This window comes from Rhinoderma darwinii, unplaced genomic scaffold, assembly GCF_050947455.1.
Source record: "Rhinoderma darwinii isolate aRhiDar2 unplaced genomic scaffold, aRhiDar2.hap1 Scaffold_3922, whole genome shotgun sequence".
NCBI classification, from domain to species: domain Eukaryota; kingdom Metazoa; phylum Chordata; class Amphibia; order Anura; family Rhinodermatidae; genus Rhinoderma; species Rhinoderma darwinii.
The window spans coordinates 1-72,089 of record NW_027463542.1 but is presented as its reverse complement, the minus strand read 5'-3'; the positions used below and the strand labels follow the sequence as shown (position 1 = coordinate 72,089).

The window sequence follows — 72,089 nt, the reverse complement described above, 5'->3', positions numbered from 1 at the left end:
ATGATCCTCCCTACATCCCTGACCTCCTCCATGTTACTATGATCATCCCCTACATCCCTGACCTTCTCCATGTTACTCTGATCTTCCCTACATCCCTGATCTCCTCCATGTTACTATGATCATCCCCTATATCCCTGATCTACAAGTTACTATGATCCCCCCTACATCCCTGATCTCCTCCATGTTACTATGATCCTCCGTTACATCCCTGATCTCTTCCATGTTACTATGATCCCCCCCAACATGCCTGATCTCCTCCATGTTACTATGATCCCCCCTACATCCCTGATCTCCTCCATGTTTCTATGATCTTCCTTTACATCCCTGATCTCCTCCATGTTACTATGATCCCCCCCCTACATCCCTGATCTCCTCCATGTTACTATGATCCCCCCCTATATCCCTGATCTCCTCCATGTTTACTTTGATCCTCCCTACATCCCCTGATCTCCTCCATGTTACTATGATCATCCCCTACATCCGTGATCTCCTCCATGTTACTATGATCCTCCCTACATCCCTGATCTCCTTCATGTTACTATGATCCTCCATACATCCCTGATCTCCTCCATGTTACTATGATCCTCCCTATATCCCTGATCTCCTCCATGTTACTATGATCCCCCCTACATCCCTGATCTCCTCCATGTTACTATGATCCCCCCCTACATCCCTGATCTCCTCCATGTTACTATGATCCCCCGTACATCCCTGATCTCCTCCATGTTTCTATGATCCTCCCCTACATCCCTGATCTCCTCCATGTTTCTATGATCCTCCTCTACATCCTTGATCTCCTCTATGTTTCTATGATCCTCCCCTACATCCCTAATCTCCTCCATGTTACTATGATCATCCCTTACATCCCTGATCTCCCTCATGTTACTATGATCATCCCCTACATCCCTGACCTCCTCCATGTTACTATGATCATTCCCTACATCCCTGATCTACATGTTACTATGATCATCCCCTACATCCCTGATCTCCTCCATGTCACTATGATCCTCCCCTACATCCCTCATCTCCTCCATGTTACTCTGATCATCCCCTACATCCCTGACCTCCTCTATGTTACTATGATCCCCCCTAAATCCCTGATCTCCTCCATGTTACTATGATCCTCCCTTGCATCCCTGATCTCCTCCATGTTACTATGATCATCCCCTACATCCCTGACCTTCTCCATGTTACGCTCATCTTCCCTACATCCTAAATCTCCTCCATGTTACTATGATCATCCCCTATATCCCTGATCTACATGTTACTATGATCCCCCCTACATCCCTGATCTCCTCCATGTTACTATGGTCCTCCGTTACATCCCTGTTCTACATGTTACTATGATCATCCCCTACATCCCTGATCTCCTCCATGTTACTATGATCCTCCCCACATCCCTGATCTCCTCCATGTTACTATGATCATCCCCTACATCCGTGATCTCCTCCATGTTACTATGATCCTCCCTACATCCCTGATCTCCTTCATGTTACTATGATCCTCCCTACATCCCTGATCTCCTCCATGTTACTATGATCCTCCCTACATCCCTGAACTCCTCCATGTTACTATGATCCCCCCCTACATTCCTGATCTCCTCCATGTTTCTATGATCCTCCTCTACATCCTTGATCTCCTCCATGTTTCTATGATCCTCCCCTACATCCCTGATCTCCTCCATGTTACTATGATCCTCCCTACATCCCTCATCTCCTCCATGTTACTATGATCATCCCCCACATCCCTGATCTCCCTCATGTTACTATGATCATCCCCTACAACCCTGACCTCCTCCATGTTACTATGATCACCCCCTACATCCCTGATCTCCTCCATGTTACTATGATCCCCCCTACATCCCTGATCTCCTCCATGTTTCTATGATCCTCCCCTACATCCCTGATCTCCTCCATGTTTCTATGATCCTCCTCTACATCCTTGATCTCCTCCATGTTTCTATGATCTTCCCCTACATCCCTGATCTCCTCCATGTTACTATGATCCTCCCTACATCCCTCATCTCCTCCATGTTACTATGATCCTCCTCTACATCCCTGATCTCCTCCATGTTACTATGATCATCTCCCACATCCCTGATCTCCCTCATGTTACTATGATCATCCCCTACATCCCTGACCTCCTACATGTTACTATGATCATTCCCTACATCCCTGATCTACGTGTTACTATGATCATCCCTGATCTCCTCCATGTTACTATGATCCTCCCCTACATCCCTCATCTCCTCCATATTACTCTGATCATCCCCTACATCCCTGACCTCCTCGATGTTACTATCATCCTCCCTTGCATCCCTGATCTCCTTCATGTTACTATGATCCTCCCTACATCCCTGACCTCCTCCATGTTACTATGATCATCCCCTACATCCCTGACCTTCTCCATGTTACTCTGATCTTCCCTACATCCCTGATCTCCTCCATGTTACTATGATCATCCCCTATATCCCTGATCTACATGTTACTATGATCCCCCCTACATCCCTGATCTCCTCCATGTTACTATGATCCTCCGTTACATCCCTGATCTCTTCCATGTTACTATGATCCCCCCCAACATGCCTGATCTCCTCCATGTTACTATGATCCCCCCTACATCCCTGATCTCCTCCATGTTTCTATGATCTTCCTCTACATCCCTGATCTCCTCCATGTTACTATGATCCCCCCCTACATCCCTGATCTCCTCCATGTTACTATGATCCCCCCCTATATCCCTGATCTCCTCCATGTTACTTTGATCCTCCCTACATCCCTGATCTCCTCCATGTTACTATGATCCCCCTACATCCCTGATCTCCTCCATGTTACTATGATCCTCCCCACATCCCTGATCTCCTCCATGTTACTATGATCCCCCAACATCCCTGATGTCCTCCATATTACTATGATCATCCCCTACATCCGTGATCTCCTCCATGTTACTATGATCCTCCCTACATCCCTGATCTCCTTCATGTTACTATGATCCTCCCTACATCCCTGACATCCTCCATGTTACTATGATCCTCCCCTACATCCCTGAACTCCTCCATGTTACTATGATCCCCCCCTACATTCCTGATCTCCTCCATGTTTCTATGATCCTCCTCTACATCCTTGATCTCCTCCATGTTTCTATGATCCTCCCCTACATCCCTGATCTCCTCCATGTTACTATGATCCTCCCTACATCCCTCATCTCCTCCATGTTACTATGATCATCCCCCACATCCCTGATCTCCCTCATGTTACTATGATCATCCCCTACAACCCTGACCTCCTCCATGTTACTATGATCACCCCCTACATCCCTGATCTCCTCCATGTTACTATGATCCCCCCTACATCCCTGATCTCCTCCATGTTTCTATGATCCTCCCCTACATCCCTGATCTCCTCCATGTTTCTATGATCCTCCTCTACATCCTTGATCTCCTCCATGTTTCTATGATCTTCCCCTACATCCCTGATCTCCTCCATGTTACTATGATCCTCCCTACATCCCTCATCTCCTCCATGTTACTATGATCCTCCTCTACATCCCTGATCTCCTCCATGTTACTATGATCATCTCCCACATCCCTGATCTCCCTCATGTTACTATGATCATCCCCTACATCCCTGACCTCCTACATGTTACTATGATCATTCCCTACATCCCTGATCTACGTGTTACTATGATCATCCCTGATCTCCTCCATGTTACTATGATCCTCCCCTACATCCCTCATCTCCTCCATATTACTCTGATCATCCCCTACATCCCTGACCTCCTCGATGTTACTATCATCCTCCCTTGCATCCCTGATCTCCTTCATGTTACTATGATCCTCCCTACATCCCTGACCTCCTCCATGTTACTATGATCATCCCCTACATCCCTGACCTTCTCCATGTTACTCTGATCTTCCCTACATCCCTGATCTCCTCCATGTTACTATGATCATCCCCTATATCCCTGATCTACATGTTACTATGATCCCCCCTACATCCCTGATCTCCTCCATGTTACTATGATCCTCCGTTACATCCCTGATCTCTTCCATGTTACTATGATCCCCCCCAACATGCCTGATCTCCTCCATGTTACTATGATCCCCCCTACATCCCTGATCTCCTCCATGTTTCTATGATCTTCCTCTACATCCCTGATCTCCTCCATGTTACTATGATCCCCCCCTACATCCCTGATCTCCTCCATGTTACTATGATCCCCCCCTATATCCCTGATCTCCTCCATGTTACTTTGATCCTCCCTACATCCCTGATCTCCTCCATGTTACTATGATCCCCCTACATCCCTGATCTCCTCCATGTTACTATGATCCTCCCCACATCCCTGATCTCCTCCATGTTACTATGATCCCCCAACATCCCTGATGTCCTCCATATTACTATGATCATCCCCTACATCCGTGATCTCCTCCATGTTACTATGATCCTCCCTACATCCCTGATCTCCTCCATGTTACTATGATCATCCCCTACATCCGTGATCTCCTCCATGTTACTATGATCCTCCCTACATCCCTGATCTCCTTCATGTTACTATGATCCTCCATACATCCCTGATCTCCTCCATGTTACTATGATCCTCCCTATATCCCTGATCTCCTCCATGTTACTATGATCCCCCCTACATCCCTGATCTCCTCCATGTTACTATGATCCCCCCCTACATCCCTGATCTCCTCCATGTTACTATGATCCCCCCGTACATCCCTGATCTCCTCCATGTTTCTATGATCCTCCCCTACATCCCTGATCTCCTCCATGTTTCTATGATCCTCCTCTACATCCTTGATCTCCTCTATGTTTCTATGATCCTCCCCTACATCCCTAATCTCCTCCATGTTACTATGATCATCCCCTACATCCCTGATCTCCCTCATGTTACTATGATCATCCCCTACATCCCTGACCTCCTCCATGTTACTATGATCATTCCCTACATCCCTGATCTACATGTTACTATGATCATCCCCTACATCCCTGATCTCCTCCATGTCACTATGATCCTCCCCTACATCCCTCATCTCCTCCATGTTACTCTGATCATCCCCTACATCCCTGACCCTCCTCTATGTTACTATGATCCCCCCTAAATCCTGATCTCCTCCATGTTACTATGATCCTCCCTTGCATCCCTGATCTCCTCCATGTTACTATGATCATCCCCTACATCCCTGACCTTCTCCATGTTACGCTCATCTTCCCTACATCCTAAATCTCCTCCATGTTACTATGATCATCCCCTATATCCCTGATCTACATGTTACTATGATCCCCCCTACATCCCTGATCTCCTCCATGTTACTATGGTCCTCCGTTACATCCCTGTTTCTACATGTTACTATGATCATCCCCTACATCCCTGATCTCCTCCATGTTACTATGATCCTCCCCACATCCCTGATCTCCTCCATGTTACTATGATCATCCCCTACATCCGTGATCTCCTCCATGTTACTATGATCCTCCCTACATCCCTGATCTCCTTCATGTTACTATGATCCTCCCTACATCCCTGATCTCCTCCATGTTACTATGATCCTCCCTACATCCCTGAACTCCTCCATGTTACTATGATCCCCCCCTACATTCCTGATCTCCTCCATGTTTCTATGATCCTCCTCTACATCCTTGATCTCCTCCATGTTTCTATGATCCTCCCCTACATCCCTGATCTCCTCCATGTTACTATGATCCTCCCTACATCCCTCATCTCCTCCATGTTACTATGATCATCCCCCACATCCCTGATCTCCCTCATGTTACTATGATCATCCCCTACAACCCTGACCTCCTCCATGTTACTATGATCACCCCCTACATCCCTGATCTCCTCCATGTTACTATGATCCCCCCTACATCCCTGATCTCCTCCATGTTTCTATGATCCTCCCCTACATCCCTGATCTCCTCCATGTTTCTATGATCCTCCTCTACATCCTTGATCTCCTCCATGTTTCTATGATCTTCCCCTACATCCCTGATCTCCTCCATGTTACTATGATCCTCCCTACATCCCTCATCCTCCTCCATGTTACTATGATCCTCCTCTACATCCCTGATCTCCTCCATGTTACTATGATCATCTCCCACATCCCTGATCTCCCTCATGTTACTATGATCATCCCCTACATCCCTGACCTCCTACATGTTACTATGATCATTCCCTACATCCCTGATCTACGTGTTACTATGATCATCCCTGATCTCCTCCATGTTACTATGATCCTCCCCTACATCCCTCATCTCCTCCATATTACTCTGATCATCCCCTACATCCCTGACCTCCTCGATGTTACTATCATCCTCCCTTGCATCCCTGATCTCCTTCATGTTACTATGATCCTCCCTACATCCCTGACCTCCTCCATGTTACTATGATCATCCCCTACATCCCTGACCTTCTCCATGTTACTCTGATCTTCCCTACATCCCTGATCTCCTCCATGTTACTATGATCATCCCCTATATCCCTGATCTACATGTTACTATGATCCCCCCTACATCCCTGATCTCCTCCATGTTACTATGATCCTCCGTTACATCCCTGATCTCTTCCATGTTACTATGATCCCCCCCAACATGCCTGATCTCCTCCATGTTACTATGATCCCCCCTACATCCCTGATCTCCTCCATGTTTCTATGATCTTCCTCTACATCCCTGATCTCCTCCATGTTACTATGATCCCCCCCTACATCCCTGATCTCCTCCATGTTACTATGATCCCCCCCTATATCCCTGATCTCCTCCATGTTTCTATGATCCTCCTCTACATCCTTGATCTCCTCCATGTTTCTATGATCCTCCCCTACATCCCCTGATCTCCTCCATGTTACTATGATCCTCCCTACATCCCTCATCTCCTCCATGTTACTATGATCATCCCCCACATCCCTGATCTCCCTCATGTTACTATGATCATCCCCTACAACCCTGACCTCCTCCATGTTACTATGATCACCCCCTACATCCCTGATCTCCTCCATGTTACTATGATCCCCCCTACATCCCTGATCTCCTCCATGTTTCTATGATCCTCCCCTACATCCCTGATCTCCTCCATGTTTCTATGATCCTCCTCTACATCCTTGAATCTCCTCCATGTTTCTATGATCTTCCCCTACATCCCTGATCTCCTCCATGTTACTATGATCCTCCCTACATCCCTCATCTCCTCCATGTTACTATGATCCTCCTCTACATCCCTGATCTCCTCCATGTTACTATGATCATCTCCCACATCCCTGATCTCCCTCATGTTACTATGATCATCCCCTACATCCCTGACCTCCTACATGTTACTATGATCATTCCCTACATCCCTGATCTACGTGTTACTATGATAATCCCTGATCTCCTCCATGTTACTATGATCCTCCCCTACATCCCTCATCTCCTCCATATTACTCTGATCATCCCCTACATCCCTGACCTCCTCGATGTTACTATCATCCTCCCTTGCATCCCTGATCTCCTTCATGTTACTATGATCCTCCCGACATCCCTGATCTCCTCCATGTTACTATAAATATCCCCTACATCCCTGATCTCCTCCATGTTACTATGATCCCCCTACATCCCTGATCTCCTCAATGTTACTATGATCCCCCCTACATCCCTGATCTCCTCCATGTTACTATGATCCCCCTACATCCCTGATCTCCTCCATGTTACTATGATCCCCCCTACATCCCTGATCTCCTCCATGTTACTATGATCCCCCCTACATCCCTGATCTGCTCCATGTTACTATGATCCCCCTACATCCCTGATCTCCTCCATGTTACTATGATCCCCCTACATCCCTGATCTCCTCCATGTTACTATGATCCCCCCCTACATCCCTGATCTCCTCCATGTTACTATAAACATCCCCTACATCCCTGATCTCCTCCATGTTACTATGATCCCCCAAACATCCCTGATCACCTCCATGTTACTATGATCCCCCCTACATCCCTGATCTCCTCCATGTTACTATGATCCCCCCTACATCCCTGATCTCCTCCATGTTACTATGATCCCCCCTAAATCCCTGATCTCCTCCATGTTACTATGATCCCCCCTACATCCTTGATCTCCTCCATGTTAAAAATGATCCCCCCTACATCCCTGATCTCCTCAATGTTACTATGATCCCCCCTACATCCCTGATCTCCTCCATGTTACTATGATCCCCCTACATCCCTGTTCTCCTCCATGTTACTATGATCCCCCCTACATCCCTGATCTCCTCCATGTTACTATAAACATCCGCTACATTCCTGATCTCCTCCATGTTACTATGCTCCCCCTACATCCCTGAGATCCTCCATGTTACTATGATCCCCCCTACATCCCTGATCGCCTCCATGTTACTATGATCCCCCCTACATCCCTGATCTCCTCCATGTTACTATGATCCTCCCCACATCCCTGATCTCCTCCATGTTACTATGATCCTCCCCACATCCCTGATCTCCTCCATGTTACTATGATCCTCCCCACATCCCTGATCTCCTCCATGTTACTATGATCATCCCCTACATCCGTGATCTCCTCCATGTTACTATGATCCTCCCTACATCCCTGATCTCCTTCATGTTACTATGATCCTCCCTACATCCCTGATCTCCTCCATGTTACTATGATCCTCCCCTACATCCCTGATCTCCTCCATGTTACTATGATCCCCCCTACATCCCTGATCTCCTCCATGTTACTATGATCCCCCCTACATCCCTGATCTCCTCCATGTTACAATGATCCTCCCTACATCCCTGATCTCCTCCATGTTAGTATGATCCCCCCCTACATCCCTGATCTCCTCCATGTTACTATGACCCTCCCCTACATCCCTGATCTCCTCCATGTTACTATGATCCCCCCTACATCCCTGATCTCCTCCATGTTACTATGATCCTCCCTACATCCCTGATCACCTTCATGTTACTATGATCACCCACTTACATCCCTGATCTCCTCCATGTTAATATGATCACCCCCTACATCCCTGATCTCCTCCATGTTACTATGATCCCCCCCTACATACCTGATCTCCTCCATGTTACTATAAATATCCCCTACATCCCTGATCTCCTCCATGTTACTATGATCCCCCCTACATCCCTGATCTCCTCAATGTTACTATGATCCCCCCTACATCCCTGATCTCCTCCATGTTACAATGATCCCCCTACATCCCTGATCTCCTCCATGTTACTATGATCCCCCTACATCCCTGATCTCCTCCATGTTACTATGATCCCCCCTACATCCCTGATCTCCTCCATGTTACTATGATCCCCCCTACATCCCTGATCGCCTCCATGTTACTATGATCCCCCCTACATCCCTGATCTCCTCCATGTTACTATGATCCCCCTACATCCCTGATCTCCTCCATGTTACTATGATCCCCCTACATCCCTGATCTCCTCCATGTTACTATGATCCCCCAAACATCCCTGATCTCCTCCATGTTACTATGATCCCCCCTACATCCCTGATCTCCTCCATGTTACTATGATCCCCCCTACATCCCTGATCTCCTCCATGTTAATATGATCCCCCCTAAATCCCTGATCTCCTCCATGTTACTATGATCCCCCCTACATCTCTGATCTCCTCCATGTTACTATGACCCCCCCTACATCCTTGATCTCCTCCATGTTAAAAATGATCCCCCCTACATCCCTGATCTCCTCAATGTTACTATGATCCCCCCTACATCCCTGATCTCCTCCATGTTACTATGATCCCCCTACATCCCTGTTCTCCTCCATGTTACTATGATCCCCCCTACATCCCTGATCTCCTCCATGTTACTATAAACATCCGCTACATCCCTGATCTCCTCCATGTTACTATGATCACCCCTACATCCCTGATCTCCTCCATGTTACTATGATCCTCCCTACATCCCTGATCTCCTCCATGTTACTATGATCCCCCCTACATCCCTGATCGCCTCTATGTTACTATGATCCCCCCTACATCCCTGATCTCCTCCATGTTACTCTGTTTCCCCTACATCCCTGATCTCCTCCATGTTACTATGATCCTCCCTACATCCCTGATCTCCTCCATGTTACTATGATCCTCCCTACATCCCTGATCTCCTCCATGTTACTATGATCCCCCTACATCCCTGATCTCCTCTATGTTACTATGATCCCCCCTACATCCCTGATCTCCTCCATGTTACTATAAACATCCCCTACATCCCTTATCTCCTCCATGTTACTATGATCACCCTTACATCCCTGATCTGCTCCATGTTACTATGATCCCCCCTACATCCCTGATCTCCTCCATGTTACTATGATCCTCCCTACATCCCTGATCACCTCCATGTTACTATGATCACCCACTTACATCCCTGATCTCCTCCATGTTACTCTGTTTCCCCTACATCCCTGATCTCCTCCATGTTACTATGATCCTCCCTACATCCCTGATCTCCTCCATGTTACTATGATCCTCCCTACATCCCTGATCTCCTCCATGTTACTATGATCCCCCTACATCCCTGATCTCCTCTATGTTACTATGATCCCCCCTACATCCCTGATCTCCTCCATGTTACTATAAACATCCCCTACATCCCTTATCTCCTCCATGTTACTATGATCACCCTTACATCCCTGATCTGCTCCATGTTACTATGTTCCCCCCTACATCCCTGATCTCCTCCATGTTACTATGATCCTCCCTACATCCCTGATCACCTCCATGTTACTATGATCACCCACTTACATCCCTAATCTCCTCCATGTTACTATGATCACCCCCTACATCCCTGATCTCCTCCATGTTACTATGATCCCCCCCTACATCCCTGATCTCCTCCATGTTACTATAAATATCCCCTACATCCCTGATCTCCTCCATGTTACTATGATCCCCCCTACATCCCTGATCTCCTCCATGTTACTATGATCCCCCTACATCCCTGATCTCCTCCATGTTACTATGATCCCCCTACATCCCTGATCTCCTCCATGTTACTATGATCCCCCCTACATCCCTGATCTCCTCCATGTTACTATGATCCCCGCTACATCCCTGATCTCCTCCATGTTACTATGACCCCCCTACATCCCTGATCTCCTCCATGTTACTATGATCCCCCTACATCCCTGATCTCCTCCATGTTACTATGATCCCCCCCTACATCCCTAATCTCCTCCATGTTACTATAAACATCCCCTACATCCCTGATCTCCTCCATGTTACTATGATCCCCCAAACATCCCTGATCTCCTCCATGTTACTATGATCCCCCCTACATCCCTGATGTCCTCCATGTTACTATGATCCCCCCTACATCCTGAGATCCTCCATGTTACTATGATCCCCCCTACATCCCTGATCGCCTCTATGTTACTATGATCCCCCCTACATCCCTGATCTCCTCCATGTTACTCTGTTTCCCCTACATCCCTGATCTCCTCCATGTTACTATGATCCTCCCTACATCCCTGATCTCCTTCATGTTACTATGATCCTCCCTACATCCCTGATCTCCTCCATGTTACTATGATCCTCCCTACATCCCTGATCTCCTCCATGTTACTATGATCCCCCTACATCCCTGATCTCCTCTATGTTACTATGATCCCCCCTACATCCCTGATCTCCTCCATGTTACTATAAACATCCCCTACATCCCTTATCTCCTCCATGTTACTATGATCACCCTTACATCCCTGATCTGCTCCATGTTACTATGATCCCCCCTACATCCCTGATCTCCTCCATGTTACTATGATCCTCCCTACATCCCTGATCACCTCCATGTTACTATGATCACCCACTTACATCCCTGATCTCCTCCATGTTACTATGATCACCCCCTACATCCCTGATCTCCTCCATGTTACTATGATCCCCCCCTACATCCCTGATATCCTCCATGTTACTATAAATATCCCCTACATCCCTGATCTCCTCCATGTTACTATGATCCCCCCTACATCCCTGATCTCCTCCATGTTACTATGATCCCCCTACATCCCTGATCTCCTCCATGTTACTATGATCCCCCTACATCCCTGATCTCCTCCATGTTACTATGATCCCCCCTACATCCCTGATCTCCTCCATGTTACTATGATCCCCCCTACATCCCTGATCTCCTCCATGTTACTATGATCCCCCCTACATCCCTGATCTCCTCCATGTTACTATGATCCCCCTACATCCCTGATCTCCTCCATGTTACTATGATCCCCCTACATCCCTGATCTCCTCCATGTTACTATGATCCCCCCCTACATCCCTGATCTCCTCCATGTTACTATAAACATCCCCTACATCCCTGATCTCCTCCATGTTACTATGATCCCCCAAACATCCCTGATCTCCTCCATGTTACTATGATCCCCCCTACATCCCTGATCTCCTCCATGTTAATATGATCCCCCCTAAATCCCTGATCTCTTCCATGTTACTATGATCCCCCCTACATCTCTGATCTCCTCCATGTTACTATGATCCCCCCTACATCCTTGATCTCCTCCATGTTAAAAATGATCCCCCCTACATCCCTGATCTCCTCAATGTTACTATGATCCCCCCTACATCCCTGATCTGCTCCATGTTACTATGATCCCCCTACATCCCTGTTCTCCTCCATGTTACTATGATCCCCCCTACATCCCTGATCTCCTCCATGTTACTATAAACATCCGCTACATCCCTGATCTCCTCCATGTTACTATGATCACCCCTACATCCCTGATCTCCTCCATGTTACTATGATCCCCCCTACATCCCTGAGATCCTCCATGTTACTATGATCCCCCCTACATCCCTGATCTTCTCCATGTTACTCTGTTTCCCCTACATCCCTGATCTCCTCCATGTTACTATGATTCTCCCTACATCCCTGATCTCCTTCATGTTACTATGATCCTCCCTACATCCCTGATCTCCTCCATGTTACTATGATCCTCCCTACATCCCTGATCTCCTCCATGTTACTATGATCCCCCTACATCCCTGATCTCCTCTATGTTACTATGATCCCCCCTACATCCCTGATCTCCTCCATGTTACTATGATCCCCCCTACATCCCTGATCTCCGCCATGTTACTATGATCCCCCTACATCCCTGATCTCCTCCATGTTACTATGATCCCCCCTACATCCCTGATCTCCTCCATGTTACTATGATCCCCCCTACATCCCTGATCTCCTCCATGTCACTATGATCCCCCCTACATCCCTGATCTCCTCCATGTTACTATGATCCCCCCTACATCCCTGATCTCCTCCATGTTACTATGATCCTCCCTACATCCCTGATCTCCTCCATGTTACTATGATCCCCCCTACATCCCTGATCGCCTCCATGTTACTATGATCCCCCCTACATCCCTGATCTTCTCCATGTTACTCTGTTTCCCCTACATCCCTGATCTCCTCCATGTTACTATGATTCTCCCTACATCCCTGATCTCCTTCATGTTACTATGATCCTCCCTACATCCCTGATCTCCTCCATGTTACTATGATCCTCCCTACATCCCTGATCTCCTCCATGTTACTATGATCCCCTACATCCCTGATCTCCTCTATGTTACTATGATCCCCCCTACATCCCTGATCTCCTCCATGTTACTATAAACATCCCCTACATCCCTTATCTCCTCCATGTTACTATGATCACCCCTACATCCCTGATCTCCTCCATGTTACTATGATCCCCCCTACATCCCTGATCTCCTCCATGTTACTATGATCCCCCTACATCCCTGATCTCCTCCATGTTACTATGATCCCCCCTACATCCCTGATCTCCTCCATGTTACTATGATCCCCCTACATCCCTGATCTCCTCCATGTCACTATGATCCCCCCTACATCCTGATCTCCTCCATGTTACTATGATCCCCCCTACATCCCTGATCTCCTCCATGTTACTATGATCCTCCCTACATCCCTGATCTCCTCCATGTTACTATCATCCCCCCTACATCCCTGATCTCCTCCATATTACTATGATCCCCCCTACATCCCTGATATCCTCCATGTTACTATGATCCTCCCTACATCCCTGATCACCTCCATGTTACTATGATCACCCACTTACATCCTGATCTCCTCCATGTTACTATGATCACCCCCTACATCCCTGATCTCCTCCATGTTACTATGATCCCCCCCTACATCCCTGATATCCTCCATGTTACTATAAATATCCCCTACATCCCTGATCTCCTCCATGTTACTATGATCCCCCCTACATCCCTGATCTCCTCAATGTTACTATGATCCCCCCTACATCCCTGATCTCCTCCATGTTACTATGATCCCCCTACATCCCTGATCTCCTCCATGTTACTATGATCCCCTACATCCCTGATCTCCTCCATGTTACTATGATCCCCCCTACATCCCTGATCTCCTCCATGTTACTATGATCCCCCCTACATCCCTGATCTCCTCCATGTTACTATGATCCCCCCTACATCCCTGATCTCCTCCATGTTACTATGATCCCCCTACATCCCTGATCTCCTCCATGTTACTATGATCCCCCTACATCCCTGATCTCCTCCATGTTACTATGATCCCCCCTACATCCCTGATCTCCTCCATGTTACTATAAACATCCCCTACATCCCTGATCTCCTCCATTTTACTATGATCCCCCAAACATCCCTGATCTCCTCCATGTTACTATGATCCCCCCTACATCCCTGATCTCCTCCATGTTACTATGATCCCCCCTACATCCCTGATCTCCTCCATGTTAATATGATCCCCCCTAAATCCCTGATCTCCTCCATGTTACTATGATCCCCCCTACATCTCTGATCTCCTCCATGTTACTATGATCCCCCCTACATCCTTGATCTCCTCCATGTTAAAAATGATCCCCCCTACATCCCTGATCTGCTCCATGTTACTATGATCCCCCTACATCCCTGTTCTCCTCCATGTTACTATGATCCCCCCTACATCCCTGATCTCCTCCATGTTACTATAAACATCCGCTACATCCCTGATCTCCTCCATGTTACTATGATCACCCCTACATCCCTGATCTCCTCCATGTTACTATGATCCCCCTACATCCCTGATCTCCTCCATGTTACTATGATCCCCCTACATCCCTGATCTCCTCCATGTTACTATGATCCCCCCTACATCCCTGATCTCCTCCATGTTACTATAAACATCCCCTACATCCCTGATCTCCTCCATGTTACTATGATCCCCCAAACATCCCTGATCTCCTCCATGTTACTATGATCCCCCCTACATCCCTGATCTCCTCCATGTTACTATGATCCCCCCTACATCCCTGATCTCCTCCATGTTAATATGATCCCCCCTAAATCCCTGATCTCCTCCATGTTACTATGATCCCCCCTACATCTCTGATCTCCTCCATGTTACTATGATCCCCCCTACATCCTTGATCTCCTCCATGTTAAAAATGATCCCCCCTACATCCCTGATCTGCTCCATGTTACTATGATCCCCCTACATCCCTGTTCTCCTCCATGTTACTATGATCCCCCCTACATCCCTGATCTCCTCCATGTTACTATAAACATCCGCTACATCCCTGATCTCCTCCATGTTACTATGATCACCCCTACATCCCTGATCTCCTCCATGTTACTATGATCCCCCCTACATCCCTGAGATCCTCCATGTTACTATGATCCCCCCTACATCCCTGATCTTCTCCATGTTACTCTGTTTCCCCTACATCCCTGATCTCCTCCAAGTTACTATGATTCTCCCTACATCCCTGATCTCCTTCATGTTACTATGATCCTCCCTACATCCCTGATCTCCTCCATGTTACTATGATCCTCCCTACATCCCTGATCTCCTCCATGATACTATGATCCCCCTACATCCCTGATCTCCTCTATGTTACTATGATCCCCCCTACATCCCTGATCTCCTCCATGTTACTATGATCCCCCCTACATCCCTGATCTCCTCCATGTTACTATGATCCCCCTACATCCCTGATCTCCTCCATGTTACTATGATCCCCCCTACATCCCTGATCTCCTCCATGTTACTATGATCCCCCCTACATCCCTGATCTCCTCCATGTCACTATGATCCCCCCTACATCCCTGATCTCCTCCATGTTACTATGATCCCCCCTACATCCCTGATCTCCTCCATGTTACTATGATCCTCCCTACATCCCTGATCTCCTCCATGTTACTATGATCCCCCCTACATCCCTGATCGCCTCCATGTTACTATGATCCCCCCTACATCCCTGATCTTCTCCATGTTACTCTGTTTCCCCTACATCCCTGATCTCCTCCATGTTACTATGATTCTCCCTACATCCCTGATCTCCTTCATGTTACTATGATCCTCCCTACATCCCTGATCTCCTCCATGTTACTATGATCCTCCCTACATCCCTGATCTCCTCCATGTTACTATGATCCCCCTACATCCCTGATTTCCTCTATGTTACTATGATCCCCCCTACATCCCTGATCTCCTCCATGTTACTATAAACATCCCCTACATCCCTTATCTCCTCCATGTTACTATGATCACCCCTACATCCCTGATCTCCTCCATGTTACTATGATCCCCCCTACATCCCTGATCTCCTCCATGTTACTATGATCCCCCTACATCCCTGATCTCCTCCATGTTACTATGATCCCCCCTACATCCCTGATCTCCTCCATGTTACTATGATCCCCCCTACATCCCTGATCTCCTCCATGTCACTATGATCCCCCCTACATCCCTGATCTCCTCCATGTTACTATGATCCCCCCTACATCCCTGATCTCCTCCATGTTACTATGATCCTCCCTACATCCCTGATCTCCTCCATGTTACTATCATCCCCCCTACATCCCTGATCTCCTCCATATTACTATGATCATCGCCTACATCCCTGATCTCCTACATGTTACTATGATCCCCCCTACATCCCTGATCTCCTCCATGTTACTATGATCCCCCCTACATCCCTGATCTCCTCCATGTTACTATGATCCCCCCTACATCCCTGATCTCCTCCATGTTACTATGATCCTCCCTACATCCGTGATCTCCTCCATGATACTATGATCCTCCCCTACATCCCTGATCTCCTCCACGTTTCTATGATCCTCCTCTACATCCTTGATCTGCTCCATGTTACTATGATCCTCCCTTACATCCCTGATCTCCTCCATGTTACTATGATCCTCCCTACATCCCATCCCTGATCTCCTCCATGTTACTATGATCATCCCATACATCCCTGATCTCCTCCATGTTACTATGATCCCCCCTTACATCCCTGATCTCCTCCATGTTACAATGATCCCCCCCACATCCCTGATCTCCTCCATGTTACTATGATCGCCCCTACATCCCTGATCTCCTCCATGTTACTATGATCCTCCTCTACATCCCTGATCTCCTCCATGTTACTATGATCCTCCCTACATCCCTGACCTCCTCCATGTTACTATGATCCTCCCTACATCCCTGATCTCCTCCATGTTACTATGATCCTCCCTACATCCCTGATCTCCTCCATGTTACTATGATCATCCCCAACATCCGTGATCTCCTCCATGTTACTATGATCCCCCCTACATCCTTGATCTCCTCCATGTTACTATGATCTCCCCCACATCCCTGATCTCCTCCATGTTACTATGATCCCCCCTACATCCCTGATCTCCTCCATGTTACTATGATCTCCCCCACATCCCTGATCTCCTCCATGTTACTATGATCTTCCCCACATCCCTGATCTCCTCTATGTTACTATGATCTCCCCCACATCCCTGATCTCCTCCATGTTACGATGATCCTCCTTTACATCCCTGATCTCCTCCATGTTACTATGATCCTCCCCTACATCCCTGATCTCCTCCATGTTAATATGATCCCCCCACATCCCTGATCTCCTCGATGTTACTATGATCCACCCTACATCCCTGATCTCCTCCATGTTACTATGATCCTCCCTACATCCCATCCCTGATCTCCTCCATGTTACTATGATCATCCCATACATCCCTGATCTCCTCCATGTTACTATGATCCCCCCTTACATCCCTGATCTCCTCCATGTTACAATGATCCCCCCCACATCCCTGATCTCCTCCATGTTACTATGATCCTCCTCTACATCCCTGATCTCCTCCATGTTACTATGATCCTCCCTACATCCCTGATCTCCTCCATGTTACTATGATCCTCCCTACATCCCTGATCTCCTCCATGTTACTATGATCATCCCCTACATCCGTGATCTCCTCCATGTTACTATGATCCCCCCTACATCCTTGATCTCCTCAATGTTACTATGATCTCCCCCACATCCCTGATCTCCTCCATGTTACTATGATCCCCCCTACATCCCTGATCTCCTCCATGTTACTATGATCTCCCCCACATCCCTGATCTCCTCCATGTTACTATGATCTTCCCCACATCCCTGATCTCCTCCATGTTACTATGATCTCCCCCACATCCCTGATCTCCTCCATGTTACGATGATCCTCCTTTACATCCCTGATCTCCTCCATGTTACTATGATCCCCCCACATCCCTGATCTCCTCGATGTTACTATGATCCACCCTACATCCCTGATCTCCTCCATGTTACTATGATCCCCCTACATCCCTGACCTCCTCCATGTTACTATGATCCCCCCACATCCCTGATCTCCTCGATGTTACTATGATCCACCCTACATCCCTGATCTCCTCCATGTTACTATGATCCCCCCTACATCCCTGACCTCCTCCATGTTACTATGATCCCCCCACATCCCTGATCTCCTCGATGTTACTATGATCCACCCTACATCCCTGATCTCCTCCATGTTACTATGATCCCCCCTACATCCCTGACCTCCTCCATGTTACTATGATCATCCCCTACATCCCTGATCTCCTCCATGTTACTATGATCCCCCCACATCCCTGATCTCCTCGATGTTACTATGATCCACCCTACATCCCTGACCTCCTCCATGTTACTATGATCCCCCTACATCCCTGATCTCCTCCATGTTACTATGACCATCCCTACATCCCTGACCTCCTCCATGTTACTATGATCCCCCCTACATCCCTGATCTCCTCGATGTTACTATGATCCACCATACATTCCTGATCTCCTCCATGTTACTATGATCCCCCCCTACATCCCTGATCTCCTCCATGTTACTATGATCCTCCCCTACATCCCTGACCTCCTCCTCCATGTTACTATGATCTCCCCACATCCCTGACCTCCTCCATGTTACTATGATCTCCCCCACATCCCTGATCTCCTCGATGTTACTATGATCCACCCTACATCCCTGATCTCCTCCATGTTACTATGATCCCCCCTACATCCCTGACCTCCTCCATGTTACTATGATCCCCCCACATCCCTGATCTCCTCGATGTTACTATGATCCACCCTACATCCCTGATCTCCTCCATGTTACTATGATCCCCCCTACATCCCTGACCTCCTCCATGTTACTATGATCATCCCCTACATCCCTGATCTCCTCCATGTTACTATGATCCCCCACATCCCTGATCTCCTCGATGTTACTATGATCCACCCTACATCCCTGACCTCCTCCATGTTATTATGATCCCCCTACATCCCTGATCTCCTCCATGTTACTATGACCATCCCTACATCCCTGACCTCCTCCATGTTACTATGATCCCCCCTACATCCCTGATCTCCTCGATGTTACTATGATCCACCCTACATTCCTGATCTCCTCCATGTTACTATGATCCCCCCCTACATCCCTGATCTCCTCCATGTTACTATGATCCTCCCCTACATCCCTGACCTCCTCCATGTTACTATGATCTCCCCACATCCCTGACCTCCTCCATGTTACTATGATCCACCCTACATCCCTGATCTCCTCCATGTTACTATGATCCCCCCTACATCCCTGACCTCCTCCATGTTACTATGATCCCCCCACATCCCTGATCTCCTCGATGTTACTATGATCCACCCTACATCCCTGATCTCCTCCATGTTACTATGATCCCCCCTACATCCCTGACCTCCTCCATGTTACTATGATCCCCCCTACATCCCTGATCTCCTCCATGTTACTATGATTCTCCCTACATCCCTGATCTCCTTCATGTTACTATGATCCTCCCTACATCCCTGATCTCCTCCATGTTACTATGATCCTCCCTACATCCCTGATCTCCTCCATGTTACTATGATCCCCCTACATCCCTGATCTCCTCTATGTTACTATGATCCCCCCTACATCCCTGATCTCCTCCATGTTACTATAAACATCCCCTACATCCCTTATCTCCTCCATGTTACTATGATCACCCCTACATCCCTGATCTCCTCCATGTTACTATGATCCCCCCTACATCCCTGATCTCCTCCATGTTACTATGATCCCCCTACATCCCTGATCTCCTCCATGTTACTATGATCCCCCCTACATCCCTGATCTCCTCCATGTTACTATGATCCCCCCTACATCCCTGATCTCCTCCATGTCACTATGATCCCCCCTACATCCCTGATCTCCTCCATGTTACTATGATCCCCCCTACATCCCTGATCTCCTCCATGTTACTATGATCCTCCCTACATCCCTGATCTCCTCCATGTTACTATCATCCCCCCTACATCCCTGATCTCCTCCATATTACTATGATCATCGCCTACATCCCTGATCTCCTACATGTTACTATGATCCCCCCTACATCCCTGATCTCCTCCATGTTACTATGATCCCCCCTACATCCCTGATCTCCTCCATGTTACTATGATCATCCCCTACATCCCTGATCTCCTCCATGTTACTATGATCCCCCCTACATCCCTGATCTCCTCCATGTTACTATGATCCTCCCTACATCCGTGATCTCCTCCATGATACTATGATCCTCCCCTACATCCCTGATCTCCTCCACGTTTCTATGATCCTCCTCTACATCCTTGATCTGCTCCATGTTACTATGATCCTCCCTTACATCCCTGATCTCCTCCATGTTACTATGATCCTCCCTACATCCCATCCCTGATCTCCTCCATGTTACTATGATCCTCCCTACATCCCTGATCTCCTCCATGTTACTATGATCCTCCCTACATCCCCGATCTCCTCCATGTTACTATGATCCCCCTACATCCCTGATCTCCTCTATGTTACTATGATCCCCCCTACATCCCTGATCTCCTCCATGTTACTATAAACATCCCCTACATCCCTTATCTCCTCCATGTTACTATGATCACCCCTACATCCCTGATCTCCTCCATGTTACTATGATCCCCCCTACATCCCTGATCTCCTCCATGTTACTATGATCCCCCTACATCCCTGATCTCCTCCATGTTACTATGATCCCCCCTACATCCCTGATCTCCTCCATGTCACTATGATCCCCCCTACATCCCTGATCTCCTCCATGTTACTATGATCCCCCCTACATCCCTGATCTCCTCCATGTTACTATGATCCTCCCTACATCCCTGATCTCCTCCATGTTACTATCATCCCCCCTACATCCCTGATCTCCTCCATATTACTATGATCATCGCCTACATCCCTGATCTCCTACATGTTACTATGATCCCCCCTACATCCCTGATCTCCTCCATGTTACTATGATCCCCCCTACATCCCTGATCTCCTCCATGTTACTATGATCATCCCCTACATCCCTGATCTCCTCCATGTTACTATGATCCCCCTACATCCCTGATCTCCTCCATGTTACTATGATCCTCCCTACATCCGTGATCTCCTCCATGATACTATGATCCTCCCCTACATCCCTGATCTCCTCCACGTTTCTATGATCCTCCTCTACATCCTTGATCTGCTCCATGTTACTATGATCCTCCCTTACATCCCTGATCTCCTCCATGTTACTATGATCCTCCCTACATCCCATCCCTGATCTCCTCCATGTTACTATGATCATCCCATACATCCCTGATCTCCTCCATGTTACTATGATCCCCCCTTACATCCCTGATCTCCTCCATGTTACAATGATCCCCCCCACATCCCTGATCTCCTCCATGTTACTATGATCCCCCCTACATCCCTGATCTCCTCCATGTTACTATGATCCTCCTCTACATCCCTGATCTCCTCCATGTTACTATGATCCTCCCTACATCCCTGACCTCCTCCATGTTACTATGATCCTCCCTACATCCCTGATCTCCTCCATGTTACTATGATCCTCCCTACATCCTTGATCTCCTCCATGTTACTATGATCATCCCCTACATCCGTGATCTCCTCCATGTTACTATGATCCCCCCTACATCCTTGATCTCCTCCATGTTACTATGATCTCCCCCACATCCCTGATCTCCTCCATGTTACTATGATCCCCCCTACATCCCTGATCTCCTCCATGTTACTATGATCTCCCCCACATCCCTGATCTCCTCCATGTTACTATGATCTTCCCCACATCACTGATCTCCTCCATGTTACTATGATCTCCCCCACATCCCTGATCTCCTCCATGTTACGATGATCCTCCTTTACATCCCTGATCTCCTCCATGTTACTATGATCCTCCCCTACATCCCTGATCTCCTCCATGTTACTATGATCCCCCCACATCCCTGATCTCCTCGATGTTACTATCATCCACCCTACATCCCTGATCTCCTCCATGTTACTATGATCCCCCCTACATCCCTGACCTCCTCCATGTTACTATGATCCCCCCACATCCCTGATCTCCTCGATGTTACTATGATCCACCCTACATCCCTGATCTCCTCCATGTTACTATGATCCCCCCTACATCCCTGACCTCCTCCATGTTACTATGATCCCCCCACATCCCTGATCTCCTCGATGTTACTATGATCCACCCTACATCCCTGATCTCCTCCATGTTACTATGATCCCCCCTACATCCCTGACCTCCTCCATGTTACTATGATCATCCCCTACATCCCTGATTTCCTCCATGTTACTATGATCCCCCCACATCCTTGATCTCCTCCATGTTACTATGATCCACCTACATCCCTGATCTCCTCCATGTTACTATGACCATCCCTACATCCCTGACCTCCTCCATGTTTCTATGATCCCCCCTACATCCCTGATCTCCTCGATGTTACTATGATCCACCCTACATTCCTGATCTCCTCCATGTTACTATGATCCCCCCCTACATCCCTGATCTCCTCCATGTTACTATGATCCCCCCTACATCCCTCATCTCCTCCATGTTACTATGATCCCCCCTACATCCCTGATCTCCTCCATGTTACTATGATCCACCCTACATCCCTGATCTCCTCCATGTTACTATGATCCTCCCCTACATCCCTGACCTCCTCCATGTTACTATGATCTCCCCACATCCCTGACCTCCTCCATGTTACTATGATCATCCCTACATCCCTGACCTCCTCCATGTTACTATGATCTCCCCACATCCCTGATCTCCTCGATGTTACTATGATCCCCCTACATCCCTGATCTCCTCCATGTTACTATGATCCCCCTACATCCCTGATCTCCTCCATGTTACTATGACCATCCCTACATCCCTGACCTCCTCCATGTTACTATGATCCCCCCTACATCCCTGATCTCCTCGATGTTACTATGATCCACCCTACATTCCTGATCTCCTCCATGTTACTATGATCCCCCCTCTACATCCCTGATCTCCTCCATGTCACTATGATCCCCCCTACATCCCTCATCTCCTCCATGTTACTATGATCCCCCATACATCCCTGATCTCCTCCATGTTACTATGATCCACCCTACATCCCTGATCTCCTCCATGTTACTATGATCCTCCCCTACATCCCTGACCTCCTCCATGTTACTATGATCTCCCCACATCCCTGACCTCCTCCATGTTACTATGATCATCCCTACATCCCTGACCTCCTCCATGTTACTATGATCTCCCCACATCCCTGATCTCCTCGATGTTACTATGATCCCCCTACATCCCTGATCTCCTCCATGTTACTATGATCCCCCTACATCCCTGATCTCCTCCATGTTACTATGACCATCCCTACATCCCTGACCTCCTCCATGTTACTATGATCCCCCCTACATCCCTGATCTCCTCGATGTTACTATGATCCACCCTACATTCCTGATCTCCTCCATGTTACTATGATCCCCCTCTACATCCCTGATCTCCTCCATGTCACTATGATCCCCCTACATCCCTGATCTCCTCCATGTTACTATGATCCCCGCTACATCCCTGATCTCCACCATGTTACTATGATCCTCCCTACATCCCTGATCTCCTCCATGTTACTATCATCCCCCCTACATCCCTGATCTCCTCCATATTACTATGATCATCGCCTACATCCCTGATCTCCTACATGTTACTATGATCCCCCCTACATCCCTGATCTCCTCCATGTTACTATGATCATCCCCTACATCCCTGATCTCCTCCATGTTACTATGATCCCCCCTACATCCCTGATCTCCTCCATGTTACTATGATCCTCCCTACATCCGTGATCTCCTCCATGATACTATGATCCTCCCCTACATCCCTGATCTCCTCCACGTTTCTATGATCCTCCTCTACATCCTTGATCTGCTCCATGTTACTATGATCCTCCCTTACATCCCCTGATCTCCTCCATGTTACTATGATCCTCCCTACATCCCATCCCTGATCTCCTCCATGTTACTATGATCATCCCATACATCCCTGATCTCCTCCATGTTACTATGATCCCCCCTTACATCCCTGATCTCCTCCATGTTACAATGATCCCCCCACATCCCTGATCTCCTCCATGTTACTATGATCCTCCTCTACATCCCTGATCTCCTCCATGTTACTATGATCCTCCCTACATCCCTGACCTCCTCCATGTTACTATGATCCTCCCTACATCCCTGATCTCCTCCATGTTACTATGATCCTCCCTACATCCCTGATCTCCTCCATGTTACTATGATCATCCCCTACATCCGTGATCTCCTCCATGTTACTATGATCCCCCCTACATCCTTGATCTCCTCCATGTTACTATGATCTCCCCCACATCCCTGATCTCCTCCATGTTACTATGATCCCCCCTACATCCCTGATCTCCTCCATGTTACTATGATCTCCCCCACATCCCTGATCTCCTCCATGTTACTATGATCTTCCCCACATCCCTGATCTCCTCCATGTTACTATGATCTCCCCCACATCCCTGATCTCCTCCATGTTACGATGATCCTCCTTTACATCCCTGATCTCCTCCATGTTACTATGATCCTCCCCTACATCCCTGATCTCCTCCATGTTAATATGATCCCCCCACATCCCTGATCTCCTCGATGTTACTATGATCCACCCTACATCCCTGATCTCCTCCATGTTACTATGATCCTCCCTACATCCCATCCCTGATCTCCTCCATGTTACTATGATCATCCCATACATCCCAGATCTCCTCCATGTTACTATGATCCTCCCTACATCCCTGACCTCCTCCATGTTACTATGATCTCCCCACATCCCTGACCTCCTCCATGTTACCATGATCATCCCTACATCCCTGACCTCCTCCATGTTACTATGATCTCCCCACATCCCTGATCTCCTCGATGTTACTATGATCCCCTACATCCCTGATCTCCTCCATGTTACTATGATCCCCCTACATCCCTGATCTCCTCCATGTTACTATGACCATCCCTACATCCCTGACCTCCTCCATGTTACTATGATCCCCCCTACATCCCTGATCTCCTCGATGTTACTATGATCCACCCTACGGCAGCACCCCATGTGTTCAGTGCACCCCCCCTGCTCAGTTATATTCCGTCTTATTTGAAAACCACCAAATGGGGTTGAGGGATGAAGAGCAACATAATGTGAACAGCGTGCAAGAAACTAAACTTACTGTCTGTGCTCTACTCAATTATAGCTGAAAACACCGACATACCGACTATTAACCCCTCCTGTGCCAGGCTCTACATACCGACTATTAACCCCTCCTGTGCCAGGCTCTACATACCGACTATTAACCCCTCCTGTGCCGGGCTCTACATACCGACATTACCCCTCCTGTGCCGGGATCTACATACCCACTATTAACCCCTCCTGTGCCGGCCTCTACATACCGACTATTAACCCCTCCTGTGCCAGGCTCTACATACCGATTATTAACCCCTCCTGTGCCGGGCTCTACATACCGACTATTAACCCCTCCTGTGCCGGGCTCTATATACAGATTATTAACCCCTCCTGTGCCGGCCTCTACATACCGACTATTAACCCCTCCTGTGCCAGGCTCTACATACCGATTATTAACCCCTCCTGTGCCAGGCTTTACATACCGACTATTAACCCCTCCTGTGCCGGGCTCTATATACCGACTATTAACCCCTCCTGTGCCAGATACCCACTATTAACCCCTCCTGTGCCGGGATCTATATACAGACTATTAACCCCTCCTGTGCCGGGATCTACATACCGACTATTAACCCCTCCTGTGCCAGGCTCTACATACCCACAATTAACCCCTCCTGTGCCGGGCTCTACATACCCACTATTAACCCCTCCTGTGCCGGGATCTACATACCCACTATTAACCCCTCCTCTGCCAGGCTCTACATACCCACTATTAACCCCTCCTGTGCCGGGATCTATATACAGATTATTAACCCTCCTGTGCCGGGATCTACATACCCACTATTAACCCCTCCTCTGCCAGGCTCTACATACCGACTATTAACCCCTCCTGTGCCGGGGCTCTACATACCGACTATTAACCCCTCCTGTGGCGGGGCTCTACATACCGACTATTAACCCCTCCTGTGCCGGGCTCTACATACCGACTATTAACCCCTCCTGTGCCGGCCTCTACATACCGACTATTAACCCCTCCTGTGCCGGGCTCTATATACAGATTATTAACTCCTCCTGTGCCGGCCTCTACATACCGACTATTAACCCCTCCTGTGCCGGCCTCTACATACCGACTATTAACCCCTCCTGTGCCGGGCTCTATATACAGATTATTAACCCCTCCTGTGCCAGGCTCTCTACACAGATTATTAACCCCTCCTGTGCCGGGCTCTATATACAGATTATTAACCCCTCCTGTGCCGGGATCTATATACAGATATTAACCCCTCCTGTGCCGGGATCTACATACCGACCATTAACCCCTTCTGTGCCGGGATCTACATACCGACTATTAACCCCTCCTGTGCCGGGCTCTATATACAGATTATTAACCCCTCCTGTGCCGGGCTCTATATACAGATATACAGACCTCCTTAGTGGTCTCTTGTCGCCCCTCCCCTCCGGTTTTGGCTCCTCCTCTCATTAATTGTGGGGATTTGTGGCGCTGTCTGTTTAAGAGGCAGGAGGGGGAGGGGCAGCCCGGGATGACCACGCCCTGAGAGACAGCTGCCAGGCACCATGGAGAGACAGCTAGAGACAGCCAGGGAGTAAACGCGCAGGTGGGAGCGCTCAGGCCTCAGAGACGTCCGGAGACAGGGAGAGAAAGAGACTGCAGCGCCGGGCGGGTGATGAGGAGAGCCGCTGACTGCTGAGGAGGCAACCGCATCCTCCTCACCATCACCCGCATCCTCCTCACCATCACCCCCATCCTCCTCACAGCCCGGTAGAGTGCAGCGGAATGCTGTGATGTCTCACTGACACTGGAGCCGTCTCTTCTGGCCTGAACATGTCTCGTGCTTCCGCCGGCAGTGAGAGGATAAGTGACCCGGTGAGTGCGGTGACCCGGAGCCGTCATGTCGGGTGGCATTAATGGGGGTCGCACGTTTCCCTTTCAATTTCCCATTTGCGGTGGGGGGAGGGGGACAATAATAATCATCATCATCTGGGGGTCCTCATATCTGTGTAGTGGGGGTCCTCATATCTGTGTAGTGGGGGTCCTCATATCTGTGTAGTGGGGGGTCCTCATATCTCTGTAGTGGGGGGTCCTCATATCTGTGTAGTGGGGGGTCCTCATATCTGTGTAGTGGGGGTCCTCATATCTGTGTAGTGGGGGGTCCTCATATCTGTGTAGTGGGGGGTCCTCATATCTGTGTAGTGGGGGGTCCTCATATCTGTGTAGTGGGGGGTCCTCATATCTGTGTAGTGGGGGTCCTCATATCTGTGTAGTGGGAGGTCCTCATATCTGTGTAGTGGGGGTCCTCATATCTGTGTAGTGGGGGGTCCTCATATCTGTGTAGTGGGGGAGGTCCTCATATCTGTGTAGTGGGGGTCCTCATATCTGTGTAGTGGGGGGTCCTCATATCTGTGTAGTGGGGGGTCCTCATATCTGTGTAGTGGGGGTCCTCATATCTGTGTAGTGGGGGGTCCTCATATCTGTGTAGTGGGGGTCCTCATATCTGTGTAGTGGGGGGTCCTCATATCTGTATAGTGGAGGTCCTCATATCTGTGTAGTGGGGGTCCTCATATCTGTGTAGTGGGGGGTCCTCATATCTGTGTAGTGGGGGTCCTCATATCTGTGTAGTGGGGGTCCTCATATCTGTGTAGTGGGGGTCCTCATATCTGTGTAGTGGGGGTCCTCATATCTGTGTAGTGGGGTCCTCATATCTGTGTAGTGAGGTCCTCATATCTGTGTAGTGGAGGTCCTCATATCTGTGTAGTGGGGGTCCTCATTTCTGTGTAGTGGGGGGTCCTCATATCTGTGTAGTGGGGGTCCTCATTTCTGTGTAGTGGGGGGTCCTCATATCTGTGTAGTGGGGGGTCCTCGTATCTGTGTAGTGGGGGTCCTCGTATCTGTGTAGTGGGGGTCCTCGTATCTGTGTAGTGGGGTCCTCGTATCTGTGTAGTGTGGGGTCCTCGTATCTGTGTAGTGGGGGGTCCTCGTATCTGTGTAGTGGGGGGTCCTCGTATCTGTGTAGTGGGGGGTCCTCGTATCTGTGTAGTGGGGGTCCTCGTATCTGTGTAGTGGGGGTCCTCGTATCTGTGTAGTGGAGGTCCTCGTATCTGTGTAGTGGGGGGTGCTCATATCTGTGTAGTGGGGGGTCCTCATATCTGTGTAGTGGGGGGTCTCATATCTGTGTAGTGGGGGTCCTCATATCTGTGTAGTGGAGGTCCTCGTATCTGTGTAGTGGGGGTCCTCGTATCTGTGTAGTGGGGGGGTCCTCGTATCTGTGTAGTGGGGGGTCCTCGTATCTGTGTAGTGGGGGGGCCTCGTATCTGTGTAGTGGGGGGTCCTCGTATCTGTGTAGTGGGGGTCCTCGTATCTGTGTAGTGGGGGTCCTCGTATCTGTGTAGTGGGGGTCCTCGTATCTGTGTAGTGGGGGTCCTCGTATCTGTGTAGTGGGGTCCTCGTATCTGTGTAGTGGGGGTCCTCATATCTGTGTAGTGGGGGGTCCTCATATCTGTGTAGTGGGGGTCCTCATATCTGTGTAGTGGGGGGTCCTCATATCTGTGTAGTGGGGGGGTCCTCATATCTGTGTAGTGGGGGGGTCCTCATATCTGTGTAGTGGGGGTCCTCATATCTGTGTAGTGGGGGGGTCCTCATATCTGTGTAGTGGAGGGTCCTCATATCTCTGTAGTGGGGGGTCCTCATATCTGTGTAGTGGGGGAGGTCCTCATATCTGTGTAGTGGGGGGTCCTCATATCTCTGTAGTGGGGGGTCCTCATATCTCTGTAGTGGGGTCCTCATATCTCTGTAGTGGGGGTCCTCATATCTGTGTAGTGGGGGGGTCCTCATATCTGTGTAGTGGGGGGGTCCTCATATCTGTGTAGTGGGAGGTCCTCATATCTGTGTAGTGGGGGCCCTCATCTCTATATTTGGGGGTCTCAACTTGCTGTGGTGAGGGTCTTCATGGTTTTGGTGGAGGTGTTGTCTGTATTGGGGGTCTTCATGGTTCTTGTGGGGGCGTTGTCCTCATATCTGTGTAGTGGGGGGTCCTCATATCTGTGTAGTGGGGGTCCTCATATCTGTGTAGTGGGGGTCCTCATATCTGTGTAGTGGGGGTCCTCATATCTGTGTAGTGGGGGCCCTCATATCTGTGTAGTGGGGGGTCCTCATATCTGTGTAGTGGGGGGGTCCTCATATCTGTGTAGTGGAGGGTCCTCATATCTGTGTAGTGGAGGGTCCTCATATCTGTGTAGTGGGGGGTCCTCATATCTGTGTAGTGGGGGGTCCTCATATCTCTGTAGTGGGGGTCCTCATATCTGTGTAGTGGGGGGTCCTCATATCTGTGTAGTGGGAGGTCCTCATATCTGTGTAGTGGGGGTCCTCATATCTGTGTAGTGGGGGGTCCTCATATCTCTGTAGTGGAGGTCCTCATATCTGTGTAGTGGGGGTCCTCATATCTGTGTAGTGGGGGGTCCTCATATCTCTAGTAGGGGTCCTCATATCTGTGTAGTGGGGGGTCCTCATATCTGTGTAGTGGGGGTCCTCATATCTGTGTAGTGGGGGGGTCCTCATATCTGTAGTGGGGGTCCTCATATCTGTGTAGTGGGGGTCCTCATATCTGTGTAGTGGGGGTCCTCATATCTGTGTAGTGGGGGTCCTCATATCTGTGTAGTGGGGGGTGCTCATATCTGTGTAGTGGGGGGTCCTCATATCTGTGTAGTGGGGGGTCCTCATATCTGTGTAGTGGGGGTCCTTATATCTGTGTAGTGGGGGGGTCCTCATATCTGTGTAGTGGGGGGGTCCTCATATCTGTGTAGTGGGGGTCCTTATATCTGTGTAGTGGGGGGGTCCTCATATCTGTGTAGTGGGGGGTCCTCATATCTGTGTAGTGGGGGTCCTTATATCTGTGTAGTGGGGGGTCCTCATATCTGTGTAGTGGGGGTCCTCATATCTGTGTAGTGGGGGGGTCCTCATATCTCTGTAGTGGAGGGTCCTCATATCTGTGTAGTGGGGGTCCTCATATCTGTAGTGGGGGTCCTCATATCTCTGTAGTGGGGGTCCTCATATCTGTGTAGTGGGGGGGTCCTCATATCTGTGTAGTGGGGGGGTCCTCATATCTGTGTAGTGGGAGGTCCTCATCTCTATATTGGGGTCTCAACTTGCTGTGGGTGAGGGTCTTCATGGTTTTGGTGGAGGTGTTGTCTGTATTGGGGGGTCTTCATGGGTTCTTGTGGGGGCGTTGTCTGTATTGGGGGTCTTCATGGTTCTGGCGGGGGCCGTTGTCTGTATTGGGGGGTCTTCATGGTTCTGGCGGGGGCGTTGTCTGTATGGGGGGTCTTCATGTTTCTGGCCGGGGTGTTGTCTGTATTGGGGGTCTTCATGGTTCTGGCGGGGGTGTTGTCTGTATTGGGGGGTCTTCATGGTTCTGGCGGGGGCGTTGTCTGTATTGGGGGGTCTTCATGGTTTTGGCGGAGGCGTTGTCTGTATTGGGGGGTCTTCATGGTTCTGGCGGGGGCGTTGTCTGTATTGGGGGGGTTTTCATGTTTCTGGTGGGGGCGTTGTCTGTATTGGGGGGTTTTCATGTTTCTGGTGGGGGCGTTGTCTGTATTGGGGGGGTTTTCATGTTTCTGGTGGGGGCGTTGTCTGTATTGGGGGGTTTTCATGTTTCTGGTGGGGGCGTTGTCTGTATTGGGGGGTTTTCATGTTTCTGGTGGGGGCGTTGTCTGTATTGGGGGGTCTCATGGTTCTGGCAGGGGCTTTGTCTGTATTGGAGGGTCTTAGCTTGCTCTGGTGAGGGTCTTCATGGTTCTGGCGTGGGCGTTGTCTGTATTGGGGGGTCTTAGCTTGCTGTGGTGAGGGTCTTCATGCTTTTGGTGGAGGTGTCTGTATTGGGGGGTCTTCATGGTTCTGGTGGGGGTGTTGTCTGTATTGGGGGGTCTTCATGTTTTGGTGGAGGTGTTGTCTGTATTGGGGGTCTTCATGGTTCTGGTGGGGGCATTGTCTGTATTGGGGTGTCTTCATGGTTTTGGTGGAGGTGTTGTCTGTATTGGGGGTCTTCATGGTTCTGGTGGGGGCATTGTCTGTATTGGGGTGTCTTAGCTTGCTGTGGTGAGGGTCTTCATGGTTCTGGTGGGTGTGTTTGTATTGGGGGTCTTCATGGTTCTGGTGGGTGTGTTTGTATTGTGGGTTCTTCATGGTTCTGGCGGGGGTGTTTGTATTGTGGGGTCTTCATGATTTTGGTGGGGGGAGCGTCCTCCGTTTTGTTATTAGAAGTGAGTGATTATCATGTGAGGAGGGGTCGTTCATTAATAAGGGGGGGTCGTCGCTGACGGTCGGGGGAGGATAATTTGTGATATTTATAGTCTCCGCACCTGACACCCGCTGCTTTATTTTGTTTTTGTAGACTGGCTCCACCCGCTCCGAGAAAGGCTCAACTACCTCCTCCTCCTCCTCGTGGCCAGCCCGCCCTCCTGGGGCCCGATCCCGGAGCTCCGCCCCTGACGAGCCTCATGTGGGCAACTACCGGCTACTGAGGACGATCGGCAAGGGCAACTTTGCTAAAGTGAAGCTAGGGAGACATGTCCTTACTGGGAGAGAGGTGAGAGGCCTGGTGTGTTCCTGGTGGTGTTCCTGGTGTGTTCCTGGTGTGTTCCCTGGTGTGTTCCTGGCGTGTTCCTGGCGTGTGCCTGGCGTGTGCTTGGCGTGTGCCTGGCATGTGCTTGGCGTGTTACGTGATCACCGCTCCGCTCTTACATCCTTTTTCTTTCTTCAGGTCGCTATAAAGATCATTGATAAAACTCAGCTGAACCCAGCAGCCTCCAGAAGGTGAGACGTGGGGGGAGGGGGATCTCATGTAGCAGAGCTCATAAAACACGGTCATGCAGAGGGTGATAATACAGGACAGTAGATGGAGCAAAGTAAAGGATTATGGGAACTCTCCTGCTGAGGCCAAGTGCGCAGGGGGCCCGGAGTGTCAGAACGGTCTGTGAGCGGCAGAGTACTGTCCACAGTAACCAATCAGAGGCCACGTTTTGTTTTCCAGCAGAGTAGAGAAGATGAAAGCTGGCCTTTGATTGGCTGCTCTTATCAATCTCTCGCCCCGTGATGGTGACGATGAGAACAGTCACTCATCACGACTGATCGGTTACTGAACGCCTCCTGTACATGGAACTCCTGTTGGGAGTTGTAGTACAGCAGCGGAGTACGTTGTAGCCGGAGCATTGGGTGAATTCCTGCATGGTGGCCTGTTTACTACTGGGATTATAACTCCCACAGGATCCAACAACAGCAAGTTTGTAATAACGGAATGTAGGGGAGAATATTAGATTGGCGCCTCAGTGTGGAGAATGAGTATGACATAAAGTATCCGGCACAACGATTTGAAATAAAAGGTTATTTTTTATTTGGTTTTTGATGCCAGTGGCAGAGTGCAACGTTTCAGTCCATCCGACCTTCTCCAGGCTCTTCACCGCGCTGGGAATACTGTGGAGACGAGCGCTTGTTGTAGTAATAGCGGCGGGCCGCTCTGTCATGGCACTGAAGTGTGGGGGATCCTCGGCATCTTGCCTGTGTACCGGTGGGAGGCGGGGGGGCCGTCTGTGTACCAGTAAGAGGCGGGGGAGCCGCCCGTGTACCGGTGAGAGGCGGGGGAGCCGCCCGTGTACCGGTGAGAGGCGGGGGAGCCGCCCGTGTACCGGTGGGAGGCGGGGGAGCCGCCCGTGTACCGGTGGGAGGCGGGGGAGCCGCCCGTGTACCAGTACAGGACACATCTACCACATAGACTATATATACTGTACAGGAGACATCTACCGCATAGACTATATATACTGTACATCTACCACATAGACTATATATACTGTACAGGAGACATCTACCGCATAGACTATATATACTGTACATCTACCACATAGACTATATATACTGTACATCTACCACATAGACTATATATACTGTACAGGAGACATCTACCGCATAGACTATATATACTGTACAGGAGACATCTACCGCATAGACTATATATACTGTACAGGAGACATCTACCACATAGACTATATATACTGTACATCTACCACATATACTATATATACTGTACAGGAGACATCTACCACATAGACTATATATACTGTACAGGAGACATCTACCACATAGACTATATATACTGTACAGGACACATCTACCTCATAGACTATATATACTTTACAGGAGACATCTACCGCATAGACTATATATACTGTACATCTACCACATAGACTATATATACTGTACAGGACACATCTACCTCATAGACTATATATACTGTACAGGAGACATCCACCACATATACTATATATACTGTACATCTACTGCATAGACTATATATACTGTACAGGACACATCCACCACATAGACTATATATACTGTACAGGACACATCCACCACATAGACTATATATACTGTACAGGACACATCCACCACATAGACTATATATACTGTACAGGAGACATACACCACATAGACTATATATACTGTACATCTACCACATAGACTATATATACTGTACAGGAGACATCTACCGCATAGACTATATATACTGTACAGGAGACATCTACCACATAGACTATATATACTGTACATCTACCACATAGACTATATATACTGTACAGGAGACATCTACCACATATACTATATATACTGTACAGGAGACATCTACCACATAGACTATATATACTGTACAGGAGACATCTACCACATATACTATATATACTGTACAGGAGACATCTACCACATAGACTATATATACTGTACAGGAGACATCTACCACATAGACTATATATACTGTACAGGAGACATCTACCACATATACTATATATACTGTACATCTACCACATAGACTATATATACTGTACAGGAGACATCTACCGCATAGACTATATATACTGTACATCTACCACATAGACTATATATACTGTACAGGACACATCTACCACATAGACTATATCTACTGTACAGGAGACATCTACCGCATAGACTATATATACTGTACATCTACCACATAGACTATATATACTGTACATCTACCACATAGACTATATATACTGTACAGGAGACATCTACCACATAGACTATATATACTGTACATCTACCGCATAGACTATATATACTGTACATCTACCACATAGACTATATATACTGTACATCTACCACATAGACTATATATACTGTACAGGAGACATCTACCACATAGACTATATCTACTGTACAGGACACATCTACCACATAGACTATATATACTGTACATCTACCGCATAGACTATATATACTGTACATCTACCACATAGACTATATATACTGTACAGGACACATCTACCACATAGACTATATATACTGTACATCTACCACATAGACTATATATACTGTACATCTACCACATAGACTATATATACTGTACATCTACCACATAGACTATATATACTGTACAGGAGACATCTACCTCATAGACTATATATACTGTACAGGAGACATCTACCACATAGACTATATATACTGTACATCTACCACATAGACTATATATACTGTACAGGAGACATCTACCACATAGACTATATATACTGTACAGGAGACATCTACCACATAGACTATATATACTGTACAGGAGACATCTACCACATAGACTATATATACTGTACAGGAGACATACACCACATAGACTATATATACTGTACAGGACACATCCACCACATAGACTATATATACTGTACAGGAGACATACACCACATAGACTATATATACTGTACATCTACCACATAGACTATATATACTGTACAGGAGACATCTACCGCATAGACTATATATACTGTACAGGAGACATCTACCACATAGACTATATATACTGTACATCTACCACATATACTATATATACTGTACAGGAGACATCTACCACATAGACTATATATACTGTACAGGAGACATCTACCACATAGACTATATATACTGTACAGGAGACATCTACCACATATACTATATATACTGTACATCTACCACATAGACTATATATACTGTACAGGAGACATCTACCGCATAGACTATATATACTGTACATCTACCGCATAGACTATATATACTGTACAGGACACATCTACCACATAGACTATATCTACTGTACAGGAGACATCTACCGCATAGACTATATATACTGTACATCTACCACATAGACTATATATACTGTACATCTACCACATAGACTATATATACTGTACAGGAGACATCTACCACATAGACTATATATACTGTACATCTACCGCATAGACTATATATACTGTACATCTACCACATAGACTATATATACTGTACATCTACCACATAGACTATATATACTGTACAGGAGACATCTACCACATAGACTATATCTACTGTACAGGACACATCTACCACATAGACTATATATACTGTACATCTACCGCATAGACTATATATACTGTACATCTACCACATAGACTATATATACTGTACAGGACACATCTACCACATAGACTATATATACTGTACATCTACCACATAGACTATATATACTGTACATCTACCACATAGACTATATATACTGTACATCTACCACATAGACTATATATACTGTACAGGAGACATCTACCTCATAGACTATATATACTGTACAGGAGACATCTACCACATAGACTATATATACTGTACATCTACCACATAGACTATATATACTGTACAGGAGACATCTACCACATAGACTATATATACTGTACAGGAGACATCTACCACATAGACTATATATACTGTACAGGAGACATCTACCACATAGACTATATATACTGTACAGGAGACATACACCACATAGACTATATATACTGTACAGGAGACATCCACCACATAGACTATATATACTGTACATCTACCACATAGACTATATATACTGTACAGGAGACCTCTACCTCATAGACTATATATACTGTACAGGAGACATCTACCGCATAGACTATATATACTGTACAGGAGACATACACCACATAGTCTATATATACTGTACATCTACCACATAGACTATATATACTGTACAGGAGACATCTACCACATAGACTATATATACTGTACAGGAGACATCTACCACATAGACTATATATACTGTACAGGAGACATCTACCACATAGACTATATATACTGTACAGGAGACATACACCACATAGACTATATATACTGTACAGGAGACATCCACCACATAGACTATATATACTGTACATCTACCACATAGACTATATATACTGTACAGGAGACATTTACCACATAGACTAATATACTGTACAGGAGACATCTACCACATAGACTATATATACTGTACAGGAGACATCTACCACATAGACTATATATACTGTACAGGAGACATCCACCACATAGACTATATATACTGTACAGGAGACATACACCACATAGACTATATATACTGTACATCTACCACATAGACTATATATACTGTACAGGAGACATTTACCACATAGACTATATATACTGTACATCTACCACATAGACTATATATACTGTACAGGAGACATTTACCACATAGACTATATATACTGTACATCTACCACATAGACTATATATACTGTACAGGAGACATCCACCACATAGACTATATATACTGTACAGGAGACATCCACCACATAGACTATATATACTGTACAGGAGACATCCACCACATAGACTATGTATACTGTACAGGAGACATCTACCACATAGACTATATATACTGTACATCTACCACAAAGACTATATATACTGTACATCTACCACATAGACTATATATACTGTACAGGACACATCTACCGCATAGACTATATATACTGTACAGGACACATCTACCACATAGACTATATATACTGTACATCTACCACATAGACTATATATACTGTACAGGACACATCTACCACATAGACTATATATACTGTACTTCTACCACATAGACTATATATACTGTACAGGACACATCTACCGCATAGACTATATATACTGTACAGGAGACATCTACCACATAGACTATATATACTGTACATCTACCACATAGACTATATATACTGTACAGGAGACATTTACCACATAGACTATATATACTGTACAGGAGACATCTACCGCATAGACTATATATACTGTACAGGAGACATCTACCACATAGACTATATATACTGTACATATACCACATAGACTATATATACTGTACAGGACACATCTACCACATAGACTATATATACTGTACAGGAGACATCCACCACATAGACTATATATACTGTACAGGAGACATCTACCGCATAGACTATATATACTGTACAGGAGACATACACCACATAGTCTATATATACTGTACATCTACCACATAGACTATATATACTGTACAGGAGACATCTACCACATAGACTATATATACTGTACATCTACCACATAGCCTATATATACTGTACAGGACACATCTACCACATAGACTATATATACTGTACATCTACCACATAGCCTATATATACTGTACAGGACACATCTACCACATAGACTATATATACTGTACAGGAGACATCTACCACATAGACTATATATACTGTACATCTACCACATAGACTATATATACTGTACAGGAGACATCTACCGCATAGACTATATATATACTGTACAGGAGACATCTACCACATAGACTATATATACTGTACAGGAGACATCTACCACATAGACTATATATACTGTACAGGAGACATCTACTGCATAGACTATATATACTGTACAGGACACATCCACCACATAGACTATATATACTGTACAGGAGACATCTACCACATAGACTATATATACTGTACAGGAGACATCTACCGCATAGACTATATATACTGTACAGGAGACATCAACCGCATAGACTATATATACTGTACAGGAGACATCTACCACATAGACTATATATACTGTACAGGAGACATCTACCACATAGACTATATATACTGTACATCTACCACATAGACTATATATACTGTACAGGAGACATCTACCACATAGACTATATATACTGTACAGGAGACATCTACCACATAGACTATATCTACTGTACAGGAGACATCTACCACATAGACTATATATACTGTACAGGAGACATCTACCACATAGACTATATATACTGTACAGGACACATCTACCACATAGACTATATATACTGTACAGGACACATCTACCGCATAGACTATATCTACTGTACATCTACCACATAGACTATATATACTGTACATCTACCGCATAGACTATATATACTGTACATCTACCGCATAGACTATATATACTGTACAGGAGACATCTACCACATAGACTATATATACTGTACAGGAGACATCTACCGCATAGACTATATATACTGTACAGGAGACATCTACCGCATAGACTATATATACTGTACAGGAGACATCAACCGCATAGACTATATATACTGTACATCAACCGCATAGACTATATATACTGTACATCTACCACATAGACTATATATACTGTACAGGAGACATCTACCACATAGACTATATATACTGTACAGGAGACATCTACCGCATAGACTATATATACTGTACAGGAGACATCAACCGCATAGACTATATATACTGTACAGGAGACATCAACCGCATAGACTATATATACTGTACAGGAGACATCTACCACCTAGACTATATATACTGTACATCTACCACATAGACTATATATACTGTACAGGACACATCTACCACATAGACTATATATACTGTGCAGGAGACATCTACCACATAGACTATATATACTGTACAGGAGACATCTACCACATAGACTATATATACTGTACAGGAGACATCTACCACATAGACTATATATACTGTACAGGAGACATCTACCACATAGACTATATATACTGTACAGGAGACATCCACCACATAGACTATATATACTGTACATCTACCACATAGACTATATATACTGTACAGGAGACATCTACCACCTAGACTATATATACTGTACATCTACCACATAGACTATATATACTGTACAGGACACATCTACCACATAGACTATATATACTGTACAGGAGACATCTACCACATAGACTATATATACTGTACAGGAGACATCTACCACATAGACTATATATACTGTACAGGAGACATCCACCACATAGACTATATATACTGTACATCTACCACATAGACTATATATACTGTACAGGAGACATCCACCACATAGACTATATACACTGTACATCTACCACATAGACTATATATACTGTACAGGAGACATCTACCACATAGACTATATATACTGTACATCTACCACATAGACTATATATACTGTACAGGAGACATCCACCACATAGACTATATACACTGTACATCTACCACATAGACTATATATACTGTACAGGAGACATCTACCACATAGACTATATATACTGTACATCTACCACATAGACTATATATACTGTACAGGAGACATCTACCACATAGACTATATATACTGTACAGGAGACATCTACCACATAGACTATATATACTGTACAGGAGACATCTACCGCATAGACTATATATACTGTACAGGAGACATCTACCACATAGACTATATATACTGTACAGGAGACATCTACCACATAGACTATATATACTGTACATCTACCACATAGACTATATCTACTGTACAGGAGACATCTACCACATAGACTATATATACTGTACAGGAGACATCTACCGCATAGACTATATATACTGTACAGGACACATCTACCACATAGACTATATATACTGTACAGGACACATCTACCGCATAGACTATATCTACTGTACAGGACACATCCACCACATAGACTATATCTACTGTACATCTACCACATAGACTATATATACTGTACATCTACCGCATAGACTATATATACTGTACAGGAGACATCTACCACATAGACTATATATACTGTACAGGAGACATCTACCGCATAGACTATATATACTGTACAGGAGACATCTACCGCATAGACTATATATACTGTACAGGAGACATCAACCGCATAGACTATATATACTGTACATCAACCGCATAGACTATATATACTGTACATCTACCACATAGACTATATATACTGTACAGGAGACATCTACCACATAGACTATATATACTGTACAGGAGACATCTACCGCATAGACTATATATACTGTACAGGAGACATCAACCGCATAGACTATATATACTGTACAGGAGACATCAACCGCATAGACTATATATACTGTACAGGAGACATCTACCACCTAGACTATATATACTGTACATCTACCACATAGACTATATATACTGTACAGGACACATCTACCACATAGACTATATATACTGTGCAGGAGACATCTACCACATAGACTATATATACTGTACAGGAGACATCTACCACATAGACTATATATACTGTACAGGAGACATCTACCACATAGACTATATATACTGTACAGGAGACATCCACCACATAGACTATATATACTGTACATCTACCACATAGACTATATATACTGTACAGGAGACATCTACCACATAGACTATATATACTGTACAGGAGACATCTACCACCTAGACTATATATACTGTACATCTACCACATAGACTATATATACTGTACAGGAGACATCTACCACATAGACTATATATACTGTACAGGAGACATCTACCACATAGACTATATATACTGTACAGGAGACATCTACCACATAAACTATATATACTGTACAGGAGACATCCACCACATAGACTATATATACTGTACATCTACCACATAGACTATATATACTGTACAGGAGACATCCACCACATAGACTATATACACTGTACATCTACCACATAGACTATATATACTGTACAGGAGACATCTACCACATAGACTATATATACTGTACATCTACCACATAGACTATATATACTGTACAGGACACATCTACCACATAGACTATATATACTGTACAGGAGACATCTACCACATAGTCTATATATACTGTACAGGACACATCTACCACATAGACTATATATACTGTACAGGAGACATCTACCACATAGACTATATATACTGTACAGGACACATCTACCACATAGACTATATATACTGTACAGGACACATCCACCACATAGACTATATATACTGTACAGGAGACATACACCACATAGACTATATATACTGTACAGGAGACATCTACCGCATAGACTATATATACTGTACAGGAGACATCCACCACATAGACTATATATACTGTACAGGAGACATACACCACATAGACTATATATACTGTACAGGAGACATCTACCACATAGTCTATATATACTGTACAGGACACATCTACCACATAGACTATATATACTGTACAGGAGACATACACCACATAGACTATATATACTGTACAGGACACATCTACCACATAGACTATATATACTGTACATCCACCACATAGACTATATGTACTGTACAGGAGACATTTACCACATAGACTATATATACTGTACAGGAGACATCCACCACATAAGACTATATATACTGTACATCTACCACATAGACTATATATACTGTACAGGAGACATACACCACATAGACTATATATACTGTACAGGAGACCTCTACCACATAGACTATATATATACTGTACATCTACCACATAGACTATATATACTGTACAGGAGACATCTACCACATAGACTATATATACTGTACAGGACACATCCACCACATAGACTATATATACTGCACAGGAGACATCTACCGCATAGACTATATATACTGTACATCTACCGCATAGACTATATATACTGTACATCTACCGCATAGACTATATATACTGTACATCTACCACATAGACTATATATACTGTACATCTACCACATAGACTATATATACTGTACAGCAGACATCCACCACATAGACTATATATACTGTACAGCAGACATCCACCACATAGACTATATATACTGTACAGGAGACATCTACCACATAGACTATATATACTGTACAGGAGACATCTACCACATAGACTATATATACTGTACATCTAACACATAGACTATATATACTGTACATCTACCACATAGACTATATATACTGTACAGGAGACCTCTACCACATAGACTATATATACTGTACAGGACACCTCTACCACATAGACTATATATACTGTACAGGACACATCTACCACATAGACTATATATACTGTACATCTACCACATAGAATATATATACTGTACAGGACACACCTACCACATAGACTATATATACTGTACATCTACCACATAGACTATATATACTGTACAGGAGACATCTACCACATCGACTATATATACTGCACAGGAGACATCTACCACATAGACTATATATATATATATATATATATATATATATATATATATATATATATATATACTGTACAGGACACATCTACCGCATAGACTATATATACTGTACATCTACCTCATAGACTATATATACTGTACAGGCCACATCTACCGCATAGACTATATATACTGTACAGGAGACATCTACCACATAGACTATATATACTGTACAGGAGACATCTACCACATAGACTATATATACTGTACATCTACCTCATAGACTATATATACTGTACAGGACACATCTACCGCATAGACTATATATACTGTACATCTACCACATAGACTATATATACTGTACAGGACACATCTACCGCATAGACTATATATACTGTACAGGAGACATCTACCACATAGACTATATATACTGTACAGGAGACATCTACCACATAGACTATATATACTGTACAGGACACATCTACCGCATAGACTATATATACTGTACATCTACCTCATAGACTATATATACTGTACAGGACACATCTACCGCATAGACTATATATACTGTACATCTACCACATAGACTATATACTGTACAGGAGACATCTACCGCATAGACTATATATACTGTACATCTACCACATAGACTATATATACTGTACATCTACCTCATAGACTATATATACTGTACATCTACCACATAGACTATATATACTGTACATCTACCACATTGACTATATATACTGTACATCTACCACATAGACTATATATACTGTACAGGAGACATCCACCACATAGACTATATGTACTGTACAGGACACATCTACCGCATAGACTATATATACTGTACATCTACCACATAGACTATATATACTGTACAGGAGACATCTACCGCATAGACTATATATACTGTACATCTACCACATAGACTATATATACTGTACAGGAGACATCTACCACATAGACTATATATACTGTACATCTACCACATAGACTATATATACTGTACAGGAGACATCTACCACATAGACTATATATACTGTACAGGAGACATCTACCACATAGACTATATATACTGTACAGGAGACATCTACCGCATAGACTATATATACTGTACAGGAGACATCAACCGCATAGACTATATATACTGTACAGGAGACATCAACCGCATAGACTATATATACTGTACAGGAGACATCTACCACCTAGACTATATATACTGTACATCTACCACATAGACTATATATACTGTACAGGACACATCTACCGCATAGACTATATATACTGTACAGGACACATCTACCACATAGACTATATATACTTTACAGGAGACATCCACCACATAGACTATATATACTGTACATCTACCACATAGACTATATATACTGTACAGGAGACATCTACCACATAGACTATATATACTGTACAGGAGACATCTACCACCTAGACTATATATACTGTACATCTACCACATAGACTATATATACTGTACAGGAGACATCTACCACATAGACTATATATACTGTACAGGAGACATCTACCACATAGACTATATATACTGTACAGGAGACATCTACCACATAGACTATATATACTGTACAGGAGACATCTACCACATAGACTATATATACTGTACAGGAGACATCTACCACATAGACTATATATACTGTACAGGAGACATCCACCACATAGACTATATATACTGTACATCTACCACATAGACTATATATACTGTACAGGAGACATCCACCACATAGACTATATACACTGTACATATACCACATAGACTATATATATACTGTACAGGACACATCTACCACATAGACTATATATACTGTACAGGAGACATCTACCACATAGTCTATATATACTGTACAGGACACATCTACCACATAGACTATATATACTGTACAGGAGACATCTACCACATAGACTATATATACTGTACAGGACACATCTACCACATAGACTATATATACTGTACAGGAGACATCTACCACATAGACTATATATACTGTACAGGAGACATACACCACATAGACTATATATACTGTACAGGAGACATACACCACATAGACTATATATACTGTACAGGAGACATCTACCGCATAGACTATATATACTGTACAGGAGACATCCACCACATAGACTATATATACTGTACAGGAGACATCTACCACATAGACTATATATACTGTACAGGAGACATCTACCACATAGTCTATATATACTGTACAGGACACATCTACCACATAGACTATATATACTGTACAGGAGACATACACCACATAGACTATATATACTGTACAGGACACATCTACCACATAGACTATATATACTGTACATCCACCACATAGACTATATATACTGTACATCCACCACATAGACTATATATACTGTACAGGAGACATTTACCACATAGACTATATATACTGTACAGGAGACATCCACCACATAAGACTATATATACTGTACATCTACCACATAGACTATATATACTGTACAGGAGACATACACCACATAGACTATATATACTGTACAGGAGACCTCTACCACATAGACTATATATACTGTACATCTACCACATAGACTATATATACTGTACAGGAGACATCTACCACATAGACTATATATACTGTACAGGAGACATCTACCACATAGACTATATATACTGTACAGGACACATCCACCACATAGACTATATATACTGCACAGGAGACATCTACCGCATAGACTATATATACTGTACAGGAGACATCAACCGCATAGACTATATATACTGTACATCTACCGCATAGACTATATATACTGTACATCTACCACATAGACTATATATACTGTACATCTACCACATAGACTATATATACTGTACATCTACCACATAGACTATATATACTGTACAGCAGACATCCACCACATAGACTATATATACTGTACAGGAGACATCTACCACATAGACTATATATACTGTACAGGAGACATCTACCACATAGACTATATATACTGTACATCTAACACATAGAATATATATACTGTACAGGACACACCTACCACATAGACTATATATACTGTACATCTAACACATAGACTATATATACTGTACATCTACCACATAGACTATATATACTGTACAGGAGACATCTACCACATCGACTATATATACTGCACAGGAGACATCTACCACATAGACTATATATATATATATATATATATATATATATATATATATATATATACTGTACAGGACACATCTACCGCATAGACTATATATACTGTACATCTACCTCATAGACTATATATACTGTACAGGCCACATCTACCGCATAGACTATATATACTGTACAGGAGACATCTACCACATAGACAATATATACTGTACAGGACACATCTACCGCATAGACTATATATACTGTACATCTACCTCATAGACTATATATACTGTACAGGACACATCTACCGCATAGACTATATATACTGTACATCTACCACATAGACTATATATACTGTACAGGACACATCTACCGCATAGACTATATATACTGTACAGGAGACATCTACCACATAGACTATATATACTGTACAGGAGACATCTACCACATAGACTATATATACTGTACAGGACACATCTACCGCATAGACTATATATACTGTACATCTACCTCATAGACTATATATACTGTACAGGACACATCTACCGCATAGACTATATATACTGTACATCTACCACATAGACTATATACTGTACAGGAGACATCTACCGCATAGACTATATATACTGTACATCTACCTCATAGACTATATATACTGTACAGGACACATCTACCGCATAGACTATATATACTGTACATCTACCACATAGACTATATACTGTACAGGAGACATCTACCGCATAGACTATATATACTGTACATCTACCTCATAGACTATATATACTGTACAGGACACATCTACCGCATAGACTATATATACTGTACATCTACCACATAGACTATATACTGTACAGGAGACATCTACCACATAGACTATATATACTGTACAGGAGACATCTACCACATAGACTATATATACTGTACATCTACCACATAGACTATATATACTGTACAGGAGACATCTACCACATAGACTATATATACTGTACATCTACCACATAGACTATATATACTGTACAGGACACATCTACCGCATAGACTATATATACTGTACATCTACCACATAGACTATATATACTGTACATCTACCACATATACTATATATACTGTACAGGAGACATCTACCACATAGACTATATATACTGTACAGGACACATCTACCACATATACTATATATACTGTACAGGACACATCCACCACATAGACTATATATACTGTACATCTACCACATATACTATATATACTGTACAGGAGACATCTACCACATAGACTATATATACTGTACAGGAGACATCTACCACATAGACTATATATACTGTACAGGACACATCTACCTCATAGACTATATATACTTTACAGGAGACATCTACCGCATAGACTATATATACTGTACATCTACCACATAGACTATATATACTGTACAGGACACATCTACCTCATAGACTATATATACTGTACAGGAGACATCCACCACATATACTATATATACTGTACATCTACTGCATAGACTATATATACTGTACAGGAGACAAACACCACATAGACTATATATACTGTACAGGAGACATCTACCACATAGACTATATATACTGTACAGGAGAACTCTACCACATAGACTATATATACTGTACAGGAGACCTCTACCGCATAGACTATATATACTGTACAGGACACATCTACCACATAGACTATATATACTGTGCAGGAGACATCTACCACATAGACTATATATACTGTACATCTACCGCATAGACTATATATACTGTACATCTACCACATAGACTATATATACTGTACATCTACCACATAGACTATATATACTGTACAGGAGACATCTACCACATAGACTATATATACTGTACAGGAGACATCTACCACATAGACTATATATACTGTACATCTACCACATAGACTTTATATACTGTACAGGAGACATCTACCACATAGACTATATATACTGTACAGGACACATCTACCACATAGACTATATATACTGTACAGGAGACCTCTACCGCATAGACTATATATACTGTACAGGAGACATCTACCACATAGACTATATATACTGTACATCTACCACATAGACTATATATACTGTACATCTACCACATAGACTTTATATACTGTACAGGAGACATCTACCACATAGACTATATATACTGTACAGGACACATCTACCACATAGACTATATATACTGTACAGGAGACCTCTACCGCATAGACTATATATACTGTACAGGACACATCTACCACATAGACTATATATACTGTACAGGACACATCTACCACATATACTATATATACTGTACAGGAGACATCTAGCACATAGACTATATATACTGTACAGGAGACATCTACCACATAGACTATATATACTGTACATCTACCGCATAGACTATATATACTGTACAGGAGACATCTACCACATAGACTATATATACTGTACATCTACCGCATAGACTATATATACTGTACATCTACCGCATAGACTATATATACTGTACATCTACCACATAGACTATATATACTGTACATCTACCACATAGACTTTATATACTGTACAGGAGACATCTACCACATAGACTATACTGTACAGGAGACATCTACCACATAGACTATATATACTGTACAGGAGACATCTACCACATAGACTATATATACTGTACAGGACACATCTACCGCATAGACTGTATATACTGTACAGGAGACATCTACCGCATAGACTATATATACTGTACATCTACCACATAGACTATATATACTGTACAGGACACATCTACCGCATAGACTGTATATACTGTACAGGAGACATCTACCACATAGACTATATATACTGTACAGGACACATCTACCACATAGACTATATATACTGTACATCTACCACAGACTATAGATACTGTACAGGACACATCTACCACATAGACTATATATACTGTACAGGACACATATACCACATAGACTATATATACTGTACAGGACACATCTACCACATAGACTATATATACTGTACATCTACCACATAGACTATATATACTGTACAGGACACATCTACCACATAGACTATATATACTGTACATCTACCACATAGCCTATATATACTGTACAGGAGACATCTACCACATAGACTATATATACTGTACAGGAGACATCTACCGCATAGACTATATATACTGTACATCTACCACATAGCCTATATATACTGTACAGGAGACATCTACCACATAGACTATATATACTGTACAGGAGACATCTACCACATAGACTATATATACTGTACATCTACCACATAGACTATATATACTGTACAGGAGACATCTACCACATAGACTATATATACTGTACAGGAGACATCCACCACATAGACTATATATACTGTACAGGAGACATACACCACATAGACTATATATACTGTACAGGAGACATCTACCGCATAGACTATATATACTGTACAGGAGACATCTACCACATAGACTATATCTACTGTACAGGAGACATCTACCACATAGACTATATATACTGTACATCTACCACATAGACTATATCTACTGTACAGGAGACATCTACCGCATAGACTATATATACTGTACAGGACACATCCACCACATAGACTATATATACTGTACATCTACCACATAGACTATATATACTGTACACTAGACATCTACCACATAGACTATATCTACTGTACAGGAGACATCTACCACATAGACTATATATACTGTACATCTACCACATAGACTATATCTACTGTACAGGAGACATCTACCGCATAGACTATATATACTGTACAGGACACATCCACCACATAGACTATATATACTGTACAGGAGACATCTACCGCATAGACTATATATACTGTACAGGAGACATACACCACATAGCCTATATATACTGTACAGGAGACATACACCACATAACTATATATACTGTACATGAGACATCTACCGCATAGACTATATATACTGTACATCTACCACATAGACTATATATACTGTACATCTACCACATAGACTATATATACTGTACATCTACCACATAGTCTATATATACTGTACATCTAGCACATAGACTATATATACTGTACAGGAGACATCTACCTCATAGACTATATATACTGTACAGGAGACATCTACCGCATAGACTATATATACTGTACATCTACCACATAGACTATATATACTGTACATCTACCACATAGACTATATATACTGTACAGGACACATCTACCACATAGACTATATATACTGTACATCTACCACATAGACTATATATACTGTACATCTACCACATAGACTATATATACTGTACAGGAGACATCTACCACATAGATTATATATACTGTACAGGACATATCTACCACATAGACTATATATACTGTACAGGAGACATCTACCACATAGACTATATATACTGTACAGGAGACATACATCACATAGACTATATATACTGTACAGAAGACCTCTACCACATAGACTATATATACTGTACAGGAGACATCTACCACATAGACTATATGTACTGTACAGGAGACATCTACCACATAGACTATATATACTGTACATCTACCGCATAGACTATATATACTATACAGGAGACATCTACCACATAGACTATATATACTGTACAGGAGACATCTACCACATAGACTATATATACTGTACAGGAGACATCTACCACATAGACTTTATATATTGTACATCTACCACATAGACTATATATGCTGTACATCTACCACATAGACTATATATACTGTACATCTAGCACATAGACTATATCTACTGTACAGGAGACATCTACCACATAGACTATATATACTGTACAGAAGACATCTACCACATAGACTATATATACTGTACATCTACCACATAGACTATATATACTGTACAGGAGACATCTACCACATAGACTATATATACTGTACAGAAGACATCTACCGCATAGACTATATATACTGTACAGGAGACATCTACCACATAGACTATATATACTGTACATCTACCACATAGACTATATATACTGTACATCTACCACATAGACTATATATACTGTACAGGAGACATCCACCACATAGACTATATATACTGTACATCTACCACATAGCCTATATATACTGTACAGGAGACATACACCACATAGACTATATATACTGTACAGGACACATCCACCACATAGACTATATATACTGTACAGGAGACATCCACCACATAGACTATATATACTGTACAGGAGACATCTACCACATAGACTATATATACTGTACAGGACACATCCACCACATAGAATATATATACTGTACAGGACACATCTGCCGCATAGACTATATATACTGTACAGGAGACATCTACCACATATACTATATATACGGGACATCTACCACATAGACTATATATACTGTACAGGAGACATCTACCACATAGACTATATATACTGTACAGGAGACATCTACCGCAAAGACTATATATACTGTACAGGACACATCTACCGCATAGACTATATATACTGTACATCTACCACATAGACTATATATACTGTACATCTACCGCATAGACTATATATACTGTACAGGAGACATCCACCACATAGACTATATATACTGTACAGGAGACATCCACCACATAGACTATATATACTGTACATCTACCAAATAGACTATATATACTGTACAGGAGACATCTACCACATAGACTATATATACTGTACATCTACCAAATAGACTATATATACTGTACAGGAGACATCCACCACATAGACTATATATACTGTACAGGAGACATCTACCACATAGACTATATATACTGTACATCTACCACATAGACTATACTGTACAGGAGACATCTACCGCATAGACTATATATACTGTACATCTACCACATAGACTATATATACTGTACAGGAGACATCTACCACATAGACTATATATACTGTACATCTACCGCATAGACTATATATACTGTACATCTACCACATAGACTATATATACTGTACAGGACACATCTACCACATAGACTATATATACACTGTACATCTACCACATAGACTATATATACTGTACATCTACCACATAGACTATATATACTGTACTTCTACCGCATAGACTATATATACTGTACAGGAGACATCTACCACATAGACTATATATACTGTACATCTACCACATAGACTATATATACTGTACATTTACCACATAGACTATATATACTGTACAGGAGACATCTACCGCATAGACTATATATACTGTACATCTACCACATAGACTATACTGTACAGGAGACATCTACCACATAGACTATATATACTGTACAGGAGACATCTACCACATAGACTATATATACTGTACATCTATCGCATAGATTATATATACTGTACATCTATCGCATATATTATATATACTGTACAGGAGACATCTACCGCATAGACTATATATACTGTACAGGACACATCTACCGCATAGACTATATATACTGTACATCTACCACATAGACTATATATACTGTACAGGAGACATCTACCGCATAGACTATATATACTGTACAGGACACATCTACCGCATAGACTATATATACTGTACATCTACCACATAGACTATATATACTGTACATCTACCACATAGACTATATATACTGTACATCTACCACATAGACTATATATACTGTACAGGAGACATCTACCTCATAGACTATATATACTGTACATCTACCACATAGTCTATATATACTGTACAGGACACATCTACCACATAGACTATATATACTGTACATCTACCACATAGACTATATATACTGTACATCTACCACATAGACTATATATACTGTACAGGAGACATCTACCACATAGACTATATATACTGTACAGGAGACATCTACCACATAGACTATATATACTGTACAGGACACATCTACCACATAGACTATATATACTGTACATCTACCACATAGACTATATATACTGTACATCTACCACATAGACTATATATACTGTACAGGAGACATCTACCGCATAGACTATATATACTGTACAGGAGACACTTACCACATAGACTATATATACTGTACATCTACCACATAGACTATATATACTGTACAGGAGACATCCACCACATAGACTATATATACTGTACAGGAGACATCCACCACATAGACTATGTATACTGTACATCTACCACATAGACTATATATATATACTGTACAGGACACATCTACCACATAGACTATATATACTGTACAGGAGACCTCTACCGCATAGACTATATATACTGTACAGGAGACATCTACCACATAGACTATATATACTGCACATCTACCACATAGACTATACTGTACAGGAGACATCTACGACATAGACTATATATACTGTACATCTACCACATAGACTATATATACTGTACAGGACACATCTACCACATAGACTATATATATACTGTACATCTACCACATAGACTATATATACTGTACATCTACCACATAGACTATATATACTGTACATCTACCACATAGACTATATATACTGTACATCTACCACATAGACTATATATACTGTACAGGAGACTTCTACCACATAGACTATATATACTGTACAGGAGACATCTACCACATAGACTATATATACTGTACAGGAGACATCTACCACATAGACTATATATACTGTACATCTACCACATAGACTATATATACTGTACAGGAGACATCCACCACATAGACTATATATACTGTACATCTACCACATAGACTATATATACTGTACAGGAGACATCTACCGCATAGACTGTATATACTGTACAGGAGACATCTACCTCATAGACTATATATACTGTACAGGAGACATCTACCTCATAGACTATATATACTGTACAGGAGACATACACCACATAGCCTATATATACTGTACAGGAGACATACACCACATAGCCTATATATACTGTACAGGACACATCTACCGCATAGACTGTATATACTGTACAGGAGACATCTACCTCATAGACTATATATACTGTACAGGAGACATACACCACATAGCCTATATATACTGTACAGGACACATCTACCGCATAGACTGTATATACTGTACAGGAGACATCTACCTCATAGACTATATATACTGTACAGGAGACATACACCACATAGACTATATGTACTGTACAGGACACATCTACCGCATAGACTATATATACTGTACATCTACCACATAGACTATATATACTGTACAGGAGACATCTACCACATAGACTATATATACTGTACAGGACACGGCTACCACATAGACTATATATACTGTACAGGAGACATCTACCTCATAGACTATATATACTGTACAGGAGACATCTACCTCATAGACTATATATACTGTACAGGAGACATACACCACATAGCCTATATATACTGTACAGGAGACATGCAGCACATAGACAATATATACTGTACATCTACCACATAGTCTATATATACTGTACAGGAGACATCTACCCCATAGACTATATATACTGTACATCTACCACATAGACTATATATACACTGTACAGGAGACCTCTACCTCATAGACTATATATACTGTACAGGAGACCTCTACCTCATAGACTATATATACTGTACAGGAGACATACACCACATAGCCTATATATACTGTACAGGAGACATACACCACATAGACTATATATACTGTACATCTACCACATAGTCTATATATACTGTACATCTACCACATAGACTATATATACTGTACATCTAGCACATAGACTATATATACTGTACAGGAGACATCTACCACATAGATTATATATACTGTACAGGACATATCTACCACATAGACTATATATACTGTACAGGAGACATCTACCACATAGACTATATATACTGTACAGGAGACATCTACCACATAGACTATATATACTGTACAGGAGACATCTCCCACATAGACTATATATACTGTACAGGAGACATCTACCACATAGACTATATATACTGTACAGGAGACATACACCACATAGACTATATATACTGTACATCTACCACATAGACTATATATACTGTACAGGACACATCCACCACATAGACTATATATACTGTACAGGAGACATATACCACATAGACTATATATACTGTACAGGAGACATCTACCACATAGACTATATATACTGTACATCTACCACATAGACTATATATACTGTACATCTACCACATAGACTATATATACTGTACAGGAGACATCTACCACATAGACTATATCTACTGTACAGGAGACATCTACCACATAGACTATATATACTGTACATCTACCACATAGACTATATATACTGTACAGGACACATCCACCACATAGACTATATATACTGTACAGGAGACATCTACCGCATAGACTATATATACTGTACAGGAGACATACACCACATAGCCTATATATACTGTACAGGAGACATACACCACATAGTCTATATATACTGTACAGGAGACATACACCACATAGACTATATATACTGTACATCTACCACATAGTCTATATATACTGTACATCTAGCACATAGACTATATATACTGTACAGGAGACATATACCACATAGATTATATATACTGTACAGGACATATCTACCACATAGACTATATATACTGTACAGGAGACATCTACCACATAGACTATATATACTGTACAGGAGACATCTACCGCATAGACTATATATACTGTACAGGAGACATCTACCACATAGACTATATATACTGTACAGGAGACATCTACCACATAGACTATATATACTGTACAGGAGACATACACCACATAGACTATATATACTGTACATCTACCACATAGACTATATATACTGTACATCTACCACATAGACTATATATACTGTACATCTACCACATAGACTATATATACTGTACAGGAGACATCTACCACATAGACTATATCTACTGTACAGGAGACATCTACCACATAGACTATATATACTGTACATCTACCACATAGACTATATATACTGTACAGGAGACATCTACCACATAGACTATATATACTGTACATCTACCACATAGACTATATATACTGTACAGGACACATCCACCACATAGACTATATATACTGTACAGGAGACATCTACCGCATAGACTATATATACTGTACAGGAGACATACACCACATAGCCTATATATACTGTACATCCACCACATAGACTATATATACTGTACAGGAGACATCTACCACATAGTCTATATATACTGTACATCTAGCACATAGACTATATATACTGTACAGGAGACATCTACCTCATAGACTATATATACTGTACAGGACACATCTACCACATAGACTATATATACTGTACAGGAGACATCTAGCACATAGACTATATATACTGTACAGGAGACATCTACCACATAGACTATATATACTGTACAGGAGACATACACCACATAGACTATATATACTGTACAGGACACATCCACCACATAGACTATATATACTGTACAGGAGACATCTACCGCATAGACTATATATACTGTAGATCTACCACATAGACTATATATACTGTACAGGAGACATCTACCACATAGACTATATATACTGTACAGGAGACATCCACCACATAGACTATATATACTGTACAGGAGACATCTACCACATAGATTATATATACTGTACAGGAGACATCCACCACATAGACTATATATACTGTACAGGAGACATCTACCACATAGACTATATATACTGTACAGGAGACATCTACCGCATAGACTATATATACTGTACAGGAGACATCTACCGCATAGACTGTATATACTGTACATCTACCACATAGACTATATATACTGTACAGGAGACATCCACCACATAGACTATATATACTGTACATCTACCACATAGACTATATATACACTGTACAAGAGACATCCACCACATAGACTATATATACTGTACATCTACCATATAGACTATACTGTACAGGACACATCCACCACATAGACTATATATACTGTACTTCTACCACATAGCCTATATATTATGTACAGGAGACATCTACCACATAGACTATATATACTGTACAGGACACATCTACCACATAGACTATATATACTGTACTTCTACCACATAGCCTATATATTATGTACAGGAGACATCTACCACATAGACTATATATACTGTACATCTACCACATAGACTATATATACTGTACATCTACCGCATAGACTGTATATACTGTACATCTACCACATAGACTATATATACTGTACAGGAGACATCTACCACATAGACTATATATACTGTACAGGAGACATCTACCGCATAGACTATATATACTGTACAGGAGACATCTACCACATTGACTATATATACTGTACATCTACCACATAGACTATATATACTGTACATCTACCACATAGACTATATATACTGTACATCTACCACATAGACTATATATACTGTACATCTACCACATTGACTATATATACTGTACATCTACCACATAGACTATATATACTGTACATCTACCACATAGACTATATATACTGTACAGGAGACATCTACCACATAGACTATATATACTGTACTTCTACCACATAGCCTATATATTATGTACAGGAGACATCTACCACATAGACTATATATACTGTACATCTACCACATAGACTATATATATATACTGTACATCTACCACATAGACTATATATACTGTACATCTACCACATAGACTATATATACTGTGCAGGAGACATCTAGCACATAGACTGTCTATACTGTACAGGAGACATCTACTGCATAACTATATATATTGTACAGGAGACATACACCACATAGACTATATATACTGTACTGGAGACATCTACCATGATGGAGGTGCTGGTTGTGTAGTTGGTGGCTGGTAGATGATGGCGGTGCTGGTTGTGTAGATGCTGGCGGTGCTGGTTGTGTAGATGCTGGCGGTGCTGGTTGTGTAGATGATGGCGGTGCTGGTTGTGTAGATGATGGCGGTGCTGGTTGTGTAGATGATGGCGGTGCTGGTTGTGTAGATGATGGCGGTGCTGGTTGTGTAGATGATGGCGGTGCTGGTTGTGTAGATGATGGCGGTGCTGGTTGTGTAGATGATGGCGGTGCTGGTTGTGTAGATGATGGCGGTGCTGGTTGTGTAGATGATGGCGGTGCTGGTTGTGTAGATGATGGCGGTGCTGGTTGTGTAGATGATGGAGGTGCTGGTTGTGTAGATGATGGAGGTGCTGGTTGTGTAGTTGGTGGCTGGTAGATGATGGTGGTGCTGGTTGTGTAGATGATGGCGGTGCTGGTTGTGTAGATGATGGAGTTGCTGGTTGTGTAGTTGGTGGCTGGTAGATGATGGCGGTGCTGGTTGTGTAGATGATGGCGGTGCTGGTTGTGTAGATGATGGCGGTGCTGGTTGTGTAGATGATGGCGGTGCTGGTTGTGTAGATGATGGCGGTGCTGGTTGTGTAGATGATGGCGGTGCTGGTTGTGTAGATGATGGCGGTGCTGGTTGTGTAGATGGTGCTGGTTGTGTAGATGATGGCGGTGCTGGTTGTGTAGGTGATGGCGGTGCTGGTTGTGTAGATGATGGAGGTGCTGGTTGTGTAGATGATGGAGGTGCTGGTTGTGTAGATGATGGAGGTGCTGGTTGTGTAGGTGATGGAGGTGCTGGTTGTGTAGGTGATGGAGGTGCTGGTTGTGTAGGTGATGGAGGTGCTGGTTGTGTAGGTGAGGGAGGTGCTGGTTGTATAGTTGGTGGCAGGTGCATGATGGCGATGCTGGTTGTGTAGATGATGGAGGTGCTGGTTGTATAGTTGGTGGCAGGTGCATGATGGCGGTGCTGGTTGTGTAGATGATGGAGGTGCTGGTTCTGTAGTTGGTGGCTGGTAGATGATGGAGGTGCTGGTTGTGTAGATGATGGAGGTGCTGGTTGTGTAGGTGATGGAGGTGCTGGTTGTATAGTTGGTGGCAGGTGCATGATGGCGGTGCTGGTTGTGTAGATGATGGAGGTGCTGGTTGTATAGTTGGTGGCAGGTGCATGATGGCGGTGCTGGTTGTGTAGATGATTGAGGTGCTGGTTCTGTAGTTGGTGGCTGGTAGATGATGGAGGTGCTGGTTGTGTAGATGATGGAGGTGCTGGTTGTGTAGATGATGGAGGTGCTGGTTGTGTAGGTGATGGAGGTGCTGGTTGTATAGGTGATGGAGGTGCTGGTTGTGTAGATGATGGAGGTGCTGGTTCTGTAGGTTGTGGCTGGTAGATGATGGAGGGGATGGTTGTCTAGTTGGGGGCTGGTAGATGATGGAGGTGCTGGTTGTGTAGATGATGGAGGTTCTGTAGCTGGTGGATGATGGAGGTGCTGGTTCTGTAGCTGGTGGCTGATAGATGATGGAGTTGTGTAGTTGGTGGCTGGTAGATGATGGAGTTGTGTAGTTGGTGGCAGGTGGATGATGGAGGTGCTGGTTGTGTAGATGATGGAGGTGCTGTTTGTGTAGATGATGGAGGTGCTGGTTGTATAGTTGGCAGGTGCATGATGGCGGCGCTGGTTGTGTAGATGATGGCGGCGCTGGTTGTGTAGATGATGGCGGCGCTGGTTGTGTAGATGATGGCGGCGCTGGTTGTGTAGATGATGGCGGCGCTGGTTGTGTAGATGATGGCGGCGCTGGTTGTGTAGATGATGGCGGCGCTGGTTGTGTAGATGATGGCGGCGCTGGTTGTGTAGATGATGGCGGCGCTGGTTGTGTAGATGATGGCGGCGCTGGTTGTGTAGATGATGGCGGCGCTGGTTGTGTAGATGATGGCGGCGCTGGTTGTGTAGATGATGGCGGCGCTGGTTGTGTAGATGGTGGCTGGTAGATGATGGAGGTGCTGCTTGTGTAGATGATGGAGGTGCTGGTTCTGTAGTTGGTGGCTGATGGAGGTGATGGTTGTGTAGTTGGTGGATGATGGTTTTGGTGTATGCTATAGAGCTGTAGGGGTTAGGGTGAGTGTGAGCCATGTGAAATATTCATTAGTGGATTGGCTCACTCATCCGGCTCGTACGCCATGTTCTTTATTGAACCTCAGTTAATATCTGGGACGTGATCCGGGATCTTTACTCTACGAGGATATTTAGGTCAAGGTCTTGTGCTCCAAGGGTTGTGTGGGACTTTGTGATGTGTATGACAGGACTGTCCTCCTGTTACAGCACTGTGTATGAGAAGAACCCCCCCCCCCCCCCCCATGTAAAATTCTGATATAGTTTGGAATCTACCATCCGTAGAAGATTGAGAAACGTGTGCAACTTGTATGTAAACGTAGAAGCTGTGGATCCGTAATGACCAGCCATGCGGAGGGGCCACATGCAGCCCACAGACCCCTGAGTTTGGGGGGTGGTAGTCCGAGTAACACGATGAATCCTCATCTTCTTTCTCTCTGAAGTCATCTCCTAGTAGAAGACGCGTCTGGTTAGGTGTTTCCTGCTGCTCGGTCCTGACTGAGATGATGATCCAGCTTCTTAATCCTCCATTCTGCATATAATAAAGTATGTGCACCCCCTCCATGTAATTAGTGGTATTCCATCTCATCCGTAGCTGACAGACTTCATCATCCAACCGTAGATAGACGTAGGACAGAGCTTAGTGACATCACCTCCGTAATACGAAGGAGACGTCCCAGAGCTGAAACACGGGGGCAGAACCCTGAGCTCCAGACACCAGGACTGTTCATCCAGAGCTTCATGTATTGGGGTTTCCATGGCTGAGATCACTGCGTGCAGTACCGCCTGTCAGCTGTAGGGCGAGATGTGTTCTCTGGAGGTTGGACTAGCATTCACGTTGTGGGTCTGTGTAGGTTTGGCCCTGTGGCCCGGTGACGACTTGTTACTCCCCTCCGGTCATGATGTCACAGCCGTGGATTGTAGGGTTGTGAGTAATGGAACATCAGAATGTGTCTGGGCCGTTCCATATCCACAGTCCAGGAATGTGCTGGGGACGACCACTAGTCTTCTGCGCCCTGTGTATTGTCACTGAATCTCCAGACTCTTCCTGTACATGATGTCCAATTATCTTCTCTCCCTCCTGCAGTGGGGCAGAGATTGCACATATGTGGCCCCTTTTTTCAAGTGACGGTCCATCCTGCAGCATACAAAGACACTTTACACAATTGTTGCTTCAGACTTTGTGGGAACAGTTGGGGGTTTGGCCATTTTCCTGTTCCAGCATGACTGCCCCCCCAGTGCCCGCAGCGAGATCCGTAAAGGTTGGGTGAGGAGTTTGGTGTAGAAGAACTCGAGTGGCTGCAAAGAGACCTGACCTCAACCCCATCCAACGCGAGGCCGTCCGGCACCACGCTCCACCCAATACACAACAAAGTCTTGTGGAAAGCCTTTCCAGAAGAGTTGGGGCTCCATATTAACCACCATGGTTCTAGAATATCCAACAAACTCATATAGGGGTAATGATCAGGGGGCTAAATAGTGTATGTAGAGCTGATCTGTTATATGAGATAATGTATGTAGTGTAATGTTATGTGAGATCATGTATGTAGGGCTGTTCTGTTATAGGAGATCATGTATGTATGGTTGTAATGTTATAGGAGATCATGTATGTAGGGCTGTTCTGTTATAGGAGATCATGTATGTATTGCTGATCTGTTATATGAGATCTTGTATGTAGGGCTGATCTGTTATAGGAGATCATGTATGTATTGCTGATCTGTTATAGGAGATCATGTATGTATTGCTGATCTGTTATAGGAGATCATGTATGTAGGGCTGATATGTTATAGGAGATCATGTATGTAGGGCTGATCTGTTATAGGAGATCATGTATGTATTGCTGATCTGTTATATTAGATCTTGTATGTATTGCTGATCTGTTATAGGAGATCATGTATGTAGGGTTGTAATGTTATAGGAGATCATGTATGTAGGGCTGATCTGTTATAGGAGATCATGTATGTAGGTGCTGATCTGTTATAGGAGATCTTGTGTGTAGAACTGTTCTGTTATAGGAGATCATGTATGTAGGATTGTAATGTTATAGGAGATCATGTATGTATTGCTGATCTGTTATAGGAGATCATGTATGTAGGGCTGTTCTGTTATAGGAGATCATGTATGTAGGGCTGATCTGTTATAGGAGATCATGTATGTAGGGCTGATCTATTAGAGGAGATCATGTATGTAGGGCTGATCTGTTGTAGGAGATCATGTATGTAGGTGCTGATCTGTTATAGGAGATCATGTATGTATTGCTGATCTGTTATATGAGATCATGTATGTAGTGTTGTAATGTTATAGGAGATCATGTATGTAGTGTTGTAATGTTATAGGAGATCATGTATGTATTGCTGATCTGTTATAGGAGATCATGTATGTATTGCTGATCTGTTATAGGAGATCATGTATGTAGGGCTGATATGTTATAGGAGATCATGTATGTAGGGCTGATCTGTTATAGGAGATCATGTATGTATTGCTGATCTGTTATATTAGATCTTGTATGTATTGCTGATCTGTTATAGGAGATCATGTATGTAGGGTTGTAATGTTATAGGAGATCATGTATGTAGGGCTGATCTGTTATAGGAGATCATGTATGTAGGTGCTGATCTGTTATAGGAGATCTTGTGTGTAGAACTGTTCTGTTATAGGAGATCATGTATGTAGGATTGTAATGTTATAGGAGATCATGTATGTATTGCTGATCTGTTATAGGAGATCATGTATGTAGGGCTGTTCTGTTATAGGAGATCATGTATGTAGGGCTGATCTGTTATAGGAGATCATGTATGTAGGGCTGATCTATTAGAGGAGATCATGTATGTAGGGCTGATCTGTTGTAGGAGATCATGTATGTAGGTGCTGATCTGTTATAGGAGATCATGTATGTATTGCTGATCTGTTATATGAGATCATGTATGTAGTGTTGTAATGTTATAGGAGATCATGTATGTAGTGTTGTAATGTTATAGGAGATCATGTATGTAGGGCTGATCTGTTATAGGAGATCATGTATGTATTGCTGATCTGTTATAGGAGATCATGTATGTATTGCTGATCTGTTATAGGAGATCATGTATGTATTGCTGATCTGTTATAATAGATCATGTATGTAGGGTTGATCTGTTATAGGAGATCATGTATGTAGGGCTGATCTGTTATAGGAGATCATGTATGTAGGGCTGATCTGTTATAGGAGATCATGTATGTAGGGCTGATCTGTTATAGGAGATCATGTATGTAGGGCTGATCTGTTATAGGAGATCATGTATGTAGGGCTGATCTGTTATAGGAGATCATGTATGTATTGCTGATCTGTTATAGGAGATCATGTATGTAGGGCTGATCTGTTATATGAGATCATGTATGTAGGGCTGATCTGATATATGAGATCATGTATGTAGGGCTGATCTGTTATAGGAGATCATGTATGTAGGGCTGATCTGTTATAGGAGATCATGTATGTAGGGCTGATCTGTTATAGGAGATCATGTATGTAGGGCTGATCTGTTATAGGAGATCATGTATGTAGGGCTGATCTGTTATAGGAGATCATGTATGTAGGGCTGATCTGATATATGAGATCATGTATGTAGGGCTGATCTGTTATAGGAGATCATGTATGTAGGGCTGATCTGTTATAGGAGATCATGTATGTAGGGCTGATCTGTTATAGGAGATCATGTATGTAGGGCTGATCTGTTATAGGAGATCATGTATGTAGGGCTGATCTGTTATAGGAGATCATGTATGTATTGCTGATCTGTTATAGGAGATCATGTATGTATTGCTGATCTGTTATAGGAGATGATGTATGTAGGGCTGATCTGTTATAGGAGATCATGTATGTAGGGCTGATCTGTTATAGGAGATGATGTATGTATTGCTGATCTGTTATAGGAGATGATGTATGTAGGGCTGATCTGTTATAGGAGATGATGTATGTAGGGCTGATCTGTTATAGGAGATGATGTATGTAGGGCTGATCTGTTATAGGAGATGATGTATGTAGGGCTGATCTGTTATAGGAGATCATGTATGTAGGGCTGATCTGTTATAGGAGATCATGTATGTAGGGCTGATCTGTTATAGGAGATCATGTATGTAGGGCTGATCTGTTATAGGAGATCATGTATGTAGGGCTGATCTGTTATAGGAGATCATGTATGTAGGGCTGATCTGTTATAGGAGATCATGTATGTAGGGCTGATCTGTTATAGGAGATCATGTATGTAGGGCTGATCTGTTATAGGAGATCATGTATGTAGGGCTGATCTGTTATAGGAGATCATGTATGTAGGGCTGATCTGTTATAGGAGATCATGTATGTAGGGCTGATCTGTTATAGGAGATCATGTATGTAGGGCTGATCTGTTATAGGAGATCATGTATGTAGGGCTGATCTGTTATAGGAGATCATGTATGTAGGGCTGATCTGTTATAGGAGATCATGTATGTAGGGCTGATCTGTTATAGGAGATCATGTATGTAGGGCTGATCTGTTATAGGAGATCATGTATGTATTGCTGATCTGTTATAGGAGATGATGTATGTAGGGCTGATCTGTTATAGGAGATCATGTATGTAGGGCTGATCTGTTATAGGAGATCATGTATGTAGGGCTGATCTGTTATAGGAGATCATGTATGTAGGGCTGATCTGTTATAGGAGATCATGTATGTATTGCTGATCTGTTATAGGAGATGATGTATGTAGGGCTGATCTGTTATAGGAGATCATGTATGGAGGGCTGATCTGTTATAGGAGATCATGTATGTAGGGCTGATCTGTTATACGAGATCACGTATGTAGGTGCCGTGTTAATACTTTTTCAGGTTGAACTAATTTTTTTGTTTTCTGAATTGTCTTCACAGCTTTTTCGTGAAGTTCGAATCATGAAAGGACTGAATCACCCGAATATTGGTGAGTGAGGAGCCGCGAGGCTAGTGGTCCTCCTCGCTGCCGCCTCCTTATTCTCCGCTCTTTCTTACAGTGAAGCTCTTTGAGGTGATTGAGACTGAGAAGACGCTGTACCTGATGATGGAATACGCCAGCGGAGGTACGGACTCTCCTTCCCTTACTGATCATCCTACACATTCTGCTCTAATCCTCCTTCTCCCCCTCCCCAGGTGAAGTGTTTGACTACCTGGTCTCGCACGGTCGGATGAAAGAGAAGGAAGCTCGTGCCAAATTTCGCCAGGTGATAAATTGTCTCCCCCTCCGTTGCTGGGTGGTGTCTGCCGTCCCCTCTTATCACACGTGTTTATATGTCGCCACAATCGTGATCTCACTAGCGTTGTCGCCGCAATTTGGACTTCCATTCTGATTCTTCTTGTAGTTTTGTGATTTTCAATGCCAACAATAAAAAAAGAAACCCACAAAAATATAAAGTCCTTCCTTTTTCTGATATGAGGCACGCGGTGTTCTGAGTTTAGTGCTTCACATTAATTATGATGGGTCATATACCGCAGTCACAATGGGCAACACTGGGTTAATGTGTGAGGTACATAATGGGGTTAATATGAGGCACTAAATTCACCACCTCCTGCTTCACATTAACCCCTTCAGGACTGAGCCTGTTTTGGCAAATCTGATGTTTGTCACTATATGTGGTAATAACTTGGGAATACTTTTACCTATCCAAGCGATTCTGAGATTTTCTCGTGACACATTGGACTTTATGTTAGTGGAAAAATTTGGTTGATAAATTCAATATTTATTAGTGAAAAACACCAAAATTTTGAGAAAATTTGCAAAAATTAGCATTTTCCTAAATGTAAATGTATCTGCTTGTGAAACAGACCTTAATACCACACAGAATAGTCACTACCATCCCCCACATGTCTGCTTTAGATCGGCATCCTTTTTTGAACATCCTTTTATTTCTCTCGGACGTTACGAGGCTCAGAACGATTTCTCACATTGTCAATAAAATTTCAAAAGGCCGTTATTACAGGGGCAGGTCAGATGTGAAGTGGCTTTGAGGGCCTTATATTTTAGAAACCCCCGATAAGTCTCCCCATTTTATAAACTTCACCCCTCAAAGTATTCAATACAGCATTGAGAAAGTTTCTTAACCCTTTAGACGTTTCACAGGAATTAAAGCAAAATAGAGGAGACATTTACAAATTTCCCTTTTTTTTTTTACGAGATTCATTTTTCATTTATTTATTTTGTAACACAGACGGTTTTACCCGAGAAACGCAACTCAATATTTATTGCCCGGATTCTGCAGGTTTAGGAAATATCCCCCACGTGGCCCTAGTCTGGTAATGGACTGAAGCACCGGCCTCCGAAGCAAAGGAGCGACTAGAGGATTATGGGGCCTCCTTTTTATTAGAATATATTTTAGGCTTCATGTCAGGTCTGTGGGGCCAAAACAGTGGAAACCCCCCAAAAGTGACCCGGTTTTAGAAACGTCACCCCTGAAGGAATGTGTCTAGGGGGATAGTGAGCGTTTTGACCCCACAGGTTATTTTGCAGAATTCACAAAAGAATAAAGGAGAAAAAGTCGCCCAGAATTTGTAGCGCAGTTTCTCCCGAGTTCGGCCGCTCCCACTTGGGGTCATAAATGTTTATTTTTTAATAGAAATAAATTAACCTTTGCAGGACTGATCCTTTTTTGCTTTTCCATTTTCGTTTTTCACTCGCCGCCTTCCAGGAGCCACAACTCTTCTATTTTTCTGTCAGTGGAGCGGTGTGAGGGTTTATTTTTCCGTGGATTGGGCGGTGTGAGGGCTTATTTTTCCGTGGATTGGACGGTGTGAGGGTTTATTTTTCCGTGGATTGGGCGGTGTGAGGGCTTATTTTTCCGTGGATTGGGCGGTGTGAGGGCTTATTTTTCTGTGGATTGGGCGGTGTGAGGACTTATTTTTCTGTGGATTGGGTGGTGTGAGGGCTTATTTTTCAGTGGATTGGGCGGTGTGAGGGTTTATTTTTCCGTGGATTGGGCGGTGTGAGGGCTTATTTTTCAGTGGATTGGGCGGTGTGAGGGCTTATTTTTCCGTGGATTGGGCGGTGTGAGGACTTATTTTTCCGTGGATTGGGTGGTTGAGGGCTTATTTTTCCGTGGATTGGGTGGTTGAGGGCTTATTTTTCCGTGGATTGGGCGGTGTGAGGGCTTATTTTTCCGTGGATTGGGCGGTGTGAGGGTTTATTTTTCCGTGGATTGGGCGGTGTGAGGGTTTATTTTTCTGTGGATTGAGCGGTGTGAGGGCTTATTTTTCCGTGGATTGGGCGGTGTGAGGGTTTATTTTTCTGTGGATTGGGCGGTGTGAGGGTTTATTTTTCCGTGGATTGGGCGGTGTGAGGACTTATTTTTCCGTGGATTGGGCGGTGTGAGGGCTTATTTTTCCGTGGATTGGGCGGTGTGAGGGCTTATTTTTCTGTGGATTGGGCGGTGTGAGGGCTTATTTTTCCGTGGATTGGGCGGTGTGAGGACTTATTTTTCCGTGGATTGGGTGGTTGAGGGCTTATTTTTCCGTGGATTGGGTGGTTGAGGGCTTATTTTTCCGTGGATTGGGCGGTGTGAGGGCTTATTTTTCCGTGGATTGGGCGGTGTGAGGGTTTATTTTTCCGTGGATTGGGCGGTGTGAGGGTTTATTTTTCTGTGGATTGGGCGGTGTGAGGGCTTATTTTTCCGTGGATTGGGCGGTGTGAGGGTTTATTTTTCTGTGGATTGGGCGGTGTGAGGGTTTATTTTTCCGTGGATTGGGCGGTGTGAGGACTTATTTTTCCGTGGATTGGGCGGTGTGAGGGCTTATTTTTCCGTGGATTGGGCGGTGTGAGGGCTTATTTTTCCGTGGATTGGGCGGTGTGAGGGCTTATTTTTCCGTGGATTGGGCGGTGTGAGGGCTTATTTTTCCGTGGATTGGATGGTGTGAGGGCTTATTTTTCCGTGGATTGGGCGGTGTGAGGGTTTATTTTTCTGTGGATTGGGCGGTGTGAGGGTTTATTTTTCTGTGGATTGGGCGGTGTGAGGGCTTATTTTTCCGTGGATTGGGCGGTGTGAGGGTTTATTTTTCTGTGGATTGGGCGGTGTGAGGGTTTATTTTTCCGTGGATTGGGCGGTGTGAGGACTTATTTTTCCGTGGATTGGCCGGTGTGAGGACTTATTTTTCCGTGGATTGGGCGGTGTGAGGGTTTATTTTTCCGTGGATTGGGCGGTGTTAGGGTTTATTTTTCCGTGGATTGGGCGGTGTGAGGACTTATTTTTCCGTGGATTGGGCGGTGTGAGGGCTTATTTTTCCGTGGATTGGGCGGTGTGAGGGCTTATTTTTCCGTGGATTGGGCGGTGTGAGGGCTTATTTTTCCGTGGATTGGGCGGTGTTAGGGTTTATTTTTCCGTGGATTGGGCGGTGTGAGGGCTTATTTTTGGCGGGACGAGCTGTAGCTTTTTGTACATACAACTTTTTATTACATTTTTTTTTAGAGCTGAGGTGACCAGACAGTGATTTTCGCGTTTTAAATACTTTATTTCTTACCGCGTTCACCGTGCGCAATGAATTCCGTTTTACTTTATTGTGCGGGTCGATGCGATTACGGTGATACCGCATGTATAGTTTTTTTTGTTTTGCAGCGTTTGCACAATAAAGTCACTATTTTCTGAGAGCCGGAGCGTTTTGATCTTTCAGTCATCGACGCCGCGTCAGGTCTTGTTTTTTGCGGGACGGGGTGTTGTTTTCATGGTTACTGTTTTGGGGTACATGCGACTTCTGGATCGCTATTTATTGTATATTTTGCCAGGGGTTCGGACCAAAAAATAGCGATGCTGACATAGTTTTTTTGGGGTGTTCACCGTGCGAGAAAAATAATGTTATAGTTTTCTAGTTCGGGGGTCGTTATGAACGCGGTGATGCCAAATATGTGAACTGTTTTTTAACGGTTTTCATTTTTCTCCTATAATAAGAGACTTTTATTTTTACACTTTTGTAAAACATTTCTATGGACTTTTCTTTTTATATTTTGACCTGCAGCTCCGATCGCTGCTCCGTTACTCCTCCTACTGGTGTGTTCCAGCGATCAGCGTGACGTCACTCCGACAGCGAGTCTGCGAGGACCCGCCGGAGGTCGTTCTCCATCACAAGCATGGCTGGGGGCTGCTGATGTGCTACAAACCTATAAATGCGGCCATCGCAATCGAGCACCGCATTTAAGGGGTTAATTGCCAAAATCAGCGGTGATGAGCCGCTGATCGGCAGCAGTGGAGTGTCGGCTGTCGGGGGCAGTGCCCCTGGAACCGCGCAGTTACTGTACGTCCTCGTGTGCAAAGACACTGGCCAGCAGGCCGTACAGTTGCGTCATGGTGCGTGTAGGGGTTAATAAGTGACCCCATCATTTCCCTCACATAATGGCAACAATGGGGTTAACCCCTTAGACGGCCATTTTTATTTTTTATTTTTCCTCTTTACATCCCGGCGTTTATAACTTTCCGATTCTTTTGCTGGACGCAGCTGCGTGCGACTGGTTTTGCGGGACGAGTACTTTGTAAAGTTGCCGTTTTTTTTATGCGTTTACGTTATCGTTTAATTGATATAAATTGTATTTTTGTAGTTACCGATCATCATACGTGCTGCTATACGTTTGCTGTGCCGGTTGTTACGGTCGCGATGATACCGAATATGTGTCTGTTAATTCACTTATTGGGATTTATATTTTATTAATGTTTATTGTAATAAATGCGCATTTGTGTCATTTTTGTAGATTTTTTTTAGTTAAGGTGACTTTTTTTTTGGGGGTTTAATGTCCTGGCATTTATCTATAAACTGATAACAGGAAACAGGGTCCGGTAGCCCTGGAGTCCTTCAATATACCCTGGGCTGTCTGCCCATATATGGTATGTCCCTGCATCGCATCACTGGGGTCTCCCCTTCTCATTTACCCTCTGAATGTCGCGGCCCGTTTTGATTGCAGCATTGAAGGAGATCACAGCGGAGATGAGGGATTTCTCTCCTCTCCACCGTTCTAGCGGGGCTGCTGCCATGTATTCCAGCCGTTGCCTCGCCCTTGCAGTGCCCTCGTGATCGGTATGAGCAGCGGACACTGAAGACATGGGGGTGCTGTGCAGTATGCGCGCCATGTTCTGTCTTCATGAGCCTGACATAGTGACGACATTCATGTATTACAACACGGCGGCCGCGCAGCTTCGTATGGAAACACATGAGTTTCTGGCATTGAACCGTCTGCAGGTGCAGCATCAAAATATTATCGCTCTATCGACGCCTCGTGCAACGCTCTGCAGACCCGGCACATCTCATGTCCTCTCTACAGAGAATCGTTGTTCTGTATCCAGACATCTCTTTCCAGCAGTGCCGCGGTTTGTATGGTTTATATAGAGACTCTCCAGCTGGGGACCCCTCTATGACTCCGCAGACTCAATGTGGCAAGGGTTGTCCTCCTGAGATTGCTCCTTATTAAAGGGATTTTCCTGCGTTTGAACTGTTTTAGTATCGATTATTTGAGGAGTTTGACCCAAAGCATCGTGGGACCGCGATCTCTTGGGCACGAGGGGGCTGCGCTCTGGGGCGGGAGAGGGCCGCGCTATATGGAGCACAAGGGGCCTGCACTCTCTGGGGCGCGAGGGGGCTTCATAGCAGCATATGTAAAACATAAACCCAGCCTCCCTCCCAGTCACACCCAGTTCCCCACCGACCTGCCCCCCCCCCCCCCACGGTCACGCTCCGTTCACCCCCTCTCCCCAGTTCCACTTAAAGGGTTATCCTACAATCAGTCATTAGTGTCGCCCTGTAAATCTTCTGTACTGGAAATGGCACCAGAACGGCGCTGCAGAGAGTTACGTGGCGCTGCAGAGAGTTACGTGGCGCTGCAGAGAGTTACGTGGCGCTGCAGAGAGTTACGTGGCGCTGCAGGGAGTTACGTGGCGCTGCAGGGAGTTACGTGGCGCTGCAGGGAGTTACGTGGCGCTGCAGAGAGTTACGTGGCGCTGCAGAGAGTTACGTGGCGCTGCAGAGAGTTACGTGGCGCTGCAGAGAGTTACGTGGCGCTGCAGAGAGTTACGTGGCGCTGCAGAGAGTTACGTGGCGCTCCTGCTCCGGATTTACAGCAGTAAAACGGAGAATGTTCTTTATGTGCTGGACGCTGGGATCGCGCTCGTGTTCTCTCATTTCTGCCCGATTCCTTTATTGTGGCGCGGTCGCGTGGCTCCTAGGACCAGCCTGATGATTAACAGTGACTCTCCTCTCCCCACAGATTGTATCCGCCGTCCACTACTGTCACCAGAAGAACATCGTCCATCGAGATCTCAAGGTGAGAAGGTTCCCCAGGCCACTGACTGTCCCTTCTCTATTGTGTGATGTCCCTCTGGTCCCATCCCGCTTCTTCTTTTAGGCTGAGAACCTCCTGCTCGACTCTGAGGCCAATATTAAGATTGCAGACTTTGGGTTCAGTAATGAATTTACTCCTGGGGGAAAACTGGACACATTCTGTGGGAGCCCCCCCTACGCTGCCCCCGAATTATTCCAGGGCAAAAGGTACAATGGTCCTGAGGTGGATGTGTGGAGCCTGGGGGTCATCCTCTACACTCTGGTCAGTGGCTCGTTGCCATTCGATGGACAGAACCTCAAGGTAAGGCTGTGTGATGTGGTCACAATGGGTGGGGGAAGGGTCTGTCATCCCGGGGAGCGCATGGGGTCTCCGTAGTGGTTACTCCCCCGGTCTCCTGTGAATGATGTTGGTCTTGATGGATGAGGAGCAGATAATTCAGGTTTTCTTTGCTCTTGTGGCAGGAGCTGAGGGAACGCGTCCTCCGTGGTAAATACAGAGTCCCGTTCTACATGAGCACAGACTGTGAGAGTGTCCTGCGAAGGT

General features: G+C 44.0%; 1 protein-coding gene across 1 annotated transcript; it reads left to right on the top strand.

The window, feature by feature from the left end:
- Nucleotides 1-27,368: 27,368 nt before the first annotated feature.
- Nucleotides 27,369-72,085, top strand: LOC142708459 (MAP/microtubule affinity-regulating kinase 4-like; the record flags this gene model as incomplete). Its single annotated transcript, XM_075848384.1, is given in 9 exon segments — nucleotides 27,369-27,736; nucleotides 32,256-32,450; nucleotides 32,625-32,684; nucleotides 65,138-65,186; nucleotides 65,257-65,322; nucleotides 65,393-65,463; nucleotides 71,472-71,528; nucleotides 71,610-71,846; nucleotides 72,008-72,085. Coding segments are annotated over 9 exon segments (855 nt in total), but the record flags the coding sequence as incomplete, so codon positions are not given.
- Nucleotides 72,086-72,089: the final 4 nt, after the last annotated feature.